Genomic DNA, 72,089 nt, shown 5'->3' with positions numbered 1-72,089 from the left:
TTACAGAAAAAAGTCCTTTCCTACTTTGTCCTTTGTCTAAATTGCAGCTCTCTTCTCTGATAGCATTCGGACAATGCCATGACGGATCTCCTTGGTCTTAATGCTGTAGACAATGGGGTTGACAACAGGTGAAAAGAAGAGGTAAGCACTGGCCATCATAGCATGCAGCAAAGGGGACACATGGAGTCCAAAGCGGTACACTATAGATAAGCCAATCATAGGCACATAGTAAGCGAGCACAGCACAGATATGTGAGCCACATGTGTTGAGTGCCTTCCTTTGCCCCTTCCCAGTGGTGATACACAGCACAGTGTGGAGTGTGAACCCATAGGACACCACAATGAGTAGTGAATCTAGCCCAAAAGTGGAGATAACAATGAAAAGCCCATAGATATTGTTGAATGAAATGTCCCCACAAGGTAGATGGATAAGATTGGGGTGGAGGCAATAAGAATGGGAGAGGGTATTATGACCACAGAAGGGCAGGCGCCTTAAGAGCATGGGCAATGGGGCCATGAGCATAATGCTTTTCAACCCAATGAAAGCCCCTGTACGAAAGATACGGGGCAAGGTTAGGATGGCTGTGTAGTGCAATGGGCTGTGGATGGCTACAAATCGGTCCACAGACATAGCCAGCAACACAGCTGATTCCATAATGGAGAAAGAATGGATGAAGAACATCTGAAGAAGACATGCATCAAAACTAATCTCAGTGGTGCCAAAAAGAAAGATGCCTAGTACTGTAGGCAGAGTGGATGCAGAGACACCAACGTCAGCCAGTGCCAACATAGCAAGAAAGAGGTACATGGGCTGGTGTAGGGCAGCGTCTGTTCTGATGACATGAAGAATGCTGCCATTCCCAAGGAAGATGATAATGTACATCAAGCAGAAAGGGATTGATATCCAGATGTGCTCTGCCTCCAGCCCTGGGATGCCAACCAGAATGAACGTTGTAGGTAAGAATTCCAAAGAGCTATTGGAGTTCTTCATGTTGAAACCTCATCCCGTGGAATCAGTGCTCCCTTGAAAGTTAGAAACAATCTAGTGAGATGTCATCACAATGGAAAAAGATCCCTGGACACTGAGGAAGAGGAAGAGGAAAACAAAGCTCACAGATTTAGATAGCCAAAGTCTCATGCCTGAAAATTGACAAATGACCACCATCAGGAAATTCCTGGTATTAAGGGAGTTACAATCTCCATCAGAGGAAATTTCAAGGCTGATAGAAAATTATCACTGTAAACTGAAGTTCACCTTGGATCTGCTAAGGAAGAAATGGTTGCCTTTACTTGGTGTGGAGATGCCTGGCCCTAAAAAGCTGCTGGGGAGACAGGCATGTGTAGGCAATGTCAGCCTAAGATATGAACTAAGGTCAAAAATGGGTGAGAGATAATATTGGTAAATATATGGATATAAGGCAAATAGCACACTAAATAAAAACAGCTAAATATACCTGATGAATGAGTATAGCTATATGGATAATTGAGGTCCAAAGCAAGGCTGAGAAGTGAGAGTGACCAGACCCTGGAGCAAGTGACTGGAAAATTAAACTAGAAAAGAATGTAGTTTGGACCCACACTGGGTTTAGCTGTTCTGGGCTTTGAAAAGACTAGGAAGCAACTGGAAAGATTATGTGTGAATGACAGAATGAGGCAGGAACCAAGGCTGGTGGATTTGTACGCAGACTTTAAGGTTCATGAAAATATTCTGTGATGGTGATATTTACAACCTCTTGACTCACAGTCCCAAAGACAACCTACCTGATCCACTGGGACTTCTTTCTGGCTCAGACACACCTCTGAATACACTGCAACAACAACACTGGGACCCTAAACAGACTTTCAAGGAAGGTTCTCCTGGACAGAAGAGGAAGGCAACAGAGAGGAGGAGAAAACCACGTCCCTAAATTGGGTATGTTTTAAGCTGAGCACTGATTCGGCCAGCACAAGAATAACAATAAAATCTTGGACTGACAGAGTAGGAAGGACCTCTGAAGGTATTTTTCTACTCATTCACTCACACACACACACACACACATACATCTGCTCACGTACTTGCACATGCACGTATTTCCTCACTTGCTGATGTCTTGTCAGCATCTTCTCTGATGAGAACTCTCAACTCAGCCAGTGCTCAACTTACAGGGGCCTCACTACCACATGCTGGTTATTATTAAGTTCTTCTTTGCAGGTTAAGGAGATACTCATTCAATGATTCAACTCATTCAATGATTCAACTCATTCATGATTAGAAATTAACACATCAATGGTTGATTCACAATTTCGTTAGCTTACCAAGATGGTGGAGTTAACTACTACAAGCACACTAGTTATACAGTATTTTGTGGGAGAAGGACATACAGACATAGTTAAGTTTGTACAGATCCCATTAGACAATTGGATTTACAATAAATTTTTTAAATAAGAAATGGACAAAGCTAGCTTTCTTTTCAGAATCAAAAAGTAGAACAAATGGGAAAATTATGGTATTTAACCTTCACAAGTTTGAGCCTCCACAAAGAAGGCAACCAAGTTTTACATTTTTAACAGCCTTTTTACATAAACTCTATCTTCTCTTAGTTCCAAGTTTTATCTTCATTCCCAATTATTCCAATTCTATCGTTATTTGAAAAGAAAAGCCTTCCTAGTTATTATCAGAAACTACTATTTGGCTTACCCCCTCCACTACTCAGCAAACAACAGAGAGGATGCACATCTGTAACCAATCCGCCCTTCTTTATGCCGTGCACCATACACGACCCTGGCCCTACTCAGAAAATCTCTTCAATTTTCACCCACAGGTCAAAGAACACATCTTCTACAAATATTCAAATACAGTCATCACACACCCTGGAGTCTTCTCTCTAATCTAGTTACAATTATGTTACGTGCTACAAAAGAAAAGTTCAAGACACAATGGGAGGGACCTAGGGGAAAAACCTAATTTATTCTTAAAAATCAGGAAAATTTTTCCTTGGAAAGTGATATTTAAACTGAGACCTGAGGAATTAGTAGAATTTTTCCAAGCTAAATGAAGAAGATGGGCATAATGTCATGCAGAAAATAATTACTATGCAGTGGGTATATAAGACTTCACTTTGACAAGAACTAAAAGAAAACAGGGAGAAAATGAAATTTGTTAATGGATATTAAAATTGTTGATTTTTTGATAGTTTTTACATCCTTGAAATCATGATAGGAAAAAATGGAAAAAAAAAAAAAGGCTATTGCCTGCCTAAATTAAATACAGGATTCCTGTGTACCTATCATAGTCTGATGCAGTTTACCTCAACAAATATTAGCTTAGGAAAAACTTTGTGCTGGGGATTGTGCTAAAATTTAGGTAGGGAAATTTTGAGACAAATTATTGACCTTAAGGAATGATCACATACGTCAGAACTTGACATGGCTGAGAGACTTGGGGGACACTTCTGTTTCTCATTTGTTAGGGGGAATATATGTTCTTGCCTCACCTCCAAAAGCCCAACATATCTTTCTTAACACTTTAAATGGAGCAAATATTGCCCTGCCTGTGGGTTGAGCAGTTGTTCCTCCTCTGTGTGTCCTCACCGCACCCTTGATCCTTTTGCACCCCAGTTCTTGCCTAAACCACCTACGATGACCTGATGTTGGAAGGGACAAATCTTGAGGGATACCTGAAACTCAAGTCTCCTTTCTCTATTCTCAGCAATCTCCTCTGCCTTTCTATCCTCTTTTCTGTGTTTTGTTTTTTTTTTTTCCCTATTCTTTTTCCTTTTTTGTATCCTTCCCATCTTCAACCTCCAACGTCTCCCCAGCCAATCAGGGCTCAGGTGTCCTTCAAAATGATCTTAAAAAGCAATCATTGCCCTGAGTTTAGGATTTGTATTACAAGAGCATTTCAGGATTGGGAAAGGAAAAAAGGGACTATTTAGTTTCTAGCCTACTGTAATAGGACACAACAAATCAGCAGAAAGAAGAGAATGTGATGCAGTGTATACTCCATCCCTGGAAGTAGATGGAATTGGAGGTGGATGCTATGTGCAGTATAACCGTACCTACTTAAGCTTTATGAAGCTCTGTTTCTTTGTTTTTAAAGATAGAGATGTTGATACCTATCTCAGAGAGCGGCTCTGAGTGTTTAATGTGAGCCTTTAGCAACCAGTGAATACTAGCATCTCCCCACTCTTTCTGCCTCCTCTCTCAGGCATGCTCAGAAGGGGTCACTCAAAGTCAGATTGTCCTCAAATTCCTATTAGTAATGATCTTTCCTTGTCATTGCCTCACTAGCACTCAGATCACAACTGTGAGGAAAACAAGGACACAAGGACTTTCCATTTAACAGATGAGCATATAAAGAATATACAGGCACTGAATAACTAACTTAAGATGGTATGATGGAAAAACTATTTCTAGAATCCATGGCATTCTCTGATGTTTCTGTTTTGTTCTTCACCTGCTGTCAAGTTTAGGAAAATCTTCCTCTCATTCCATCACATAGGTTCAGGAAGCTAGGGGGATGACTATTGACTAGGGATGAATCTAAAGGTCTAATTGTGGGGTAGAGTTGGGACTCCTTCTGAAAGCTGCTTCAGGAGGCAGGACTGATAGATCATGGGCTTGAAAACTCACCACAAGCAGAACTGACCTTTGAGCATCAAGTGGGACTGTGGAAGCTCACTTCAGCAAGTCCCTGCCATCTTGGCATTAACATCTCCCTAGTCCTAGGGTTGGAATGCTGCCTTCCTTTTTGTAACCTGATCAGGTCAAGGAAGTGGAGGAATAGAGAGGGACTTGTCTTCTCTAAGGAGCAATTATCCAGGTAATTACATCACCCCTTCTCAATGTCCAGGGACCTATAAGGGAAAGATGCAAAGATATAGAGTCAGCATCTCTGTGCAATGAGTGTAATAATAGTGTGTACCTCCTATGAGAATGAGATAATTGATATATGTAAATTGCTTAGAAATTGTGTGGCTCATAATTAATGTACTATAGTGGTTAGCTAATATGATAGTTATTATAGGACAATTGTGTCCTGGAGAAATAATATATTAATCTACTATGTTCACCAACTATCACTTTTATAAAGAGGCATTTAACAAGTAATGAGCAGGGCACAGATTGTTGGTATCCAGAGAACATCAAGGGTGTTTAATATCAGGAGATGACAGAATCCAAGTGGTTAAGCTCCTGTGAGAAAAAAGTTAAAGACTGAATTGGGAGCAGGTGAGGGGGAGACTGATCAGAAGATATGATAACTAGGGCTTTGCAGCATAAGGTGACTAGACAGAGCTAGCAGAAAGTGAGCATTTCCAGAAACCAATGTTAAAGAGAATTTAAAATCGCTAAAACAAGCAGTTTTTATTATTTGTAAATTACCTGTTTGTTGGCTAATTTTCTGATTAATAAGAGAAATAAAAAAAGGAAAAGATTTGGCTTGAAAATCCACCATGACACATTTATAGGATTTTTTAAACTTGTTTTGAAAATATGCTTTGTTCTGCTGTTGATTTAACAAGAAAGAAGAGAGCTTTGCATAATCAGTGAGGAGATACTTTAAATGATAAGTTATGTGGGTAGATTGGATCCAGATATATGTGAAGTCATTAATGAGCTGAAAGACTTGGAGAAAATGGAGGGATTAAGTGAGAGATGGCCTTAATAAAGTGAAAAAAAATCTAGTGTGAATAAGATGGTGAGGGAACTTTGGAGAAAATATCTATGATCAGAACATGGGATACTAGAGATTAACAACAGAAGAGAAGTACTTCCGGCTGATGGGGAGATGCAGGATATGGCCATGGAGTGAGCAGCCAAAGTAAAATCAAATTAAACTTCTTCGAAATTGAAGAAGATCAGAAGCTGTGATGTTAGTAAGGTCGTTAAATGGATGACGCGTATGGACACTGAGCTGAATATGGGATGTTGGTATATTTTTCCCCAGATGTCAGTGTACATTTAGCAAAAATGTACAAATAAAGGAGATTGTCAGTTTCCATTATAAACTGAGATTGTGTTCTGGGAGACCTTTGGTCAAATTTCCCTTCATTAATTTTCAGCACCCTTAACACTTGTTATACATTTAATGATCTTGAAAAAAATATGAAAATTAGAGTTTGTGTTTATTAACTATTGTCCTCAAGTGAGTCATACCAAGGACACCTCACACCTTTCTCAGAAAGACATAATTCATATCATTCTAACTAATGGAACAGGAAATATTTGCAATCTTTCCACGCAAAGTATTTGTCTAGAAATTTTTTTCAGCTGTGCAGCAATTTTTATATTAAACTGTTGCTGAGGAAAATATACTTTATATGGGAACATTGAGATGAAATTGTGTTTTAAAAAATGGAGGATATAATTTTCTGCTACTGAAAAAACAGGAATTATATAATTTGTACTTCAAATAAGACTAGGATACTGGAGTATCAAACATAGCATACTTTTGTAATTCCACGTCTCATATGAAGTTTTTTCATAATAAATGGAAACAAGGAAAATCCCAATACACCATATATGGAAAAACACACTACATATATTTTAGTTTACTCTATCACAAATGCGCTTGCACTATGTGTGTAAAACTTAATGTTACATAAATTTTATGCATTTTAATATAAACATTTAGTTATGCATTTTCTTTCCCGGTTTAGCCAAAATAATTTATCTATCTGTCTATCTATCTATAAGATATAAGCTTCTTTAGAGAAAAATGCTGTTTAATTTTTCTTGTCTTTTTGAAAGACTTTAGTTTTACTTTTTGACAACAATGAAAATACCAGCAATGCGACTATAGTGAGATATATCACTTAGAGGGAGAAATCAGGTTTTTCATAAAGTTGACCCATGGGCTTAATGTGTGATAGATCAAAGCGAAACAAACTTAACTAAACTAAAACTAAAACAATGAGAACAACAACAACAAAAAAAAAACAATTAAAAAAACCACAATGTTAGTTTCTAGCTATATGATATTTGTTTTAGGTTTAGTAGATTATTCCCGCACATGAAGAATTTATGATTTCTTATTTTTTCCAGAACTCTGTATTAGTATAAATTTCCCTCAATTTTTAAAACAATTTAAACATATTTTGACATGTCATTAACATTTTCCATCCGTGTTTCATATAATTTAAAATATGTCTTAAATGCCCACAAATTTAAGTTTGTTCTTGGAGGACAGGGGAACTTGCCCTTTCAGCCTAGATCAAAAAAATTAATGAAGCTGTCGCATTGATGTCACCACTGCCAATCACCTCTGCATCAAGAGAATTATAAAAGAGATTAGAATAGCTCATTTCCCTCCCCTTTAATGTAAATACTCAGATGTGTGCCAAACTCTCTGTGCTTGTTTCTAAAAATTGAAGGATGTAGATCTGATTGAATTTACAGAGGAGGAATTTTTTTAAGTAGAGGACTGGAAATAACATGAATGTGCAATTTTGTTTACTAGGACATTAAGTAGAGAATTAAGAGATAGGACAAAAACAACCATTTAAATGTTGTTTAGGGCTCCTGATGTACACAACTTTCTATTTATTAAAAGTTAAATTACACATTAGGTATAGCCTAGAGGGAAATCACCCCTGATTCTTAGCAAGCACTTAATGTAATACATCCTGATACCTAGTAAATGTGTCTTTGGAACAGAGAAAATGCCCTTGGTTTTCAGTCTAACTGGTAGTAGAGACATGTCTTGGACTGAGAAAATGATCAAGTATGCAATGCTTGTTTAAAATCCATTGGCTTGTTGGATGTTGAATAAATAGGCTCAATTCATATTCTCACTCATGACCACTTTGGAAACCAGCCATGATTCAAAGACAAAAACTATGCTAGACTCATTCTGATGTCTAAATTAAAACCTATTTTAATAATAGGTTTCATCAATATTGGAAGACATTCCTCTTGTTTTGCCATCGCAATAAAAAGGTTCTCTACATATAACCCAAATATACTTGGTATGACAGCTTGCTCATCTTCTATTTTCCAAGAAGAGAAAATTTTAATATCATATAGAACTTAGTATAACAGCTTGCTCATCTTCTATTTTCCAAGAAGAGAAAATTTTAATATCATATAGAAAATTTTTCTTGCACAATTACGAAACTTTTTTTACCTATTTCTCAGTCTTTAAGGTGAGTAATAAAAAACATTTTAATAAATGTTGAATATGGATATGTAATGAGTCCAAGCAACTCCAAGAATATAGAAAGCTTAAAGTATATTATATTATATGTATCAGATTCAGATTAGAATTTTGAAGTGACCTGGTTCTTTATTTAATCAGTAGATGGATGATATTAAAAGAAAAATCACTTTCATTAGAGACAAAATCTAAATATAGCTTCATGCAGTAAAAAGTAATCTATATCTCTTTTTGTTGACCATTAATCTATATTAGCATTTTGGTATCACCTAGTTTGTGGGGTGGGGTAGAATATTTAAAAGAGAAAGAGATTGGCCTCAGGGTATTAGATATGAACTTATGTCGTCCCAGGAAATCCCATTAAGTAAATCTATATGTCCCAAAACCTCTTGGGACCATGCCATCCCTTCTTCAGGGATGCTTGATTTCTTTTTGAGGTATTTTTTGTTAATGATACTGTTGTTTTCTCCACCAGGAAAAACTAGCTCTATTTCTATTCCATTCTACTTTCTCTTTTGCTATAGGGCCTTCATTTTTTTCATGTGAAGGAGAACATTTTTCTCTTACTCCTCCTTCATTCACGATAGCTCATAAATCAGCAGTGGTGACAAAAGCCATGCAGGAGTATGAATACCAAATAGGCATCGCTACAGTCCGAAATGATCCAGGAATGCAAAACCCAAAGGTCCTCTCTAGTCTGATAACCCCTAGCCCTTTTTCAGTACCAAAAGCAAAATGCTATTGCATTTCTCTTGAATTTTGATGCTCTAGGTATTGGGGTGGATTGCAGATGGAGAAAGAGAAGAATGCATCAACAGTGGCATTCTACAGGAGTAGAGATGCTGCACAGATTGTCAAAAGTAGTACAACTGGAAGAAAATGATCATTGACATTAAATACAAGAGTACATAGACATGATGAGAGTCTTCTGCCCAATTGTCACAGACAAAATGTCTAGTATTGTGCAAAAAATCAATATGTAGGGATCACCATGAGCAATGAGTCCAGCCTGTAGGTAGAGGTGACAACAAACAGTAGATAACAAGTGCCAATGGAAAAGTTCATATGGATATCTTCCATAAAGGTAAGTAGGAACAGGAACATCAAATACCTGAGTCTCAAAGACAATATCCATTCAATAATGCAGGGAAATGTTGGCATAATTGAGCAGAAGAGTGGGTTAAGGAATGCCAAAAAGTGATCCACTGAAATAACCATCAGAATAACTAAGCCCTGGGAGTCAAAGAGTATCTAGAGAACCCCTAGAAGAAATGTATATCAGCACTGATCCTAGTATGCTAAAGAGGAAATTATCTGGCAAGGTAAGAAGTAAGTTGGGAAAAGTATCTTGATCGCACTGAGTGGCAAAATATTCAGGATGAGGAATGTGAATTTATATACGGCATGTTCAGTCTAAGTGAGGTGAAGAAAATTATGGTGTACATCAGACAGAAGTGTCTGTAGATCCATAACGTGCTCTTCCAATACCTAGATGAATGGTTCAGGTGAGATCTCCACAAATTTATTGGGGTAAGATCATCTTGCAAGACAAGTGTACGAATGAATATTTGAAACAAATTAGAGGTATATAATGATCATTGAGTTATGAGCCGCTAATCAAAACTACATCTTCAGAGTAGAGTGTGGCACAGGAAGCCTGTAGATTGTGGAAGGGAAAGATGGGCATAGTTTTTTCTCCTACGGCTCTCTCTGAAGCTCCCTATTCTGTGCTAGGGAGGAACATATATACACCACGAAATGCTAAACTGAATACCAGTATGCCTGAGAAAGCGAGAAACGAGCCACAGTGGTAGCAGTCATCAGATTCAGTCTCTTCCCCAAAGAGAGGTACTATTGGGTGTGGCAGAGATGCAACAGCAAGAATGATGACTAGGCAGAATGGATATGTTTATGAAGGAAAAAAGTAGAATTGTGAGCAACATGGAGATACTCCCACGAGAAAAATAAAGAAACTATGTGTATGAAAGCTTCTAAAAAAATAATTTAAAAAAATAAGAAAAAAGGAATCCATTTTCAAAACTTCACTCCGTGTTAGTCTTCACTGTATTTTGAAGCAGATTCTCAAGGCGTTTAAGCATGAGGAATTTTAAATCATAGATATATAAGTGAATTCAACTCTATTTTCATGATCTATCATCCTTTGTATAATGTGAAAAATCCAGCTTATAGGGCTGTGAAGATTCATAAAATATATCAAAAGATTTATAACTTTGGTAATACCCTCACATATCTCCTTCTTATTTCCAAACTTCTTTCCCAAATGTAGTCTCATATTTCACATACTATATCTAAAATATTACCATAGATTTTCCATATAGGGTTAAGATTAAAACATGCGTATGTTTTCCCAAGGGTCCCCAAATGTCGCTGGGAATGTTTAACTTCAGCACATGTATGGGGCTGAGCATGTGTTTTGTATTAACACCATTAATGTTTTACTGAGAAGTTGAAGGGCTTAGTATTTGCCAAGAGCATATTCTTTTGGCTTTAGAATGAGAACCTGAAAAGAGTCAGACAGGGAAAAAAATGCAGTCAATATAGAAACAAAGGGGAGACAAAAAGTAAATGATATACACAGTGTCATCAAATTGGGTTAATATAGAAGAAATGGGGTGAAATAAACATAAGGGCAAGGAATTATGTGTATACCTGTATTAATTCATTCAATAATTCATTTATTCACTCACCAAATATTTATTAAGTAGCTAGATTATGCCAGACTGTATAGGAGTCACTGAGTGTATGTAGTAAACAAAAGAGACACAGTCCATGCCTTCTAGAACTTAAAAAGGACTGAGCTAGAGAGAAAATAAAAAAATAAAACATACACAGACAATTACTCGATTACAATTGTTATGTGTGGTATGACAGAAATGACAAGAAGCAAAAAAGTGCTAATAGAATGCATAGTGGAATAGAGGGGCCAGGGGACAACTAGTCTTGATAGTCACTGAAGGTTACAGCGACTATCAAGGAGAAAGGGACAATGTAAATAGAGACAATGGAAATCCAAGGAAAACAAGGCTCTCAATAAATTTGCCCCTCTCATGTCACCCTAGTAACATTCAGTCTGCAATGATTTCAACTCAGCACAGCTTCTGAAACCTCACATTTCAAATTTACCAGCTGGCTGAGGATATCTAGCATTAGCAAACTTATCCTCTCTGCTTTCCACTTCATTATCTCACTGTATATGAACAATAAATTCTTCCAATAAGGTCTTTATGGGAGGAATTGCTGTTATTCCTCAAAGTCAGCATTCCTCAAGAACCTTACAGAATCCTGATTAACAAAACTCTTCCCTCTGGGCTTATCATCAATGCAGTTTCTCAGTTATGGGGCTTTGCTCTTAGTACTTTGTTTGCTTCTAATTGTCACAAGTATTGAACTGGTTTTCACTATAAATATAAATATAGGTCTAACTTTATATATGTTTTTTATAATAGAATCAAGTGTTGAATGTATTATATTTGAAATTTTTTAAACAATACATATAAAATGAGAATTCCTTTTGTTCCTCTCTTCACTTCACAGACTGTCACAGACTTCTCCAAAAGAGTCATTTTTGTTACCAATTTAGTGTGTTTTTGCACACATAAACAAATTGATATATTTATGTGTTTAAATTGTTTTACAAAAAGTGATATGTATATATATTTTTTTCTGCTATTTCTTGCTTTAGTCTTGTAAACCTATCAATCTGGATCAACTGTTTACCTACTGTGGCCAGTTAGTGGATTTTTTTTAATCTTATTTCAAGAAGTGAAAATTCTTATTCAAATTCAACTCTCTTATTCACTTCTTATTCAAGTGACCATGAACAAACATGTGAGTATAAATCTAGGGATGTACTGAGAATTGGAGTTTCTGGGTTAAAGAGCATGTTCATTTTAAGTTGACACAAACAACAAAATAGCAGACAAAATACTGTACTATACTAATACAGATTACAACGTATAGTACATGAAAATGTGTGTTCTCCATACATTCAGTAACATGCAGCATCATTGAGCATTCTAATTTTGACCAGGTGATGAGCATTCCCTCCCTCCCAGACCACCTTTGGTGATGAAACTGACTGGCTTGAGGGTAACCACTTCATAGGCCCTAATCCCCTTAATATTTACTTTGAGGAAAGAGTTGGATTATTTCCTGGGGAATCTGCTTAGTCTTAACAATGTAGATGATGGGATTGAGCACAGGAGGCACCAGAAGATAGACATTGGCTAGGAGTAGACGGAGAGCTGGTGCAGCATGCTTCGTGAAGCGGTGCACCAGAGCCATGCTAATCACGGGCACATAGAACACAAGGACTGCACAGATATGTGATACACATGTGTTGAGGGCCTTCTGCCATCCCTCCCCAGAGGTAATGCCCAGCACTGTGTAGAGGATCAGCACATAAGAGATGATGATGAGCAGCGAGTCCAGCCCAAAAGTAGAAGTAACAATGCAGAGCCCCAGAATACTGTTGGGACGAGTGTCCCCACAGAGCAGCTGGATTAGATCTGAGAGAAGACAAAAGGAGTGGGAGAGGACGTTGTGTCCACAGAAGGGAAGATGCTTCAGGAGAAAGGGCAGTGGGAACATGAGCATCACACTCTTCAGTCCAAGTGCAGCTCCACTACCAGCAATACGGGGAAGGGTCAGGATGGCCGTGTACCGCAGTGGGTTGTAGATGGCCACAAAGTGGTCCACAGACATGGCCAGCAGAACTCCAGACTCCATGATGGAAAATGAATGTATGGAGAACATCTGCAAAAGGCAGGCTTCAAAGTAGATCTCACTGGCACCAAAAAGGAAGATGTCCATCACAGTGGGCAGTGTAGAAGCAGAGACACCAAGTTCTGCAAAGGCCTGCAAAGCTAAGAATAGGTACATCAGTGGTGCAGAGAGGTATTTTTCTTGATCACTGTGAGGATCAAACTATTGCCCACAAGAGCGACAAGATACATGAAGCAGAACAGGAAGATACAACAAGAGTACAGGGCCTCTAGACCAGGGACACCAGTCAGTAGAAAATATTTTGGGGTGAATTGACTGCTGTTGAACATTTTCCTCTGTGTGAAGTCTGAGGATTTCGACCTAGGCAGGTGTCAGTGATGTAACCTGGGGTGAGACACATAAAGATTGTTTAAGACAGAGGGACCTGCAAGTTTCTCTATCTAGTACTATCTGCCAACATATGTCCCTACTCCCACCCATGACCAGTTCCATTTGGTCTTCAATGCTAAATAAAAATATGGATTCCTGACTTGCAAAAAGGTATTTCTCCAGAATAAGGAAATTTGGTAGAGTGTTTTATCATTCATAATTCAAACTAATCCCCATAGTGGTTTCACTATGTATATTTGGTAGGAATTGACTGTTTCTCATGTCTCTGTCAAGAGATGGTACTGTGTAGTTTAAAGAAGACATCATTGAAAAGACATTGACACAAAGAAAGCTGTGATCTATCAGACATTCTATTATTCCCTTTTAGAGCATGTTGGATTGTAAGTGACTGACTAGGACAGGGATTAAGAATAAAATTTCTTCAATGTCAGTATAGAATTGCTCAGGAGATAAAGATTCCGAATGCCCATCCTTGCCACTCCAAGCAGCATCAAACAATGTTCTCCATTGGAGACACAGAATTATCTACCCTTACCTGGATAAAACATCTTTAAAATGGGCTCAGGTTTCCAGGTTCATCCCACAACCTCCTGGATGATTACTTTGCTTTTTACACATGGTGGCGGAGAGTGTAGAAAAAAGTCAATGTTATAAAGGTTTATGATTTTGACCACTGGAATTCCATTAATGGAAAGAATTATTCTGCTCACGGGAAAATTCCTCTCTTTTTGTCAATCCACACACTGCAGTGTGATTAATTGATGCTTATTGTGTGTATAGGCACAATGAACAAGAGTCCTAGAGTGTGGTCCCTTCAGACCATGTTTCTGAAACTTCAAAAATAATGACAATTTTAATCCATGGTGGCCCACCGCAATAGCACTCATGCCCTCTGAAACCCTGCCTGGGAAGGCAACCTGTGTCTCTTTACATTATCCAAGACACATATATCGTTAAGGTGAAAAAACAACACCTTTGCATACCAAGATGATGTATCTATGATCAATGGGAGATAAATTAGAAAAAAAAAATGAAAGAGTAAAAATACTGATATCTCTTTTATCAGGTATAGAAAACAGATCTGAACCCCCAATTGGAAACAAACAAAAATATGATATAGGGGGAAATGTACTAGAGATGAGGAAGCTGGAGATATTAAAAGATAGAATATAGCTGAATCTGCAAACGTGATTTTAAACCCCTGATTTCCACTGCCTACTGGGGTATTCTGTGATCTTGACATTTTAAATCGGTAAAAATTAGATAATCATATATAGAATAAAAATTAAGGGGAGTAAATATAATAATGTGTGTAAAAGAGTCTTATAAACTTTGCAATAATCACAAGCTACAAGAAAGTAATATTGGCCATTGTGGAAGACATTAGAACATCACTGAAGACCCATGCCTTCTCACTGAGGGATGAACTTTAGTGATGACATAAGGGGTCACTTAACTAGAAACTACTTACGTTGCTGATATTCTGAGCCTGATCTCTTTTCTAGTTAATGTTTGGGGTATATTGTCTCTTTTAATTTGACCCTCCCATGCCTCAATTTAGCATATTGATAGCCTAAGTCATTTATTTCTTGTTTATAGTGCTTAAGAATTTGATATATTTTCAGCAATTTCCTTGGATTACTTAGAGTGAACTATTCATTTATAATTGTGTACCTTATTTACGACTCCCACATTTCATGTTATGTGTTTTGGAATTTCAGAGCAGTGTGCATAAAAGCTAAGACTGCAGACCACGGAGTCAGATTGCCTCAGCTGGAATCCTGGCTCAGTCACTTTCTGTCTGGCTCTCCATGTCTCCATCTGTGAAGCAGACATAATTATAATATGTAGCTCCATAGGCTTGTTTTGAGACTTAAGTTAATGAGCATGGAGCAGTTACTATACAACACATTTTCAATAAATGCTACTATTGTTGGTGAAATAATAATAATAATTATTATTATTACATCATCAGTATAAATCAGGCATTTAATTTTTGTATCTTTTTTCATTCAGACCTTTCTCCATCTTTATGGATCATATAAAATCTTTGCAATTAAGCAACTTCTTAATTGCTTAAAATTTTCCAGATTGAAGATATCAACCCGGTATCTTTATCCAGACCTTATACGGAATCATTACAAGTATCTGGAATGTCTCTAAGAAACCTTTTGACACTGCTTCTTGATCCACCAGGGACACTGCATCTCACACATATTAAAAGAGTCTGCTGCTCTCCACAAGCTCCTCTGAGAATTAAAAACAAACAAGCAAAGTAACAAAAAAACGTTTGCATGACAAGTGAGCCACTGCATAGAACTGTCAGGACTGAGTATCATCTGCCACGTGAAAGGAAGTGGATGAAGTTTGAGAGAGAATATGCCTGGCCATGATTCAGGCTGTGGGGAGGGAAAAGCAGTCTGGGATGCAGACTGAACTTTGGGTTTGTCGTCAGTGACTATTGGCTAGTATGTTAATTTTGGAGACAAAAAAAAAAAGAAGAAGAAAACTGATTCAAAGTACATGACATCCCTTGGCACTTCAGAATGGTCTGGTGTGGAGGAAGTTAGTGGAATCTGAATATCAACTGTTAGTTTGAATAAATAAAGGGAAGAGTGATTTTTGTTCCCCGTACCATTGTTTAAGATGAAAGGAAAATTCTTTGTAGCTATACATGCATCCCCTCTGAATGGCACACTTTCTAATGCCTATGAGACTCTAGTGAGGAGATTTTTCAACTTGACTCCTCCCTGTATCCTGACAGAGCCTAACTTGTCTTTTCCTCCTGGTCATTCCTGTGATTTTTTGTTTTGTTTTATTTTTGTTATTGTTGTTTTCTTTTCTTTTCTGAAGCACTCTGGCATTCAGTTCAATTAAAAATTATATTAAAAAAATACAACCTCCACCACTGTTTTATTACATGTGGCTCAGGTGTCAATTCTGTGATGTCCTTCCTCACTCGTGCAGGTAGTCACTCTCTACAGCAGCCTCCCACAGCACTTCTCTCTCTCTAGCACTTGCTTCCCTGTATAGCACTTTAGTTATTTATGTGACTTTCTCCTGGTTGTCTTCCAGCTCTTCCAAAGAAGACCTAGAGCCTATTAATTTTTTTTTTTTTTTTGCTGAGAAAGATTCACCCTGAGATAACATCTGTGGCAACCTTCCTCTATTTTGTATGATGGTCGCTGCCACATCATAGCTCCTGTCAAGTGATGCATGCCTGTGCTCAGGAACTGAACCAGGGCCACCAAAGCGGTTGTCTTAAGCTCTTCCAAAGAAGACTTAGAGCCTATTTTTAGAGCACATCACCAAGGCTTAATAAATGGGAAGAGAGAGAGGGAGGGAGGACAACAGGAAAGAAGGTCCATGCTAATATACAGTGATGCTATTCTAGGCTGAGAGTTTGGTGAGAAAAGTACTTTGTATTCTTTTACCAAATGAGAGCCTCTTTGAGGACAGAAAAATAATATAATAACCTTTACCTTCATTATATATGAGGAGCTTTTATTGTAGGAAGTCAGAGATTGATGCTAACGAATGAGGTACGAGGGTTAAGTGAGAAACATTATAAGGAGGGGTTAAAACCTGGTGTCTGGTAGGGAAGATGGCAAGTAAGAACAATGAGAAAAGAAAAGAAAATGTCCTGATTTAAGGCTACATATCAGGTACTCTGGAAGGGTGCCCTGTGTATGTTATCTTTGTATATGTCACCTTATTTATCCTCAATATACTCAAAATGACCTAAGCATAGCCATTTTACAACTTGAGAGAGTGAGAAATTGGCATTTCAAGTGACTTGCCAAAGTCACAGGGGCAAAATGGAACTTAAATTTAGGAGAGAAGGGAAGCCTAAACCAAAGCTATAAGAGGAAGCCGGTGATAACGAGTGAGATGGGGGTGGTGTGAGGTTGTGTCAGCCCAGGAGAAAAGTGACGGGGGGCAAAAAGTGTAGGTCATCTGAGGATTTGGGTTTAAGAGTGACCAACCCCTAGAGGTTATGTAGCTGTCTGCCTGGGACGAAGGGGACAAGGCCTATTGGTATCGAAGGTGAAGGAGAGGAGAGTAAATAGGCTTAAAAAATGAAGATAGATTTAAAAACAGAATTAAATATCTCGTATAAAAAGAATTGAATTTTGGCACAGAAATGGAGGGTCCCTGCTCCACTTTTCCTGAATTAACAGAGAGCAGATGCATAAAACACACTCCAGGTGTTCCTCTGCCACAATGAGGCTTTCCGGACAAAAGTCTATGTCCTCCAGGGAGGAGTCTTCTGTGACATGAGGAAAGGGGAAATAAAGTGTGTGCTGGAAATGAGCTGCATGTCTGAACAAAAACCCCAAGTATGGCTCACCTGAACAGATTTCCCATCCTCCTGATCCAATGGGCTAGACTTCCAGGGCAAACTCCACTCCTCCTCTATGAGGACCCAACTGCCCTTCAATATATTTGGTCTCAGGCCTGGTCTCCAACTCACTAGCTGGAGACAGTGGCTAACTTGCCTTCTTATTTTTCATGACTCCAGACCTAGCCCTCTGCTTCCCCCAATTTTGCCAGTTTGTCCCCTGGTATACACAGGCAAACCAGCCTCAACAGAACACGCTGCCTCTAGGCCTGCAGGAAAAATGGGGCCAAGAGCAGAGGATCTCAGGAAGTGCTCTCTGAGGAACCAGAAGTCAAAATCTGAGAAAATACAGAACAAGATGATGCATGTATGTGTAGCTATGTGTGTATGTACATGTATGTGTGAGTATGCTTTTATGTTCACACGCAAGTGTGTAAATTTATGTAAATGTACACATGAACACATGCCTAGGTATGCAAATGTGTGCATGTATATGCATAACCGTGCTCCTTCATGTAGAATTTTATTTGCAAGTTTACATGAATCTATGAGCATGCATATCTTTCCCTTATATACATGTATCATTGAATGTGCATACATTCATGTCTGTGGACGTGTATGCATGTGTGTATTGAATTTCCCTATTCACATATGTATTTTTATAGTAGTATGTGTTTGTTTAAAGATCCTTAACCACTCTGGTAATTGTTTTATTTCATAAGCCTTATTGGTCAGGGACATTCGTGTGTCCTATGGGCACAGCAGAATGGCTTGTACTGAAACTGGTAAAGCATGATCTAAGGGGCCTTTTGAATTTGTATCTTATACTCAGATCTGATGGTTCTTTCCTTAAGTTAGTAACTCAGGGACATACCTCTGTCATAGCACCACCCACAGATTTGACACACTCTCAAACTCAATTTTTCTCACTCTGATTATAAACTAGGCTTTTATGTTTCTTCTGGGTAAAGTTCCCCTGTTTTTTGGTCTCTGAGAAAGCAGGAACCTCACTCACATGGCCCAGTCTAAGTCCTGTTGCACCCTGCATTGACCTTTCCTGCATCACCTGCAGAACTGAAGTAGAAGCACCTGATTTCACTGTCTGTTTTCTTTCTTTAACTTTATTTTTTCATTGTGAATGTGTGAATAGCCTCTGAACCTGTTTCCTCTCCTTAAAAAGGGAATGATTATACTTGCTTCCAAGGGCAAAAAAGAGAATTTAATAAGATAACACAATTGAATAAACCTAAATGTAGTAGGCACTCAAAGTGTTATTTTCTTCATCACAAACAGAATCCCACTGTCCAAGAAATCATTCTCAGTTTCTTTTAGAATTACCCTTGGCCTTCTCTAACTTTCCTCTTCCTCTTGCCCTTGCCTCTGGGGACCACTTTTGACCTTTTGTATTAGAGCAGGCACTGACCCTGCTAGTGGCCCCCTCAACCGTCAGTCTGAGACTTACTCCTAACCACAGTCTCCACAGATGATCATCTCGCCCATCCTCCCCTGAGGTGGAATCCCCCATTTCCAGATCAGACAAGTCTTCGCAGCCAGAGTTGCCAGGATGATTTTCTCATTTTCTGCTGCTCAGTTGCTCCTGTGTTCTGAATCTTTGAAAGCTTAGTTGCATGAGACACTCATCTTATGTCCTTAATCATGTTGTATTCTAAAAGCTCATGAGTAGGATCCCTTACCCAGTCTGGTTACAAGAGGAATTGCCCATGAATCTCCTCAGCATCAGCAACCTAGATTCATTTAGGTGTTGGAAGTGTCATACTTCTCATTGCCTTCGTACACTTTGTGTCATTTATGATCTCTTGTTCCCCAAACATAGAGGCAATGGCTAAGCAACTACATTGGAATGAGGCAGTCTTTTGGCAAAACTGAATAAAGACTGACTACGTGCTTGGCACTCAGGTTTTCCAACAAACCATATACATGTCAGGTTTCCTATTCCTCCTCCATAGCTACCTCAGCTTGTACCCTGAGAAGAATTCCATTCTACTTTCCCTGAAATTAAGCAGAGATTAAGGGATCTCTGTTTAATAACAGCTTATATTTGTGGATCACTTATTCTGTTCCAGCTACAGCTTAGAACCCTGTATGAGTCTATCCTCCTACTTTATGTAAAAGTAACAATCTGTCAAACACGAATGAGCACTTATGTTTTATAAACGGGAATCAAGAGAAGATAAATGTGCCATCGATGAAAGACTAGATTAGAAGATGAAGCAAATATATTTCACAATAGCAAGTTATTTTAACTTATTTCATTTCTCTGGCAGCTTTCCCATCATCATAGTTCAAGGCCCTGGCTGGAGGGATCCATTGTTATTTCTATATTCTTAACAATTCTTATTTAAGTGACAGCTATTAGAAATATTTTACAACCACTATTAAGTTGTTATGTACTTTATAGGCATTTTCTTCTGTAATTCTCACTATACTGCTATAAAGGATTTATAGAGATAACCACTTAATCCTGATTTTGTGGATGAGGAACTTGGGTCTTAGAGAGGATAAATGAATTTAAAACCATGCTAACTCATTCTTACAATGGTAATTAAAAGCACAATTAAGCTATTAATTTATTGTTATTGGATTAATTACACTTTCATATAAAAACTGTAGAAATTCACGGTATTAAATTATGTTATTCTGGTCTCATTCTGAATCCATTTCTATCAACTTTTTTCTTGAGTATAGGTAACATGTACATAATTCTTTGCATGTTTTATAATTTTTTTGGTTGAGACTGAACATTTTAGATAAGAAATTGCAGCAAAACTGGATTTTAATTTTTTTTGTCTGGACTGTTATTATTGTTTTTTGATTCTTTTTATAATAACTTGCCTGGACTAAAACTAAAGAATTTGCCTCCCTTATGGTATGTTGATGTTGATGTCTCTGATCAAATTTTATATTCTTCTTTTGATTTTTTCAGCCTGTATTCCTAGGATATCACCCTTGTGTCTGCATAGTTTAGTGGCTAGCAAATTATGATGGCATATATTGTGTTCAAAGACGTTTTCTCAGTAAGGTTTCCATCCTTGTCAATGGATCTGTGTGTGGGTTGGGAATTGCATCCAAAGATCAGCCAGTTCTCAAAAACTGCCCTGACTTTACTTTCTGCTGGGCCTCCTGGGTCTCTCCTGCACGTGCTCGTAGTTCCCCAGTCAGCCGTGCAGGTGCGGAGAGAAGCCTTCTGTCTCTCTCAATTCCAGAATCTCTTTCTAAAATTTCTCCCTAGTTTGTTGCTTGCCCCAACCTGGACCACAATTTGGGGCTAGCAGATCCGTGGGGTTTCCCTGTTAATTTATCACCAGTTTTGCTACTTTTAATGAGAATGCTGCTGCATTTTCACCCTCTACCCCAAATCATATTTGCTCTTTGACAGTGTGGGAGATCAAAATTTGGCCACTCTGAAATATGTCTCTTTACCTTGACTATTTTCTGATGGACATTTGACCTCCCCCACTAACCGCCTAAAGGAATTTAACTCTGGGTATGGACAGATGGGCAGGGTCCTCACTAAGCCCATTCTTTTCAAAGTTCTGTTTACCAAATAGTTACATTTGTAAAGGTATCTCCCTCTGTGTAGTGGGAAGAGGGGGGGATGACCTTATCCGTGAAAACTCTTATCAGGATGGAAGAAGAAGACTTAAAGGTACATACTCTTGATTACTATAATTCCAGTCTCTCCAGCCACATTCTCTATAGGTGGCCCTGTAAAGCATTGTCTGACAAACATTTACATTTTTCTCTTCATGAAAATTGTCTTCTTCCCCTCTGAAATCCCAAAACACCACCCGCCCCCAACATTTTCCTCTGTCTTTAGCTGAAGATAGTATTTAAAACGAGAATCTCTGCCATTGTGTTGAGAAACTCAGCGTCCCTGGTTTCTCCCATGTATACATGTTATTAAACTTGGTATTATTTTCTCCTGCTAACCTGTCTTGTTAATTATTTGGCCAGCCATAAGAACCTTAAGGGAAAGGGCAGAGGGGGATTCTCCCTCTTCCCCCACAACAGCTAGATGTCAAAGCCCCAAGCTGATAAAACTATAGTTATCACCAACCACAGCGAGCAGTGGGAGTGTGGAAGCAGATCCAGACATGAATGTTATAGGATCCTACATGTCCTAGCAGTTTGTCATGACTACATATTTCTCAACTTGTCATTTGTATTTGGTCAATTTTCAGAGTCCTGAAATGGTTGCTTTCGATAATTTTTTTTTCAGTTTTATTCTTGCATTTGGGGAAGAGATTTGCTGAATTCTTTATGCTGCCATAATCGGAAGTCTCCCATCTGAGACTTCCAGAATGAATGTAGTTATAGTAATAATGCACACAGTTTGATATTCATACACCCCACCACACTTTTATCTTTTTTTTAATCCATTTATTGCATGACAGAATTCTTATTCTCACCATTCACAAAATATCTATGATGTCAGAAGTCATAGCTATTTTTAGTTCCCATTTTGGACAAGTTTCTTAGCCTTGTTTGAACTCTCATGTAAAGAAATCCCACTCATTGAAATATCATTTATCACACATTTAAGGCCTTGTTAGATATTAAAAGAGTAATACAGTAATCTCTAAGAAATTATATGAATACATAAGATTCAGTAAAACGTGATAATTTCAGTCTTTTACGAATAGGTTACTGTTTGGTCTTAGTAAATCAAAATTCTTTTTCAAATAATGAGTAAAAACTGGGCAATATATGTGTACGTTATAGATTAAAAAGTAGTATGAATAGGTTTAGAGAATAGATAGTTGATCAGATAAATAACCAGGGATTCAATTTACTCAATACTTAATTATAGAAATTAGGGGAATAAATAGGACAGAAGGAAAGTTTAGACCCAATTCAGATCCACTGTACATGTACAACTAGCCAAGTTCACTTTCAAATAACCCTATACCACTTCATGGGTAGTGTGAGTACCTTATAATGACAAAATAGTCCTAATTCCTTCCTCACATCCCTTGTTTCATCGCTGTCATTCATTTCACTTATATATATATATATAATCATACATAAGCATTTATATCTACATATAGATATATACATATGCATACATAATTGAATGCTTTGAATACTTACATACACGGTTATATATACATTGAATACATGGATAATTGAATTGAATACATACATAATTGAAAACTTTACTGCTATTATTAGTTTGAAGAACTGTTTTCTGTTAGATCAGTTAAGAATAAGAAAAATAGTTTTATTTTACCTTCACTTATTCCTTCTACAACACACTTCATTTCTTTATGTAGATCTGAGTTTCTGACCTGTATTATTTTCCTTCTCTCTAAAGAACTTCTTTTAATACTACTTGCAAAGCAGGTCTACTGGCAGCAAATTCCATCCATTTTTGTTTGTCTGAGAACGTCTTTATTTCTCCTTCATTTTGAAGGATGATTTCACAGTGTATAGTGTTCTAGGCTGGATTTTTTTTTCTCTCTCAGCACTAAATATTTCACTTCATTCTCTTCTTGCCTGTATGGTTTCTGAGGAGAAGTTGGATGCAATTCTTATCTTTGTTCTTCTATACATAAGATGTTTTTATCTTCTGATTTTTTTCAAGATTTTAAAATTTATCTTTGATTTTCTCCAATTTGAAAATGATACACGTAGGTATAAATTTTTGGCATTCATCCTGCTTAGTGTTCACTGAGCTTCCTGAATCTGTGGTTTGGTGTCTAAGATTAGTTTTGGGACATTCTGTCATTATTGTTTCAAACATTTCTTCTTTGCCTTCTCTCTTTCTTCTCCTTCTGGTATTCTCATTATGCTTATGTTACACTTTTTGTATTTGTCCCACAGTCCTTACATATTCTGTTTTTTTTTTTTTTCAGTCTTTGTTCTCTTTGCTTTTCCATTTTTAAGGATTCTATTAATTATCCTCTAGTTCACAGATTCTTTCCTCAGCCGTGTCCAGTCTACTAATAAGGCCATCAAAGACATTCTTCATGTCTGTTACAGAGATTTGATCTCTAGTATTTCTTTGTGGTTCTTAGAATTTCCATCTCTCTGCTTGTTCTTACAAGCTGTCTGCTTTACCAATTACAGCCCTTAGCATATTAATCATAGTTGTTTTAAATTTCCAATCTGATAATTCCAATATCTTTGTCATGTCTGGTTCTGATGCTTGTTCTGTTTTTTCAAATATGCCTTGTAAATTTTTTTGACAGCCAGACATGATATACAGGGTAAAAGGAAGTGCTGTAAATAGACCTTAGCAATGTGTTGGTGAGGCGTGGGGGAGGGGAAGCATTCAATAGTACTATGATTAGATCTCAGTGTCTTTAGTGAGTTTGTGCCTCTGGACTGTGAACCTTACCAGTGTTTCTCAGTTTCTTTCTCTCCCCTTAGGTGGGACAGGATGGTTTGAGTGGGCTGAAGTTGGGTGTTTCCCTTCCCCCAGGTCAGTTAGGCTCTGATAATACCCCAGCTGGTTAGGCTCTGGTTAACCAGTTTCCCTCAAGGGTAGGCCTTGTTAAAAACAGAGTACTGTGACATATTTGAGCATGGTTCCTTTTCTCCTCTCCCTGCTGAAAGCCCTAGGGGATTTTTCTCAGATATTTACTGTGGGACTCAGATAGAGCTACTGGAAGTAAATTTCAAAATATTGTGAGGGCTCTCCAACGACCAAGTCCCCCTGGGATTTTAAACTCTGTTGTCAACATTGAGCCTCCAGCAATTTGCCATTACAGTTCAGGTTTTCTTATCCTAGTAGTGGTTTCTGCTCGAGTCTCTGCTCTGAGAAGCCATGACTCCCTATAATAACCTATCTCTCCAATCTTGGGGACGACAGTTGCCCTGTGTCTTTCCTTCTTTTATGTATCCTAGAAAAGGTGTTCGTTTTTCAGTCTGTTCAGCTTTTTATGTGTTGTTAGGATAGAGTGATGACTTTCAAGCTCCTTACATGTGGAACTAGAAATCAGAAGTCCTATCCTCCATTTTTTAAATACTATCCTCTCGTGGGTTTGATGAGCCCGCATTCTTAACCATTCCTTTTATCTCATTAACTTTCCCTATAGTCTCCTTTGCTAGATTCACTCTTGTAACAGAACTATAAATTCTATGACCTTTTAGCACTCTATCAGGACCATCTCACCTTGCTTTACTTACTTTCCCTAAATGCTATTTCCATTTTCATGAATTTAAATACCAACTATATGTTGATGACTCACAAAATTACGTATCTAAGCTCCAAGCTCAACCATTCAAATAAAAATTGACCTCACCCTTTGATGTCTTACAGACATTTCAAACCTAACAGGCTAATAGTACTGTTCTTAATCTTATTCACTAGTTCTCTTTCACCACAATGTCAATTTTTCGCATCTCATTAAATTGTATCCCATCTGCTTATTCAAGTCTGAGGACTGTGCATCATCTTTCATTTGTCTTTTCCCTGTCATCTCATATTCATATCTAATGCACCAAGCTCTCTAGTTCGATTTTTGTAATGTCTCGTGCACTTCTATCACACTCCCTCCAACTTTCAACTTAACTTCTTGAATACCTCATACTTCACCTCTCACCTCTCTTTTTTCTACCTTTAAGCCATTCTTCTTAAGTCTTCTGCCATGATCCTTATTTTAATGTCACATTACTCAGTAAAAAAAAATCCAATCTCTTTGCATTGGCTAACAAGGTCCTGAATAGTCTGATGCCTGCTTACACTGGAACTGCTTCTTTAGGACACTTATCCTTTCTCATTGCACTATAGCTATTCTTTCAAGGTCTTTAGACATAAGGTGACATTTTTTTCTCCTGTATTCTCTCAATTCTCAGTATGAGTAAATTTTTACAAATCCTACATCTCAACTAAAATAAGTGATTCCTCAGATGGTGCAATACAAAGTAATCTCCATTCCATTGTACTTATCCATTGACACATTTGCTCAGTTCTCCTGTCTGGAAAGGGGACATGCAAATACAAAGAAGCCCATATTTTGTTTGCTGACTATTGTGTCCCATACATCCTACATAGTGTCTGGCAGATAATAGTCGTTCAATGAATATATGTTGAATGAATAATCTGGTCTACTCTAAAGGAGAAAACAATTTCAACTGCGTATTATTCTTTTGTTATCTTGGTGTGTAAAAGGGAGTTCTTTGTCACAATCCTCATATTTTCATTAGAACACTCTTCTCTTCAAGAGCAAGCCATATTGAATCATCACTTCGAAGGACCCTTTCTTAGTTCAACTTACTCATATCCATGGGAGCTGTGAAAATTCTGATGGGTGACAGTGCTCTGAAAATCACCTTCCTGTGTGGCCCAATATCTTGGCATGTTTTCTCTAGATCTGCTGGTCAAGAAGTGGAACTCAGTTTTAACTCCACTTTATGGACTAGATCCTATGCTAAGCACAAGGGAATAACAATGGAAAACAAGATGGTGGTTCCTGCCCTCGTGGAGCTAATGGTCTAGTGAGCACAGCAGACACAAATCAAGCAATCATGACCCATTTTGCTAAGGACTTCAGTAGAAGAATAATGAGACACAGTAGGAGTAGGAGGAGGAGGATCTAAAATCTTCTAGGAGTCAACAAAAGGCTTTCTTGATGAAGCCATTTTTAAGTTAGATTTGAAGACCTAAAAGATGAATATGCTTATTATTTGTTTGTTGGCATCCAGGCCCAGTTAATCTTTCTATTCTGGTTATAATTGGTGAGGCTGGAAGGCTACAAAACTATACTTCTCGTACTACTCTGACAGCTTTCTTCCTAGTAAGTTCTCTCAGTGGGAAGCAGTGTGGGAAATCAGGAAGTTGGTGAAGGAGAAAAGTTTCTTACTTTGTGCTCTTTCAAGAATGTTGCTGACTGTAAGTCCTCGACAATTGCAACAGTGAAATCAGGCCTCTCGAGCACCTCAGCACCGAGAGGAGCTGTGGCTGGGGGTTCTTGGCAATGGCAGCACCTCTAGGAGTTTATCAGCAGGTTCAGGTTTTTGGGGTCATCCCAGGGTGAGAACAGCCTTTTTAGTTTCTGAATAATACCCTTGTTTTCTCCTTACTCCTCCAACAGTCTCCCATTTCTCCTTTTTGACAACTTCTAAAACTTTTGTAAACATTCATTCTCTTAAATCTCTTTTGTTTGAAACACTCAGCATTGTCTTTCTCATTGGACTCTGACTGAAACAGGTGAAGAGTGAATAATACACAAAGAAAAATGTGCAAGAGGAAGAGTTTTCCAAGAAGAAATAATTTAATACAGGAGATAAAAGAGATTTTTCCTTTTTTTATTTTTTTTACTTTCAGTGAATTATAAATCCAGTATTTTGGAGGCACAGATGAACCTGAGAAAATGATCACTGGAAAAGTTTTCGAATAGCAGAAGTCTAATTCACCACTGCCTTACGACTTGCAATCAAAATATTTCCTAGCCTATCACTGAGAAAATTAAGGCCACCAAATGAGAACATCTCCAACTTCCTCCTCTGCAACCAACACATTTATATCTGAATATCACTCTGCTTCTTTTCTTCCAGGAGATAGGATGTCCTTTCTCCTATCCAAAATCTTATCTACTGTCTCTTTTACAGGAGACAACACCCTCACTTCTTTACAGAACTTGACTCACCAATATCCCCTACTCTTTCTTCTTTCTTCCTCCTCTTCTTCTCTATTTATTTGTAATTATTAGCATGTACACACTCCTCTCAGATTTATCTTGTTAAAAATATTTTTCCATAATATTATTCACTTTCTATCATCCTATACATTTTTCTTCTTTTTTCAACTAAGTATTTTGAGTGGATATTTTACACTTGTAATTATTATTTTTAAAGCTAAATTAGGAATAGTGAAGATAGGAAGGAGTAAATGTGGAGAGCAAAAATTAGTCATATTTGTACAATTAGAGAGTTAAAGAAAAATGAAGAAAAACATGGAGGATCTTAGGACTTATTTCTGTCTCAGAGTATAGTATGGACAATGAGGGTAAAAAAGGAACACTAGAAAGTTCCTCTTGAAGTTATAATAAAGTTATCCTTGATGAATGGGGATATAGTATAAATATTATATTATGAGGAATGGTGGAAACTCAGTTAATCCAAAGAATGTGAATTGATGATTTAACTTTCCGCATCATCAGTGTAATTTATCACTAAAGACATTATTATAGATTTAGAGTTCTAACAAATCAGTAGAGGAGAAAATATAAAAATGATGTTGAACTTGTAAAATTTATGCAAAAAACAATTAATCATTATTTTTTGTGTAAGAAAATGGTGACTATTTATAAGTATATACATAAGTAGTAATAAGCATCAACTTTATTTGATTGTTAATATTAGAGTTAATTCATGATGTACAGTTGATCAAACTAAAATAAGGAGGCAGAAATTGCTTTATGGTAAGATGGCTCTAAAAAGAAGCTTTAACTCATTCCTCATTTTGAATTGCCATGGTCCATCCCCAATGTCTTATTGTGTCTTCCCCAGTGAAACCAGACCTTGCGGATCTGCTAAGTTTTGATGCTATAGATAAGAGGGTTCATCAGGGGTGGGAAGAGCATGGAGACGGTGCCCATAAGGATGTGCACCAGGGGCAAGGTGTGGTGCCCAAATCTGTGCATGATGGAGAGGCCTAGCACAGGCATGTAGAGGGAGAGCACAGCCAGGATGTGGGAAACACAAGTGTTAAAGGCTTTGAATCTCTTCCCTGCCGAGTCAATGGCCAGCATGGTGTGGAGGATGATAGTGTAGGAGAGCAGGATGAAAAGGACATCAGAGCCCATGGCCAGCATGATGATGCATAACCCAGAGAGTCTGTTGAAATGTGTGTCAGAACAGGCCAGACAGATCATGTCCTGGTGAAGGCAGTAGGCATGGATCAGTACCCCAGGATGACAGTAGTCAAATTTCAATAGGTGCAATGAGGGTGCAGCAGTGATGGCGGCACGCTTTATGCCCAATATAACCCCAGCCAATGCCACACGAGGACCCATGGTTACCGATCCATAATGCAGTGGGGATTGGATGGCCACCAGCCGGTCCACAGCCATAGCAAAGAGCACAGCTGACTCCATGAAGGAGAAGGAGTGTAGGAAGTGCTGCTGCAGAACACAGGGCACCAGGCCCACCATCTGGGCATCAAACCACAGTACACCCAACACTGAGAGCAGTGTGGACATGCACAGGACCAAGTCTGTCACAGCCAGGATGGCCAGAAAGTAGTACATGGGCTGGTGCAGAGAAGAGTCAGTTCGTACCAGATGCAAAATGGTGGCATTGCCCAGGAGGGCCACAAGGTATCCTACAAAAATTGGCAGTGAGATCCAGTGGTGAGCCCATTCCAGGCCTGGGAAGCCTGTCAGCAGGAATGTAGAGAAGCTCAAGTTGGCACTTGGTAGGACGGGCATCTTTATTCTCAAGACGCCTATTCTCTCTGGGAAAGGTGACGGTATGTTTGAAGGTTACTAGGCCAGTAAGCATAAGCTGTCCTTTTGTCCTTGGGCACCAATCCCATCCTTGCTGGTCTGGCCTCTCTGCACTCTCTGGGACTCGGTGACCTCTCAGTTAACCACCGCCCTCACAAGCAACCTGTCCTTTTCCTGCTTTCTCTGCTCTTTCTCTTATTTCCGTCTGATCCTTTACTTACCTCAATGACATTAAGCCTCAACAAGAGTTTTCTCTACTCTTGTTCTTGACCAGCCAGTGAAACATAGGTTTTTTTTGTTTTGTTTTTTTTAACTTCTCTTAGAAAAACCCATATAGCCCAACCTCAACAGAATGCTCAGATTCTCAGAAATTCTGTTACTCCCAATCATCTTCTTTGTATGACCTTACCGCTTCAATCTTTCCTGTAGAAGAAATTATATCAAGCCTTTCCTGTAGAAGAAGTTATCTCTAATTTTTCTAAACATATTGAAGATGCCTGTAGAAAGTTTCCTCATCCATATTCTCTCCACTTTATCTCGTTATTGCCATTATGCGATCCTCTCCACATGTCCACAGGATCAGGAGAAGAAGCATTTTGTTTCTCTTCAAACTTAACCCCTCTCAAAGAACCCATGACTCACTATCCAGTATCTCACATCTTAAGCATCTTCTCAGTCTCCCTGGGAATCTCACTGTTCCTCTCATGAAGTCATACTAATTCATCCTTTGTAGTCTATATTTTTAAGGCTGCCACCTTTACCCTAACTCTTGAGATTTCTTTATTTTTGAATCTGATTTCAGAGTGTTCTGATATGCCTGTTTCCTTTTTTTCTTTTTTCTTTCTCTTTATCTTTTGAAAGATATTCCTCCTCAGATATCAAGATAGAGGCCTGACACAACTTTACTAAATCAGGTAAACTCATCACAGCAACATTTCCTAAACAGGTATTGAAAAACACGTCAGTAAGTGTACATTTTATAATAGCAGCAACAATGACAAAGCCTATTCCTTACTCTAATTACTTTATTAAATACTAAAATCAGAGGTACCTGTAGAGATGTTTACGAGACAAGCCCTGCTATCCTGGATTTCAGTGTCTGACATAATATTTGCTTCTATATCTTCATCAGTAAAATAATGATAATGATGTTTCCTAACGTAAGAATAGACATGTTTTAATTGGCACACCATGTGTACAGAATTTCGCACAAAGTCTGGACTCTAATAAACAATCAATATATTTGTTATTGCTCCTGAACCAAAAACTGATTTTCCTTTAATTTTTCCCTACTGTTTTTACTCTTTACCTTCTCCTATTATACGGAAATAAACTCCATCTCTTCTTTAATATGAAAGTGCTTTAGATCTCAGTATAAGATGCCATGTGCCATTGAAGGATTGAGGATCTACTGAGAGACTAACGGACTGAGGAAGTAATAGAGAGAAAGCAAGAGGGGTTGGCCCAGTGGCGGAGTGGTTAAGTGCGTGTGCTCCGCTGCTGGTCGCCTGGGTTCAGATCCCGGGTACGCACCAACACACCACTTGTCAGGCCGTGCTGTGGCGGTGTCCCACATAAAGTGGAGGAAGATGGGCACGGATGTTAGCTCAGAGTCAGTCTTCCTCAGCAAAAAGAGGAGGATTGGCATGGATGTTAGCTCAGGGCTGATCTTCCTCACAGAAAAAATAAAAGAGAGAGAGAGAGAGACAACAAGAAAAGGGAATACTAAGGAATAAATGACAGTACATACTGAAAGACAGAAAGCAAGGTTGAAGGACAGACTTAATGATGAAGGTGAGGAATGGAGGAAGGTATAAGAGGGTCAGGTAGGAGAAGGATGAGACATAGCGAAATGGTGGCCTTAATAAGAATATGCTGAGGGGCAGAGTTGGGGAGAATCATGAGTCAAGATGCAGGGGAGACCGGAAGATGATGAGAAAGTGGAAGACGAAGGATGGAAGTGTGGTAAAAGTTGGTGAGAGAGATTTTGAAGGACAGGAAAAGAAAGCTGAGTGTCAGAGGGAAAGAGAGTTGTGTAATTTAGAGGGAGAAGCTGAGGAGCAGAAGATGACGGAGAGTGAGGCAGAGAAGGAAGGGAGGAAGGTCCTGGAGAATGGGCAAGCTAAGGTCCGAGAAAGGGTTGCTTAAAGTCTAAGAGGAGGGAGACTGATGGTAGAGAGACATAGAGAGAGAACTGGGGAGAAGAAAGAGATGGAGGAAGTTGATAAGAATTAATAAGAAGCTTAGAAACTGAGAGTGGATGAGGAGAGGCAGAGGAAGAAACAGAGGGATGGAGGGGCAGAGTGGGAAGTCAAATGAAAGAGAGAGAGAAGAGATTTGAGGAGAAGAGAAAGTCGCTTGTGAGACAACAGGACAGGGAGGGCTGGGCAGCAGAGAGGATGGGGTATGGGAGATGTGGCCAAGCACCAAAGGACTAATTTAGGGAAGCCTCAGGAACAGAGAGAGGATGAGGCACCAAGGAGCTTGAGGTTGCTACCCTAGAGAAAGAGGCCAGAGAATCTCCCACCGTCCTTTATTCAGTGTTCTTATCTCAAGTCCACTGGACAGTGAGGAATCTATCTAGTCTTGTGTCTGTCTAGACACAGTTTCGTTAAGCAGTGTAGTGTGGTGCTTAAGGAAGTAGCTCTGGAATCAGATCTGCATTCAAATCATAACTCCAATATTTATTAACTCCGTGATTGTGCGAATTACTTGCTTAATCTCAATTTCCTTATCTGAAAAATTGGGACAATTATTATACCTACTTTATAGGTTATAGAGCCATTTGTATGCAATTCTAAATGTGGTACAGTTAAAACCATACACTCAATAGATATAAATCATTACTGTTTGCAGTTTCCATCATTATCTTCTTATTGAAAGTTGTCAGTAACAATTATCTACCATTTGACAGCTACAGCTCTTCTCTTCATGTCTGCACTGGGCTCTATGGGGAAGTCAGTAAGTGACCTGACAACAGTGAACAGAAGGAACTCAGTTTGGGTTGGGTGCTCTGAGCTCTTGAGCAGGGTTTTGGACAAGCCAGCCACATGACTGGTGAAGTGACCAAACCCTTCTGCTCCTTTGCTTCTTTCTATGATGGAAGATTTTCACATATTTCCTGCCTTCTTTCCAGGGAAATTATTGGGTTAATGGGATCACGGAAAGAAGTGCTTTCAAGTACTGGAAGCCACATCAATTGGGAGGATGGGGGATTTGTTGAGATTATGATTCCTTGCCTCCCACAATCTTGTATTGCTCCACTCCAAAACCCAGCCCAGAAAGAAGTTCTGGTCTCTTTCCAACATAAAAGATCATGCAGAGATAATATAGAACAGCAGCTTTAATCATAGACTAGCCATCGTCATGGAAGCTGTCCTATTCCATAACCCTACTTATAGACCTGCTAGATAAGAGATATCAGAGAAGTCATTGGATTGGCTATCTCTATCCACAAACCAAAGGACCTTCAACAACTAACTGTCTCTTGCTGTCTGCAGCTTCTTTCCTGGTCCCTACAGCACTCCTCAGTCCTCTCCCCGGCTCTTCTGCTTGACTCAGGCTGCTGCTTTGCATCTGCTGCACTTGCAATTACAAGGCTATATCTGTCCTTCTGCCTTGGGTCTTGAGCCCTCAGAGGAAACTTACCAGGTGGATGCAGATCTGAAAAACACCAGAGAAGGATGAGCATCCTCTGAGAACTTAGACTTGGGCGCCCCAGTTATCTTCCATGGAAACTTAGTGAGCCATAGGTACCCCAATGAGATATTTCAGCAGACCAGAAATTCTTCATTCTCTTTTCCTAATAGTTCCTATTATTACAAGAAAGTTTAACGGTTGACCTCAAGCCTCCATTCTGCTATCCTCTCTTTTCCCTAGTCAAGACCCCCACTTGGAGATGCTCTTTTCTACCCAGTAGTTATTTAGGCTCATTCATTCAGCAAACATGTATAGACTATAAGCTTTGGGCCCTATACTTGGATGCAAATATTAATAAGATCTGATCTCTGCTTTTTAGAAAATTATTGTCTTTTCCAGGAAATAGATATGAAAAGGACTAACTGTCCCTGAGAAAAAATAACAAAGGACTCACAGGACATACAAAGATTAAACAGGTATTCTGTACTAATGGCCACTCTCTCACTAGATGCAACATTCCAGATAGAGAGGAAAACAGACAAGGGCTCACAATTGTTAAAATATAAGACTTTATGTTAAGGATGCTCACTGATCTCGGGAGAAGAATAGATGAACTCAGTGAGAATGTCAACAAAGAAATGGAAGATATAAAAAAGAACCAATCAGAAATGAAGAATATGATACTGGAAATGAGAAATTCACTAGAGGGACTCAAAAGCAGAGTAGAGGATACTGAAGAACGAATCTGCGAGCTGGATGAATGACTAGAAGAAATTACCCAAGCTGAACAGGTAAAAGAAAAAAGAATTAAAAAGAGTGAGGACAGTCTAAGGGACCTCTGGGACAACATCAAGCACACTAACATCCGTGTTATAGGTGTTCCGGAAGGAGAAGAGCGAGACAAAGGTGCAGAGATTCTATTTCAAGAAATAATAGGTGAAAATATCCCTAAACTAAAGAAGGAAACAGACATCCAGATACAGGAAGCACAGAAATCCCCAAACAAGATAAACTCAAAGAGGCCCACACCAAGACACATCATAATCAAAATGTCCAGAATTAAAGATAAAGAGATAATCCTAAAAGCTGCAAGAGAAAGTCAAGTTACATACAAAGGAAACCCCATAAGGCTATAGCTGACTTCTCAGCAGAAACCTTACAGGCTAGAAGGGAGTGGCATGATATATTTAAAGTGCTAAAAGGAAAAAACTTTCAACCAATAATACTCTACCCAGCAAGGTTATCATTCAAAATGGAAGGAGAGATCATAAATTTCCCAGAAAAGCAAAAATTAAAGGAGTTTGTCACCAAGAAACCAGTGCTAAAAGAAATGTTAAAGAGACTGATTTAAGGGGAAAAGAGAAGACCACAAATAGGAAAACTTATCTATTTCCATGACAAGAGGGTAATGGATACAAATGCACAAAAAAGAAGTTAGATATGATATCAAACACATAAAATAAGTGAGGAGGGGAGTTAAAGAGTAGAGCTTTCAGACAGAGGTCAAACTAAAGAAACCATCAACTCTGTATAGAAGGAGAAAGGAACAGAGAAGGACTACTAAAACACTGAGAAAAAAAAAAGGTAAAAATGGCAGTAAGTACATACTTATCAATAGCTACTTTAAAAGTCAACGGACTAAATGGTCCAATTAAAAGGCATAGGGTGACTGATTGGATAAACCACCAAGACCCATATATATGCATCATACAAGAGACACACTTCAGACCTAAAGACACTCACAGACTGAAAGTGAAGGGATGGAAAAAGATACTCCACGCAAATGGCAATGAAAAGAAAGCTGGGGTAGCAGTACTCATATCAGACAAAATAGACTTTAAAACAAAAACTGTAAAAAGAGACAAAGAAGGACATTACATAATGATCAAGGGAACAATCCAGCAAGAGGATATAACGCTTGTAAATATCTACGCACCCAATGTAGGTTCACCTAAATATATAAAGCAATTATTAACAGACATAAAAAGAAAAATAGACAGTAACACAATAACAGTAGGGGACTTTAACACTCCACTTACACCAACTGATTGATCATCCAAACAGAAGATCGATAAGGAAACATTGGCCTTAAATGATACACAAGAACAGATGGACCTAGTAGATATAGACAGAGCATTCCATCCGAAAACCGAAGAATACACGTTCTTTTCAAATGCACATGGAACATTCTCCAGGATTGATCACATATTAGGCCACAAAACAAGTCTCCATAAATTTAAGAAGATTGAAATAATACCAAGCATCTTTTCTGACCACAGTGGTATGAAACTGGAAATCAACTATAGGAAGAAAATCAGAAAAGCCACAAATACATGGAGATTAAACAAAATGCTACTGAACAATGACTGGGTCAACGAAGAAAACAAAAAAGCAATCAAAAAATACCTGGAGACAAATGAAAATGAAAATACGACATGCCAGAATTTATGGGATACAGCAAAAGTGGTTCTAAGAGGGAAGTTTATAGTAATAAAGGCCTATCTCAACAAACAAGAAAAATCTCAAATAAACAATCTAACAATGCACCTAAAGGAACTGGAAAAAGAACAAACAAAGCCCAAAATCAGTAGAAGAAGGGAAATAATAAAAATCAGAGCAGAAATAAATGAGAGACCAAAAAAACAATAGAAAAAATTAATAAAACCAAGAGCTGGTTCTTTGAAAAGGTCAACAAAATTGACAAACCTTTAGCTAGACTCACCAAGAAAAAAAGAGAGAAGGCACAAACAAGTAAAATCAGAAATGAAAAAGGAGAAATTTAAACAGACACCTCAGAAATACAAAAGATTATAAGAGAATACTATGAAAAGCTATATGCCTCCTAATTTGACAATCTGGAAGAAATGGATAAATTCTTAGAATCATACAACCTTCCAAAACTGCATCAAGAAGAAGTAGAGAATTTGAATAGACCAATCACCAGTAAGGAGATCAAAAAAGTAATCAAAAACCTCCCCCAAAATAAAATTCCAGGACCACATGGCTTCCCTGGTGAATTCTACCAAACATTCAAAGAAGACTTAATACCTATCCTTCTCAAACTCTTCCAAAAAATTGAGGAGGGGGGAAGCTCCCTAACTCATTCTACGAATCTGACATTACCCTGATACCAAAACCAGACAAGGACAACACAACAAAAGAAAATTACAGGCCAATAACACTGATGAACATCGATGCAAAAATCCTCAACAATATACTAGCCAATCACATACAGCAATAAGTTAAAAAGATTATACATCATGATCAAGTGAGATTTATTCCAGGTATGCAGGAATGGTTTAACATTCGCAAATCAATCAACGTGATACACCACATTAATAAAATGAAGAATAAAAATCACATGATCATCTCAATAGATACAGAGAAAGCATTTGACAAGATACAGCATCCATTTATGATAAAAAATCTGAATAAAATGGGTATAGAAGGAAAGTACCTCAACATAATAAAGACCATATATGAGAAACCCACAGCTAATATCATCCTCAATGGTAAAAAACTGAAAGCTATCCCTCTAAGAACAGGAACCAGACAAGGATGCCCACTGTCACCACTCCTATTTAACATAGTACTGGAAGTCCTAGCCAGAGCAATCAGGCAAGAGAAAGAAATAAAGGGACCCAAATTGGAAAGGAAGAAGTGAAACTGTCACTATTTGCAGATGACATGATTTTATATATAGAAAACCTAAAGAATCCACCAGAAAACTTTTAGAAGTAATAAACGAATATGGTAAAGTTGCAGGACACAAAATCAACATACAAAAATCACTTGCATTTCTATACACTAACAATGAAGTAGCAGAAAGAGAAATTAAGAATACCATCCCATTTACAATTGCAACAAAAAGAATAAAATACCTAGGAATACACTTAACCAAAGAGGTGAAAGAGCTGTACATGGAAAACTATAAAACATTGTGGAAAGAAATTGAAGAAGACACAAAGAAATGGAAAGATATTCCGTGCTCTTGGATTGGAAGAATTAACATAGTTCAGATGTCCATACTTCCTAAAGCCATCTACAGATTCAATGCAATCCCTATCAAAGTTCCAACAACATTTTTCAGAGAAATAGAACAAAGAATCCTAAAATTTATATGGAACAACAAAAGACCCCGAATAGCTAAAGGAATCCTGAGAAAAAAAGAACAAAGCTAGAGGTGTCACACTCTCTGATTTCAAAATATACTACAAAGCTATAGTAACCAAAACAGCATGATACTGGCACAAAAACAGACACACAGATCAAGGAAATAGAATCAAAAGCCCAGAAATAAACCCACACATCTATGGACGGCTAATCTTCGACAAAGGAGCCAAGAACACACAATGGGGAAAAGAAAGTCTCTTCAACAAATAGTGTTGGGAAAACTGGATAGCCACATGCAAAAAAATGAAAGTAGACCCTTACCTTACACCATACACAAAAATTAACTCCAAATGGATTAAAGACGTAAATGTAAGACCTGAAACTATGAGACTTCTAGAAGAAAACATAGGCAGTACGTTCTTCGACATCGGTCTTAGCAACATCTTTTCAAGCACCATGTCTGACCGGGCAAGAGAAACAATAGAAAAAATAAACAAATGGGACTACATCAAACTAAAAAGCTTCTACACAGCAAAGGAAACCATCAACAAAATGAAAAGACAACCTAACAATTGGTAGAAGATATTTGCAAACCATACATCTGATAAGGGCTTAATCTCCAAAATGTATCAAGTACACATGCATCTCAACAAGAAAAGAACTACCAACCCAATTAAAAAATGGGCAAAAGGCCTGAACAGACATTTCTCCAAAGAAGATATATAGATGGCCCACAGACACATGAAAAGATGTTCAAAATCATTAACTATCAGGGAAATGCAAATCAAAACTACAATGACATATCACCTCATGTCCGTCAGAATGGCTATAATTAACAAGACAGGAAACAACATGTGTTGGAGAGGATGTGGAGAGAAGGGAACTCTCATACACTGCTGGTGGGAGTGCAAACTGGTGCAGCCACTATGGAAAACAGTATGGAGATTTCTCAAAAAATCAAGGAGAGAGCTACCATATGATCCAGCTATTCCACTGCTGGGTATTTATCCAAAGAACTTGAAAACACCAATGCGTAAAGCTACATGCACCCCTGTGTTCATTGCAGCGTTATTCACAATAGCCAAGACTTGGAAGCAACCTAAGTGCCCATCAAGGGACGAATGGATAAAGAAGATGTGGTATATATACACAATGGAATACTACTCAGCCATAAGAAACGATGAAATCCAGCCATTTGTGACAACATGGATGTACATTGAGGGTATTATGCAAAGTGAAATAAGTCAGAGGGAGAAAGTCAAATACTGTATACTTCCCTCGTTAAGTAGTAGATAATAACAACAATAAACAAACACATAGAGACAGAGATTGGATTGGTGGTTACCAGAGGGGAAGGGGGGAGGGAGGAGGGCAAAAGGGATAATTGGGCACATGTGTGTGGTGATGGGTTGTAATTAGTATTTGAGTGGTGAACACGATGTAATCTATGCAGAAATAGAAGTATAATGATGTACACCTGAAATTTATACAATGTTATAAACCAATGTTACTGCAATAAACAAAAAATAAAAAAAATAAGAAAAAATAAGACTTTATAAAATTATGTGAATTTCGGTTACCTGAAAAATGTATGTTTTACAAACATAGTATCAGCTTCAAAGACTTAGGCATGAGGATATTAAATAACATGACGTGCTTGTAAAGAGTTCTGCATGTGGGAGCATAAGGTTGGTGATGGTAAATGGCCAGACCATGTACACAAGATACTGTCATTAGAATTAATAAATGTAGCTTTGATTAATTTTGTTTTGTTTTGTGTTGTTGGTTTTTTTTTTTTTTTTTTTTTGAAGCAGTATAGTATAGTAGTTAAAAACATAGATGCTGCGGAAGCATAGAACTTCTATGAACTTAGAACCACAGAAGTTCACTTCTATAGCATAGAAGTTAAGGAGAAGTCTAAGTAATTGTGATTTTTTACTGGAACTTCTTTCAGCAAAACAGGCTCTTGTCCTGAGCAGACTGACCACATCTGAAGAGAAGGTCTATCATAGCACTTTAAGAAAATCAGACAGACCTGGGCTTGGGACTTGACTCTGGCGCGCATTAGAAATGCTACTAAGGAAAGTTCCTTTTCTCTGGGAACCTCAGTTTTCTCACTATAAATGTCAAAAACAATAACACCTTCTTCACAATTTTGGTGTAAGAATTAAAGAAAATATTTAACATAAAATGTACCGGGCACTCTCTGCTTTGTAACAAACGCTCAATAAATGTTCGCTTTTATTATCATCATCATCATTATTATTATCAACATAATTGCATTTAATCTTTTATACTCTTTGTAAAATTTTTTTTAGGTTATAAAACTGGAATGTGTTCTTTGGAAAATGTGGGTAGTTCAAAGATGACTAAATGCATAGATATAAAGTTATAAATAATAGCATTTTTCTATGGATGTAAATATTTTTAGAGCTTTTCCATAACAATTGCTATTTACATACAGATTTGTAATCATTTTTCATTTAATGTTATGTTTAAAATAATTCAGAAGGTATGTAAATATAATTTTTCTTATACTAATATTTTTATTTTATTATACTAATATTTTTATTATTATTATACTACTAATATTTATCAAATGAATATGCCACAATTTATGTCACATTTTCTTCCAAGATATTTAGAATGCTTATAGTTTATTATTGTTATGAATAATAACACAGTTAACTTTTATTATCCATTTATTTATTAATTCAACAAATATTTTTTGAACACCTATATAGGTGCTAAAGTTCACTCTGTGACCAAACAGGAAAAAAAAAACATCTTTGTCTTCAGGGAGCTTATATTTTAAAATCTTTATTTTTTATTCATAATTAACTCATTAGGATAGATTTCTAGAAGTGGTATTTCTGAGACACAGCATATGAATATGTTTAAGTCTTTTGATGCATTTTGTTCTCTATAAAAGGCAAATCAAATTATGCTCTCACACCAGTGTATGAAAATTCCTCTTTATCACATACTTATTAGCACAGATTTTGATTACTCTTTTCTTCAACATTTTTTTACTAACAAAACAAAAATATATTAATTTCCATTTTAAATTCGGGTAAGGTAAAAATTTTCAGAGACGTTACTTTCTATATGTATTTCCTAATTTTGAAAAGAGGGAAGTTAAATGTTAATGGTGTATTTGTTAATAAGTGACAAAAATGGGACCTCAACTCTATTATAAACCAAAATCTTATGTTCTTTATACCTCATTCTACCAATGGGATCCAAAGAAAACAAATTTCCAGTCAATATGGAAAAAAACATTCTAAGTCTCAGAGTTGCCATTCAATACTATGTCCTACCATGTGGATTTCAATTCAAGTGCAGAATGGAACCTGTGTCTAAGGGAGTGCCTGCTTCTAAGACTGGAGAGACTCTGGGGTTCCTTAGGGCCTTCCAAGCCTAACCACGGAGATTCCAACATCCATTCTCTCCCTCCACCCCCATGCACACACATATGCACATACGAGACACCACACAAACACAAAAGAGTCCGTATCCATTTTTAGAATTTGGTTCCCTTTTAAATTTCACTTCGTATTTTGTTTCTTTTTTTGTCAGGAAATTTTTCAATAGTAAAAATATAGAGAATATATAATAACCATCTGAGTAAATGTACATACATTGTAGATATCATCTCTTAGTCTGGTTTGTATTTGTATTGTCTCTTTGTTTTTGGTGTCTTCTGTTTTACTATATATATATATTTTTTAATTAATTAATCTATTTAGTATGTTTGTGTGTGTGTGAGGAAGATCAGCCCTGAGCTAAGATCCATGTCCATCCTCCCCCTTTTTTTTTTTTTTTTTTTTGCTGAGGAAGTCTGGCCCTGAGCTAACATCCGTGCCCATCGTCTTCCACTTTATGTGGGATGCCGTCAAAGCATAGCCTGACAAGTGGTGCATCAGTGCGGGCCCGAGACCGGAACCCAGGCCGCTAGCAGCAGAGAGCACTGCTACGCCATGTGGCCGGATTCTGTTTTACTACGTTTTAATATCTATCAATCTACCTACCTACCTATCTATCTATTCTCCAGTGTTTTCCTTTAAACATTTTCAAGTTTTCCTTTTAACATTTATATCTTTAATATAATGTGTTTTTATGTGTACTGTAAGATAAAGATCAAATTCTATCTTCCTCATGAATAAAACATTTAGCTAACACTGTTTATTGAGTAATCGCACCTTTTCCAACTGTTTTTTAATATTACCCCTTTCAAGTACAATTATATTTGGAGGTCTTTGTCTGGAATGTTGTTACCACCATCTCTTCAACACCACCTGCTACCACCATCTCTTCTCTCATTTTAACCAGGCAAACAAAAAAAGCCAAAAACTGAATCAGAAACCAGTCTAGCAGATATCATCCATCGTGTACCACTCTAAGGAATTCTCTCAGATTATGTATTGACTAAAGAAAAAAATGAAGAGACGTAGGAGGCTGGGACATAGGGGCAAGAAAAGTTACCCTGTGTTGAGGCAGGGATGTGGCAATTCCTGCCCTAGGAAACTCTAAACTCCAAAGTCCAGGGTAAGAAAGAGAGAATTGAGTTTATTAAACAGATTCAACAGGTTTTCCTATGGGCCCAGAATAGGCAGACGGAGTGGTGGATTTTATACAAGATTTCCCAAGGCCTAAACCTGTGAAGAATGACTCTCAGGAAGCACTTCCCGGTCATAGAAATGTTAACCTGTGGCAGAGGGGGCAGAGGGCCCAGAGTGCCAAGAGGGCCCGAGTAAAGCAGAACTAAGAAAATGATGGGGAACACTCCTTTGGATGCCATCAGAAAGGAGTCTTCTCGGGCTTCCTGGATGTGAAGAGGGAAAGCTTCCCTACAAAAGAAGTTCTCTTTCTTAGCTTTAGATTCAATTTTATGCATTTGTGTATCCAGGAATTCACTTAGGATTTATTTGTTGAGTATCTGTTAGGTGCCAGTAATTGTATATATGGAGATTCACTGGTGAAAAATACATGCATGATTCCTCCAAGGAGCTTAATCTAGTAATATATTCTGTAGGACAAAAAAAAAAACAAAAAAGAAAGGAAACAAAACTAACGCCAAAACAGTACATTACTATGGGACAAATGTTATAATGGGAAATACAGAGTTCTGAGGAGACAGATGGAGCATCTGCTCTGGTATTGGAGAGAAGGTCTGTCAGTGAAAATGTCTAAGGGAAAGCAACCTCAGAGCTGAGACTCCAACATGAATTTCATTTAGCCAATAGTAGGGGCAACCTTCTTTGCCAATTTTACATTCACAACATCTTGAGCAATGGGATTATGATTTAGACATGTCTGTGGTTTTTTCCTTCATGGAAGCTTTGTCATATTTCATGTCATTGTGCAAGATCTCACAACTAAACTGCCCAGAAGCAAACACTGATTTTGGTTTACTCTCAGACCTGAGGTTTGGGGCTCATAGGTCGATTGGAATGGTAAAATCAGAGGTAAGGAGTCAGGGGTGGGGTCAAGGGCTTCTACTCAATGAACAGGGCAAGAAGGGAGCGGGAGCACAGCCTCAGAAGGATTTGGAGGAAATCTGACTGAATTAGCCATTAGGGAAGTTCTGAATCTTCCCTCAAGAACCTTCCCTCAAGAATTTCTTCCATCCAGAAGTCAAAAGATACTGCTTAGCCAGGATAGAAACCAAAGAGAAGTACCTTGGCCAGGTACACAAGAGGCAAGCAGTCCCAAGGAGCCATGGGAGGAAGTACATTTCCCTAGGAGAATTAGAACAACTCACATTTACCTGTTTTCTGCCAGGTTGTGTTCTGGGTGATTTTTATTTGTTATTGTTTTTTAGTTTTTGTTCAGTTTCACTTTAGTATTAGTTTTTGCACATTGATGATGACCCTCAACAGATGTTTCTTGTGAGCAGTTTAGTTTGCTACCAAAATAGCCAGGTCTTGTATATAGGCAGAGGCATTATAATTCAAGCAAGAAAAGGGCAGCATTCCTAACCCATAACTCAAGAAAGAAATTCACCGTATTTTATTTACAGCAGTGGAAAAAAATCATGGGGAACATGAAATGTGATAATAGATAATCAACACAGCAAATCTTTGGCCTGATTGGGACCTTATTCTAGGCACCCAGTGGAATTTTTAGCCCCAGGACTCAGTATTAGTCTTTCTAAGGCCCAGGAGCTTGCTAATGACACGGAGGATCTCCTTGGTCTTAATACTGTATATGATTGGATTAAGCATGGAAGGCACAAAGAGGTAGATGTTGGCCATAAGAAGGTGGACAGCAGGTGGAGCATTCTTCCCAAAGCGGTGCACCAGGGACAGCCCCATCATAGGCACAAAGAATACCAGCACAGCACAGAGGTGTGAGGTACAGGTTTGGAAGACTCAAAACCTCTCCTCTTGAGAAGTCAGTCTTGCCACTGTGTACAGGATGACACCATAGGACAGCGCAATGAGCACCAGGTCCAGCATCACAGTGAACACCACCAGTGTCAACCCATACAAATTGTTGAAGATGGTGTCTGCACAGGCCAAATGTATCACCTCCTGGTGTAGTGAGAAAGAATGAGAGAGGACTTGAGGCCCACAGTAAGGAAAAGCCTCCAGGAGGAGGACAATGGGAACAAGGGCCACAGGTCCCCGGAGGATGACAACCAGGCCTGCCCTGGCCACTCGCTGGCTAATGATAATGACTGAGTACCTCAGGGGGTGGCAGATGGCCACAAAGCAGTCAAAGGACATGACAAGGAGCACTGAGGACTCCATGAAGGAAAATGAGTGGATGCAGAGCATCTGGATTTGACAGGCTTCAAAGTAGATACTATGGGAGTTGAACCAGAAGATTCCCATAGTAGTTGGCAAGGTGGACACTGACAGTCCCAGGTCAGTGATGGCAAGAAAGGACAGTAGATAGTACATGGGTGTGTGCAGATGACTGTTGGTCTTAATAACTGTCAGAATGAAAAAATTGCCTGAGATGGCCACCAGGTACATAAGGAAAAAGAGGATAAAAATCCAGTGTTCGATGGCTTCCAATCCAGGAAAGCCAGTGAGGTAGGACATGGGGCTAAACTGAGTGATGTTGGACTAGAGCATGAATCGAGGACTGAGGGGATATTGGGTTGGCATTCCTCAGGGACTGAGCTGAAAATAAATGGATATTTCTGGTTATTAATTCTTCAGTTTCACTAACATTCACACCATCATAAGTGGAATCATGACCATCATCATCTTTGGTTCCGTCTACTGCACTGTTATCAATTCTACCACCCTCACTACCAGATTGAAACTTTCTTTGATAGCACCACTCTCACCAGGCTTTCCTCTATATTTCTATTATTTCTATTTCTTTTCAGTCTCCTTTGTGGCTTCTCTTCATTGCTCATCCTTTAAATATAGCAGCAATTTTCTGGCCACGCTCTATTGTTTCTCCCCAGGCAATATCATCACTCTCATGAATTCGCATACCACCCATATGTTGATAAAGGTCAAATCTGTAACTCCGTAACTTCTCTTCTTTTTTGATTTCAAGACATATATCTAGCAACATGCTGAGTTTCTGCATACAGATATTTCATAATTATCTCAAAAACATGTCAAAAATTAAACTTATAGGGGCCGGCCCGGTGGCGCAAGCGGTTAAGTGCGCGCGCTCCGCTGCGGCGGCCCGGGGTTCGCTGGTTCGGATCCCGGGCGCGCACCGACGCACTGCTTGGTAAGCCATGCTGTGGCGGCGTCCCATATAAAGTGGAGGAAGATAGGCACAGATGTTAGCCCAGGGCCATCTTCCTCAGCAAAAAAAGAGGAGGACTGGCGGATGTTAGCTCAGGGCTGATCTCCTCACAAAAAAAAAAAAAAAAAAAAATTTAACTTATAGTCATTTCACCCAAAAGAATTTTCAGTTACCTGTTTTCCTTAACTCAGTAGAAAAATGTGGACTTATGAAAAAAGTTGAGGAAGAGATATAAATTCGAAGGATATTAGTCTACAGGCTGGATAAGGAAACCTCAGAAGTGAGTGTAGAGAGAAGTTGCTAGCATTGAGCCCTGGGCAAATGTGAAATTTCAAGAATGAGAAGAGAAGTCTCCATGAAAAGATACTGATTGAAAAAAATGTCAGCTAGACAGGGAAAAAATCAGGAGAGTGTGGTCTTATGTGAGTTTCAAGAGGGATTAATCAATTATACATAATGTCACTAAGAGGTCAATGTAATAAGGACTGAGAAGTGACCAAACAATTTAGCAATGTGGAACTCACAGCTGACCTTGAGAAGCAGTGTCAGAGGAGTGGCTAGGAATAAAATCATCCCAGCCCACCCCCAGAAAGACTATGTTAATGTCAAGATTTCTGATTCTTTCTGCTGTGGCCATGGCTGCTTTTGGCCCAGAACAACCACAGTTCCCAGGTTCTATACAAGACCACTTGAGTGTACAACCAAACCCAATCTCACAGTGTCAATAAAGCAGTTCTTTGAAAAAATAGAGTGTATTCATGAGAGAAAGAGGAAGAGTGAACAAACAGATGGACAAAGGCAATGCAGGATTCCAGGCAGTGATGATGGTGCATTCAATGTTTATTAATTCAAAGTGGAACCAGTCAGCATTTAGGTGTGTTTCTAATCACTATATTTATCTGCTCAAATTCAGGACAGAAGTGTGTAGAGGGACTAATTTAACCAGACTAATGTTAGGATAGGTCAGCATGATGAAAGTTAGGGGTATATGTTAAGGAATGGGTATGATGATGTACTATGGACGCTAAACTGGATAAAAAGAAAAGTTAAACATGAGAGAGTGACGGACAGTAAAAAGAGATCAGAGTTCTTGAGTATGTGATGGGACTGAGCTGCTGATTCAAGGTAAAGAACACAATCCTTGATGAGAGGTGTTCAAGGAGCTGAGAGTAAGGCTGCTGATGGGATCAAAGGAGAAACTATTGAAGTCACTGAGAACTATGCCTGCGTCACTAGTGGAAAGAGAAAAGTGAGTCAGTGCTAAAACCTTCAGTGAATAAAGTGGTGTGTCTGGAAAGGTGGCTGGTGGATGCAACAAGGAGGGATAGCGATGATAACTGACACCGTCATACACTGAAAAGAAGGGGGAAGGAGGTGGCAAGAATAAAAAATGTTCAGGAGGACCAGGGTCAGCCCTTCATCACTTTGACAAGGAGATGAAAGAACTATTCACATTTATCCTTTCTATTTCTTCACCCCTCAGTTCACTACTCAACCAACCACCCAACAACCTTTTTTTTTTTTTTTTTTTTTTTTTTGCCCACTTAGCTAAAGCAATGTTCTTTAAATTCTCCAGTGACTCTGTGGATGAAATTCAGTGGAGACATTTAATCATGCCTGATTTCATTGCAAAGATGGTCTTTATGGCTTTGTCTTAATTGTTCAAGTTCTCTCTTGAATTCTTGATGCCAGTACCTGCTGGTTCTCTTTTAATTGTTATCACAGTTCAAATTCAGTCTCTTTCATCCATTGCCCAAATGTTCGTGTTAGTCAGTCTTCTGACATTGGACACCTTCTCCTTCATTGTATTTTCTATTCTTCTCATTATTATTGTTATTAGTAATAGCAGTAGTAGTAGACTGATGACCCAGATGTTTATCTCTAGCCCAGACAACTCTGCTATACATCAGGCCTGAATTTCTGCTTTCCTCCTTGATGGCTCCAAATGGATGCCAATTAAACCCAACACGTCTAATATTGAGCCCGTCATCTACCCTCTCCATACCTGATTCTCCTCCTATTGATGCATTTTTGATGATATCATTTACCACCTTCCAATCATACATGACAACATTTTGGATCTCATGCTTTATTTGACACACTCCCACTTCCCACATCTAATTTTTAACCGAGTTAAAGTATTTTCTACCTCCTAAATATCCCTGTAATCTATTGCTTTGCCTCCACTCTGTGCTCACTGTCATATTTCTTAGTTTTTCTACACCTGCTTAACTGACTTTCTGTCAATTAACTTGCAAGGCTTGACACTCCTTCTCCTGATTCATTCCCCAATGCAGCCATGAGAGTTTTCCAGAAAATACTAACTCCATCAGTCACGTGTAATCAGTCCTTCAATAGCTCCCCTTTCACCAAAGTTAAAACTTGTAAAAGAGCTATATACAGTGGCAGCTCCAATTTATTGAGCCCATGCATGATTCAGACACTGTATAAAACTTAACATAATCGTGTCTATTTCTCATAACCATGAAGTATTGTATCCTCACTTCATAGAGGAGGAAGCTACAGAAAAGGTCAATAACTTTCCCAAGACCTCACAGTGACCTCACATCAGAGATGGGATTCGAGCCCCTGTCTTCCTAATTCCAAAGGATATGGTTCTAATACAATGTAATACTCTGTCTTTAGCAAGACCCTTCCTGCTTTGCTACTTTTCCAAACTCCTCTTTTTTTTACCACAGTCAGCAAACTCATATCGTCTTTCTACAACTCCCCGTGTGTACTTTCCTTGTTTCTATTCCTTATATGGCATTATTTCTTGCTTTCCTAACATAAACCACCCTTGTTTTTCTGACCAGTGAACATTTGCTGATACTTTAAGACAGCACAGATATTTGCTCTGACAAATCTTTCCTGACTTTCTTGTGTAGAGTTAGGAAAATCTTTCTCTGTACTCACAAGGTACCCAGCCTGCAGCACTATTAAAGTATAAATGTACACACATACATCTTTTATAATTTTTATATATATAAGTATATATACTTATACTTATTTACATACAGTATCTACTAATATGGTATATATAAGTATATATGTACAAATATGTATAAGTATTAATAAAATATATAGGATATTTTCTTATGTATACTTTATATAATATAGTATATATTTTATATACATATATTCTTTATATACTATATAGATATTTTTTATATATAGGTATAAAAAGTATAAGTATATACAAGCAAAAAGGTATACTTAAACATATATTTATACTTATATATTCATACATATATTTATCTAATATACCATATATGCAATATACATTATTTGTATGTTATATATAGTCCTTATATGAGTGTGTGTGTGTGTTTGTAACTTAGGATTTAACTCACATTTTTGTACCAACTACATGAATTCCATAAGACCCCTGGAGTGCAGAACAGTGTCTAACATATGGTGGGCACCACTATGTGTTTTTGCATAAAAAACTAAATAAGTGAATGAGTGACTCAAGTGCTTACCTCTTGTCTTGATTAGTGCCTGGAGTTTGATGCTGAGTCTCATTTTCATCGCCGTCAGCACAAGAAGGACAGGGAGAGGGATATGATGGAAATGAGAAGTCTATAGAGAGATCATGACAGGGCTGGGATTATTCATCCTAGAATAAAATTTCCAGTGAGTTTTTCCTGTAAATGAAAGACAATTGTCCACACATTGGGAGCAAGAGATGTTTCTCCATTTCTACTAAAAAACAACAGTCCATTTGTCAGCACATAGTCATGTATAATGAGAATGTAATTACAATATTCACAGCACAGGAGGTACAGTTGAGACCTGAAGAGGAAATTCCTGAAAAGAGAGATTATCACCATGCAATAAGCAATTAGCTGCCTACCTTACCTATGTGTTCTAAATATTCTTTTGTTCAATTTAATATTTGCTATTTTTTTAACTGAATTGGTGGTGGAGGCCACTGTTTCTTATGAGCAGGAGAATATGCAAATAGAGTCATGCCTAAGCAAAAGGATTTGGACCAGATAACCTCATGCTTGAACCAGGGAGAACATTCCCACAATATTCAAATGCATCTGTAAACATGCCTCTTGTGACTGGGGTGACAGAGGATTTTGGAAGAGGGGAGGGCATATCCTGGATACTGGGGAAATCAAAGAGAATTGTCTGTATTAATACACACAGATTGAGGGAAGGACCTTCCCTGCTATGTTCAGTCTTCTGGCACATAAAATGCACTGAATATATGTGTTGAATGAATGAATGGCTATTTGGTTGATAAGAGGAAAAGGGAAGGCTGAATGTCCCAGATAGCTCGACAGGGGGGAGTCTATGGAGACCAAAGGGTTTATGCTATCTTGATGCCAGTGGGAGGCTGATTTCCAGAGCCAGGAAGCGCCTGATTTGGCCATGTAGGCCCAGGTCAGGAGGACCCAGGCAGCACTTCCTCCTGGCCATAGGAACAGAATATCGCAGATAATCTCTTCTCTTCCCTGGGGAAAGCAGGCGCTGATCCTTTGTCTGGCTCTGTTTCTGTGCATAGATGCTAAGAGATCAGAAGTGGAAGAGATTCTGTGGGATCCTGGATTCTAAGACTTAATTTTACAAATGAAAAAATTAAATAAGGCCCAGTGTGGAGAATACACTTGCCTAGATTCATTTAAGCATTTTGAGGAGGAGCCAGAATTAGATTCAGACCACCTCCTTCCAGGATCACTACTTCCCTGGACCCCTGTACATCCCCCTCTTGTCGCATTTTCTCTCTTTCCTTTCATATGATCCCCTAACACCCACCCTGGAAACTGGACAGCAGTGGAAGACTCACCAGCAGCTGCTAATTTGGAAAAAGTGAAGCCCAGGTAATCTGTACTGAAGAGGGAAGAGAGCAGGTGAGGATGATACCAGGGTCAGTGAGAGGCATCAGACTGTGGTTGTCCAGAAAGGATTTATCCTCCTTCATCCTCTGTGCATGTGAAACACCATGGCTCCAGCTGGGAGAAGCTGAGGACAAACAAAGAGTTCCCAGGGCTGGGAGCTGTGTGGGCAGAAGCCATCATTACTCTACCCTCCTTGGCCCCCATCCTTCTTTCCTTCCAGGGGCTCACCTGCGGCTGAAGAGTGCTAATTTTATGGAGTTCAGTCTCCAGACTTTGGGTGCTGGCAGATATCTGCTGCAAGAAAGGTGATCCTGCCTCACTCATTTTTTCTACTTTAGGAAGAAACTGATCTCCATCACCTGTCACTTCATTTGCTCTCTCCCTTTGTTCATTAGAATGGATCCATAGTTTGTGAAGAGGCTGGATGTGGTGTAAGAAGATTATCCATGCAACTTCCACAGTGGCTTCTCAATTGCTCATCCTACTTGAAGCACCACAGCTATCGCTGTTCCAAGGTCCTCTTACTCTTGCACCCATTGCCATGTCCGTTTCTGTATTTCTTTTACAAGATCATTCATTTGCTCTTCGTTTCTGCCAGTCACTGTGTCTTTGAGCCCAGAGGTCTACTATATTAAAACCTTCTGTATATACTGCCATCCCAAACACATGTCCAGACCAGTGTCTCAGGCTTTTCCACTCAACTTTGAATGTGTGGGACAATCCTACAACAAACCCTAAACAAGCAGTCCTTCCTCAACATTTCTTCTCTTCTTGCCTTCTTCAGTCTTTTGGTGGCAAATACCATCATCTTTTAGAAAAATCAATTTGCATTTCTTCCTCAGTTTATGTTAAAGAACCTGGATTGATGTGGTCAGGTCATATGCATGCTTTTCTTCCCTTTCAACATGCAGACACACACACACAAACTCACACTTGAAGATTGGCGTGAACAAGGTATTATATTGTTATATCCTTCAAACTGGGGATGGTTGATCAGAGTTGTACGAGAGTGAAATCCAAATGGTGCATATAGATCCAAACTGAGGATAGATGCCCATGAAGCTTATGACATGCCAGTGTGATCAGAACACACCTAGATAAATGTGGCACCACCTTAGACCAGGTAAATAACCAGAGGTTATGGCCAGAGTGTAGGCAGGCAGAGTCAGGCAGACAGAACAGGATACAGGGAGTGCGGCATCTTACCAAATTGTAGTTGTTGCAGAGGCTTCTGGCTGGTACACAGGGGAGAGCTGTCCATCCTCATTTAGGCTTGTTGGAGAAGAAATCCCAACCAGAGAAATTTGGGAAAATTTTGCCTTTATTGAGAACATAATTTAGTCCATGTCCTACAGGGAGCATCAATGCAAGAGTGTGCCTATACGTACATGTGCTAGTGGTTTTTAGTGTGTGTAATATTATTTTCAAATGTGCTTGTGTGTGTGTTTGTGTCCATGAAAGAGAGAGACATAGCGAGAGACAGAGAGGTATCTCTTTGCCTTTGGCTGCGTGTGTATGTGAGAACACGACTGTCTTAGCTCATTTTCTCTTCCACAAGGAGCTCAACTGAGCCTGTTCTGTATCAGAGCATGAGAAGGCCTGTGGGAGAGAGAGACAGGAGTATTTGAGTTTGGCATTCTTCTCGAGGTCTAAGTATAAGCTATATTTAGGGACCCTGTACGCAGAATCAATACCTAGCTCACTGAGCCAGGCTTGGGGGCGTATGAGTTTACTCCTAGAGCACTGAAACAACTGGTTAATATGCATCTGTGGTTTTCCAATGTAACCACCAAGAGCAACCTTCAGCCCAAAGATGGGCTTAAATTTAAGCCCTCTACCCCGATTGCCAACAGATCAAGAAAGTGGATCTTCTCTTCCAGCACCTTCTTCCCACATGCTATGTACCTCCTACACAGCTCTGAAAACTGCTGGCCAGTTCATTCCTCCTCTGAGGATGATCCTTTCCGTGTCTCATGCACACACAAAATGGACATACTCAAACCTCTGTAAACTCACATACAAACCTGAAATTGATGGAGAGAGATGACATTTTTTCTCTACTTTCTCAGATCCTAAAGATGATGATCTCATAAGACATAGATCTCACTCTGTGTCCGTTAGTCTCAGTCATATTGACGAGGCTTTGGATCCCCAATCCGACAAGACACAGACCTAAATTAAACCGTTACTCAGGGTTCTCAGTCTTTCCAGACTCACAGACTCACTTTGGGGTCTCTGTCACAGAAAAGGGATATAGATTCAGCTCACTCTTCCCCTGACCCAAGGTCCAGGCCTGTTGAATGAGGCCTTCCCTGGATGAACTACATTTTGTGGTGTGGGATTGATGTGGATCTTTCAGGCTGGAAGGATCCTCAGAGCTTGAGCTTGCCAAAGGGAACCTCTAGCCTGGTCCAGAGCCCTTAAGAAAGCTTCATGTTGGAGTTTATTTTGTCCAATCACCTGCCTCCCTGGATGCCAGCATCTATGTGAGCATAGAGCCTGGAGTATTTCCTTAGAAGAAGGTTCTACATCTTCCCACAGCAATCCTCTCAGAAAGCTCTTTTTTCCTTATATCCTATCTCTCTCCGGTCATTCTGAGAGGAACGAATTTTCATCCTCGTTGTTGAAATTTTTCAGGGACTCCTTCTGGAAAGCCAAGGATCCACCCTCCCACCACCACCACCAACTTGGGCTAAGGCCTGCCTGTCTTTGTTTACTTGTCTGTCTCTCCTCATGGCCCATCAAGCTCAGAGAACTCAAACATCTGTCGCCAAAGCAAGTCTGACGTTCCCCAGAATTTTTCCTACGCCATTCCATAGTCTCTTCCACAAACCTTATAAAAGAGAAGGCATTTTCCCTAGATCTGTTCTTTTTGTTATTCATTCACTGGCCGTGAATCTGTTGTGAGCACATTGCAGCTTCACCCGTTCCCTGCACTGTGTGTTATAGGAAGATAAAGAACTGGATTTTGCCTACAGTGAGTAGATCTTGCAACACGTTGGATAAATGACACTAAGAGTTCAGAAAGCCTTTAAAATGCATTATAGAGAGTAATAAAAACAGATATTGGTGTTACGGTACTAGAAGAATGGAAAATATTTGAGAAACTCTTATAATTCCAATGAGAGATGAAGAAAGTCACAGAACATAGGCAAAAAGAGGAGACTCATGAGGCACATGTTAAGAGAGTGCAACCTACATGACTTTCAGACTATCAAGATGTGAATCAAGTCTGATACACTGACACATTGACACCTCCTAACATAGCAGTCTGGACCTACTCTCCTGAAGTCAAGTAAACACATCTTCTAATTATTTTATATTTATATCTTATCGTCAAGTTCTAGCTTACCCAACTCCTGTGACCTTCCCAGTCCTTTTGTAATAATGTGTATTTTGAGCCTAGGTAGAACCATTCTGTTCTGAGATCTTTTGCTAACTTTCTCTGCCTTCTTCATCAGGCTTCTCATCTCATATCTTTTTTTCCTTCCCATGAAAAGGATATTGTCAGCTGAGCCATGATCTGGGAAGTAGTGTTAGTTTAACAGGATCTCAGAATCAGTGTGAAAGTCCCTACAGAGAAAGAATTTCTTATAAAACTTTGGTGAGAGGTAGCTGTTCTCCCCTCTTCACCCAAACAAATATTGAGCATCAGAGCCAGGCCAAGGATAGACAAGGTAGGCACCTAGAGAGTAAAATGAACGGAGGCACTCGTGTTCATTGTCATGCAAGTGCAAGGTTGGCAATTGCAAGACCCCTAGAATGAGAACTTCCTTAAATTTGCACCTTAGATGGCCACTTGCTTCATGTTAGTCCTGCTGACTTTCTGTTATATGTTAGGAACTGAGGATACAAAATGATTAAGAAGTGGTCTTCTCCTAGGAGAGACAGATAGATATTAAGTCAATTACAATGGAGTGGTATAAACCCTCCCATAGAAATAAGAAATTAAACCAGACTTAAGGGCTTAGAAAAGACTTCTTAGAGCAGTAACCAGATAAACCAATATGTGTTACAGTAGTGAATTAGCCAAGAAAAGAAGAGGGGATGATATAGTTTTCCGAGCATGCAACTAACCACCGGAATATTTTACAATAGTGATGAACTCATCCTCTTGGAAGATGGTATGAAGAAACAGAAGTTCGTAGGACTTTGAAATTCTAAGTACGATTATTTAGCTGAATCCCAGCCATATGATGTCAAGCAAGTGATTTAACCTTTCCCAGCTTCCCTTTTTACAGTAAAGTATATTTATATTAATACATGATTCAGGTAGCTATTAAGAGGATCATGTATGACAAGGAAGTGATAATTCCTGAAAAAAATAAACTAACTAATTGTGTACTAAATTAACACAAACCACTCCACGTATACTTTCTTAGGAAGCCTGAGAAAGAGCCTAAATAGTAGCACTGTTTCTGCGCTTCCTCATTCACAGCAGTGAGGAAGCCTAAATGGTGAATTTATTTATCTATGTCATGCAGGTGTTATGCTAAACAAACTAGTGGAATTGTTCACATGGGAAGTCTCTGCCTTACTTGTAGGCCTAAGAGAAAGGAACTGGGCTTATCAACTAGTCACAACGGACCATGGACTCGGCTGCTACTATGCCTCTATGTAAGTATAGTTATCACACTACTGTCTAACATAGGCTTTGCATTTCCCCTCCTCCCACCCTTGAGGCTTAACTTCTTGGCCGACTTCAAAATAACAGTACACTGCTTATGGGGGCCCTAACTTTATCCAGGATCCTGCTGCTCCAATTTCTTCAGCCAGCCTCTGGCAGAAGATGCACTTGACTCTGATCATAAGGACTTTACTCATCACTTGGTAACAACCATCACCATAATCTTGTGACCCAGGGATTCTCACTTTTGGGAATGTGCCCAATAACACTTATTGGGCACATTCCCAAAAGTGTCACAAAGCAACACTGTTGGTTAAAGTTGGGGAATGAATGTGTCTCTTTAGTCAAACTTGGGAAGTTTACAGATCACCCCCATATATCCAGAGATAAAAAGATTTACATAGGGACATTCATGGACCCCCACAGATATCCATTTATCCAACAAATATTTATTAAGCACCTACTATATGCCAGTCACTGTACAAAATTCTAGGATAAAGCAGTAAATAAATGGGAAGGTCTCTACTGTCATGAGCCTCAAAGTCTACAGAAGCATTGCTTGTCACATTGCTCCTGTGTAGATAAATTGAGTACAAAGCGAAGCTGTAAAAACCAGTAAAGTGGCCTTCTTTGAAATAATAGCAGACCAACAGCTCTTCTGGAAGCTTCCTAGCAATAGCTGGTCAAACTGGACCTTCTCTCTTTTCTGGCCTGTCCACATCTCCCTATTAGCAATTCCAGTATATTAAGAATATCCTCTCCTTTCAACAACCTAGAGCAGAAGCAGGAATCAGAAGACCCTTTACAACCCATTTATTCTGTAGATACCAATGACAATCGAGAAAAGAGATACCACAAGGTGGCCTCCCGTGGAATCTTAGAATGGTGACCACCCACTTCTTTTCAAGTCTTGATGGGCTATCTGAAGTTGTACTCCACACTCTAGCTTCAGCCCAGTGGGGATTCATTTCGAGTGATATCTGAAGAATGTCTCTTGGTTCTCCCATGGCCTACAACTGTTATCTCAAAAATATCTACTAAAACTTGTCCCTCATCTTCCATTAAGCTAACATTGTTTGTCTTATTCTGTAACATATCACCAATTTGGATATGAGGAGATGAGGAATTTAGACATGGATGAGATTAGGAATTTCAGGAAATATTTGGAAACTGTGAAAAAGAAAAAAAATAAAATCCTAGTAGAGAAAAATAAAATACTAAAATAAAAAATTTATTGGATGGGATCCAGAGTAGACTGGACAACATAGAAGAAAGGGTAACAGAACCTGAAGATACATCAAAATGAATCATCTAAATCAAAGCATTAAATGAAACAAAAAGATTTTTTAAAAAAGTTAACAGAATCTCAGAGCCTGTGGAACAATATCAAGCTGTCTACCACATGTGCAATTAGAGTTTTAAAAGTAAAGAAAAAAAGGGGTCAAACATTTTTTTGAATAATTTTTGGCTGGTTTTTTCAAAATTTGAACATAAAGGGTATCTATTAACTCAAACGTTGAGAAAATTTTGAGCAAGATCCATTAAAAAAGAAAACAAACAAAAAATGCATATATTTCAAACTGAAGACACCAAGCACTACACACACACATGCACACACACATCTTAAGAGCAGACACAGAAAAAGACACATTGCATACAAAGAAATTATGAGAAGAATTTTGTCTGACTTTTCCTCAGAAAAAAAGGAACTCAGAAAAAACAATGAACTTCATTTGTGAAGTGGTGAAAGTAAAATCTGTCAATGTAGATTTCTAGGAAAACATTCCTTCAAAAACACAAGGGGCGGAGGGATGCATTTATATGGTGATTGACAAACAATAATGTACAACAAAAATTTCACAATAAAAAAAAGTAAACTGGTTCAAAAAAAAAAATTAAGGTGAATTAAGTATTTTCAGATTAAAAAATAATTGAGATTAAGACTGTTTTCTTTGTATTATTGTTAATCAAAAGCCAATTGACTATTAAAGCAAAAATAATAACAAAATATTGTGGAATTATTATATAAGCAGAAGAAAAATATATCTCAACAGTAGAGCAAAGGACACCTAGGGACATAAATGGAATTATAATATTATAGAAGAGTAAGAAATGTACCAACACAATGAGTCAAAACATTTTTGATTCCAAAACAGGGCAAGGACATTTATGAGAAAAGCAAATCATTATCCTATATTGTCCACGAACATCTTTTTTGTTTTGTTTTGTTTGGAAGGTCTTAACCGAATAATAGTAAATTAATCCAGTAATAATCAAAATGGATAAGACCTCAGAACTGGTCATTTTGGGGGAGGAAGAAAACAACAAAATGCAGCACATTTTTTTCTAGAATTTCGTTAGTTGATTTTAATATTTTATAGAAATGAAAAAGATTGAGAATAGCCAATGTTGCAAATAGACAACAGTCTTTTAGAGCTCTGAATACTACCTAATTTCAAAACTTACTATAAATATTCAGTAAACAAGATAGTAAAGAAGCATCATAATGAGAGATAAACGTACCAATGGAACAGATGAGCCAGTCCAGAAACAGACCTTCACATAAATCAAGTATTGATATTTGACGAAGTCACTAACTATTTTTGCGAGATAGAATAATCTTTTCAACAAATGGTGCTGGTACAACTGGTTATCTATGTAGAAACAAAATGAGGTTTGATCTACCTTACACCTTACACAAAAATTAATTTAAATACAAAAAAGACCTACATGTACGTAATAAAAATATACCCAAACTATAAAGCATCTAGAAGAAAAAATAAGAGAAAATCTTTGTGACTGTTTTTAGTTAGGACAAAATAGTAAAAGGTATAAACAAAAATTAATTGATAAAGTTAACTTCATCAAAATTAACAAAGTCAGCTCTTCAAAAGACTGCTAAGGAGACGAAAAGTCAATCCAGAGATTGGGGAAAAAAATTTTTACAATATGTATGCTTGAAAAAGCACTTGTATGAAGATTAAATAAATAACTCTTACAACTCAATAATAAGAAGACAATCCGATAAAAACAAGCAATTATTTTTTATTGATAATAATGTTTATTGTTTTGTTTCCTGTGTTGTCCTTCCCCTGTACATCCAAGCACATGCACAGGAAAATCACTTTTCAAAAAAGTTTCATGCTTAAAATCAAGCAAAATTTAATCCAAAACTTTCCACAAAAGAAGATATTCTAATGGCTAAGAAGCATGTAAAAAGATAATCAAATTATTAGTTATCAAGGAAATGCAAATAAAACCACCATAAAATATCACTTTACACATGCCAGAATTGCTACAATTAAAACAGACAGTAATGCCATATGTTGTCGTAAATGTTGCACCTGGAACTCTCATATGTTGCTGTAACAGAGTAAAATTCTTCAACAATTGTGGGAAGTACTTGAGAGTTGGGATGTTGAGGCACAGTGTATTTGGATAAATATGTTAAGGTCTCATAACTGGTAAGCCATAGTCAGAACTTGATTCAGGAGGTCTCCTGTCATAGTTCAAGTCTTTACCAAAACGCAAGTCAATGGCATATTAAAGTCTGTATTTTTCAGACTTTAATATTGTTTATTGGGGGAAAGTATTTCAAAATACTATGGATTTGAAATGCCATTAAATACATAGATCTCCTGTCTTTGTGTTCCCTCTGCCTAAGTATACAGATGATACATTTCTGCTTGCTCCCCCTATGCCTTAGTGATTTTTCTACTCTTTCCAGACTAAAGGCAAGGATGGTCGTTTTGGTTTATGCATTCTTAAGATACAAAAATGTCCCTGCATTAAATGGTTAAGCGATATAGGTTTGCTGAAATTTCTGAGAAAAAAAATTAGGGTTCTCAAACCACTTTTTATGTTTCTAATGAGAACAGAGTCTTAATAACCTGATTTTTTTTACTTATTGAAGACCCTGACACAGTGTCTGAGGATTAGGAAAAAAGATAGGCTGATGAAAGTAATTAAGATATACTGTACATTTGAGAATTTGGATAATAATAATAATAACAATAATAACAATTAGAATTACCAGAGTTAACAATTATTTAGGTCTTGGTGTATCCCAGGAAGTGTCCTAAGCACTTTCCAATCAAGATTATTATCCCTGATATACTGAAAATAAGATTCAGGCAAAGAAAGTTTGTTACCAGCCCAAAGTCACAGAATTAATGAGTACACAAGTTAGATTTTGAATCCAAATTTTCCTAACTCACAACCACTTAGGTAGGAAAATGCAATAGTTGCGCTTCCTTAAAAAAAAGATTACTGATCATATTGGCGAAATAGTTATAAAAATTTTGAAAAGAAAACAATTATGGGGGCCGGCCCGGTGGTGCAAGCGGTTAAGTGCGCACGTTCCGCTGCGGCGGCTCGGGGTTCGCCGGTTCGGATCCCGAGTGCGCACCGACACACCGCTTGTTAAGCCATGCTGTGGCAGCGTCCCATATAAAATAGAGGAAGATGGGCATGGATGTTAGCCCAGGGCCAGTCTTCCTCAGCAAAAAAGAGGAGGATTGGCATTGGATGTTAGCTCAGGGCTGGTCCACCTCACAAAAAAAAAAAAAAAAAAAGAAAACAATTATGTATTGTAAAGAAAAATCCTAATTTTGTTCAACTATAGAATAAATAAACTAAGAGTTATCTGGTACTTAATTCTAACTTTTATCATTACATTTCTCTGAATCTGAGTTAATTTATCTTCACAACTACTGGAAAAAACAAACAGTAGATAACAGAGAAGAGTACTGGAAAATTCCTAGTCTAAGGTTTCAGATAATAAACACTTCATAAAGAGAATTTCCTCCTAATAATTTTTCCTTTTCAGAAGAATTCCAGTTATTCTCTGTCAAAAGCATCTCTAGAGAAACTATTTATGCAAAGCTTTCGGTTTGGTTGGTTGGTTTGGTTTTAGTTTTGCTCAAGTTGTCCTTGGAAAATCAGCTTGGAATCTCTGAGCTCTTCTCTGTGTTCCTTATCTGGACACGGTACAGAGCAATCTTTGCCACACAAATCTTCCTTGCTTCTGTCTCATGGGTTCCTGTAAACAAAGACACTGCTTCTTTCCCTGAGGACCTGTAGGAGCCCATACAAATGCTGCTACTCAGCAGGGTGAGAAGTTACAGAGAAAACTGAAGGCACATGGCAAGAAGACACGGGTGAAGTACATGGTCATGGAATATCAGAAAAATGGAATAGGAAGTCAGGCTAAACAGGAAGAGTTATTTCAGTGAATTGGACAAAGAGATTTCTGTGACTACAGAGCTAAGGGAAGGAGGAGCGAGGCTGAAGGAGCTTGGAAGATGTGACCTAAAAGTCTAGATCATGGTCTACGGGCTCACTAGATTCTGACAAGGCACAGATTACTGAAGGAAACTTTCTAGGGGTAACGGTATTTCGAGAGGAAGGGCACCAAGGAAAGAGTCTCTCAGTGATGCAAAACTGCTGAAGGTCTGAGGCCATCAGTATAGAGGCAGGATAGTGATGGGTCAATAGGAAGGGATTCTGGTTTATATAGCCCGGTATTCCTCCTGTTCTCTTCTGCTTCTTCAATCGGCCAGCCTTCGTAGTGGTTAAGATAACACCTATGATGATCCTTGGGCTCTAGGGGACTCCTGAGTACTAATTTCCATTTTCTGGTGGAAAGCAGAAACAGCGAGATATTTTAAGGTTTTCAAGTGCAAGTTTAGAAAAAGCACAAGGAAGTTTTACAAGATACCAATGTTAAAAACAAACTGATGAAGTAGTTTATCCAAACTTTGATCACTATGAACTTAAAGATCTTCACAGAAAACTATTGGCTGATCCAAAGGGTCAAGTTGCTTTATATACTAAGAATATTTTGACTTAATCCCACCCTGTGAGGCTGTTCCACAGAGATGCTCCTACTCATTGTTACAGTCTTTCCCAGATAGTGCTCCCTAGCCTGGTGATCTAACATGGATCCTTTTGACAGATATCTGGATACCAGAGTTTTATCCATTTGGCTCACGCAAGGTCCTCTTCTGCTTCCTTTGCCAACAAATAGTCCCTGCACCACCTGGCCTCTACAAGTTCTCCTTTCTCAGGGCTCCTAGGTTCTGAAGGCAGGCATTATCTTTCCCCATTTCTTTTCCTCAGTTCATTTCTCCCTTTTGTGGTTTGGCTTGCTCAAGTGTCAATAGCTTTGTTGGGATTACTTTTTACATTTACTGGGCTTAGCTCTCTCTTTTCTCCTAGCCTCATGGCATCAAAGGATGTCCTACAATAATCTCTTCTCCACAGCTATTCTCTCCAACAGCCATAAAACACTCCTAACCTTTCTGCTGCAAAAGCATAATTGCTTTCCCGACAGGTAAACAAGTACTTGGGTTTAAAAAAATGACCACTTCACGCTCTCAATTCAGAGAAAGACAAGAGATGACAAGCTCTGAGCTAGAACAAGCAAAAATTATAAAACTTTTGTTAATTCATTTTAAAACTATCTCCCTTTCCCCCAGATTTTCCTTGATGATATATCACGTAGTTACTTTATTTGGCCATAGAAAATTACTCCAATCTTTATGTTTTCCACTTTTCACAGATTTGGCAAGGAATCTGGTCTTGTGGCTACCTCTTCCAGTCATGTTTTTGGTTACTAACTCCACTCAAGCCCCCTTCTACTTCATCCTGATGGGCATCCCTGGCTTTGAGGTTTTCCATGCCTGGATTTCCATCCCCATCTGTTGTTTCTACACTATCTCCATCATGGGCAATACCACCATACTGGCTGTCATCAGGGCAGAGCCCTCTCTACATGAATCCATGTACTTGTTCCTCTCTATGTTGGCCTTAACAGACCTGGGGCTTACCCTCACCACTTTGCCTACAGTCATGAGGATCCTCTGGTTCAGTGCCTCAGAGATCAGCTTTGAGGCTTGTTTTGCTCAGTTCTTCTTCCTCCACGGATTCTTCTTTATGGAGTCTTCTGTGTTGTTGGCCATGTCCTTTGACCGCTATATGGCCATCTGCCACCCCCTCCATTATATCTCCATTCTCACCAACCAGGTAATCAGCAGAATAGGTATAGCCATCATTTGCCGCTGTGTTGTGGTGGTTCTTCCAGGATTGTTCCTGCTGAAACGGCTTCCTTTTTGTGGCTCCAATCATCTATCTCACTCCTATTGCCTCCATCAAGATATGATTCGCCTGGTGTGTGCTGACACTACTATCAATAATTGGTATGGATTTGTTCTCGCTCTGCTCATTATTACACTGGACCCTCTGCTCATTGTGTTCTCCTATGCACTCAACCTGAGAAGTGTGCTGAGAATTGGCTCCCAAGTTGAAAGTCTCCGGGCACTCAATAACTGTCTGTCCCACATTTTGGCTGTTTTTGTGCTCTATGTGCCCATGGTGGGATTGTCCATGACTCACCGCTTTGCCAAGCATGCCCCTCCAATTGTACATGTCATTATAGCCAATGTCTATCTCCTAGCACCTCCTGTGATGAACCCCATTATCTACAGTGTTAAAACCAAACAGATTCGTCGAGCGATTTTTCACCTCTTTTCTCATAGACCATTGTAGTAGACTGTTGAGAAGTGGGGTTTTGGTACTAGTCCTCATAAAAAAGAATTTGGGAAGCTTGGAAAGTTATGCTTTGGTGTCCAGTCATGTATAAATCTGAAAGTAGGAATGAGAGTTAAATACTTTATCGTGCTTCCTGAATTTGTAATTGAAACTAAGCTGAATCACAGACACTTCATGTAGCTGCTTCATTTACATGAGATATTTGCATACTAAGTTCCTCAAAGCTATAATTCTCAACGTTTTTCCTTTTGCTTGCATTTACTCATGAAATTTCTATTCTTACTTCCACTTGGCTAATATTATTCTTATCTGTCAGTTGTCATTAGTTCATGGCATTCCTGGTTGTACCCATAGCATCCTCTTTCAGGCATGGTTTTCACTAACTTCTAGCTTCATCATCTTCTGTCCTCTCTGGGTAAAAAGACCCATTATAATTGAGTCTCATCTCCCTGAATCACATTGTTTGGGGTGTGAAAATATGGTTAATGGTCTTGCTAGACTTTCTTAGGCATTAGTGAAGTAGAATGAGTGATTTATATTTATTGTGGTCTGATTTTTTCATAAAAAGATTATATGATTGGCCTTGGCCCTTGATGGAAACAATACGGTTAAGGACAAATTATTGCCATATTTTGGATGTGTTAGAAAAAATGAGCAGGATATGACTTGAGAGTCAAAAACTGTCTCCAATTTCTATAGTTCCTATTGTATTTATTACAGACCTCAAATTTATAACAATTGTAAAGCTTAGTCCTCTGTTCTAGACTCTCAATTTATGTACCAATGCAAATTCCAAACTTTCCTTTGGAGAGCCACAGGAACTTAGGAGGATCTTATTTCCTGGGTATGTCATCATAATACTTTCTCTTCAAGGAGCCTACTCCAAATTGTACAATAATATTTACTCTGTCACTTTCTTTCCCCTCATGTTCCGGTTTTAATTCATTCCTTATATTTATCTCCCTTTGCCAGCTTATCTAATAGATAGCAGTAAACTGTCTCGTTATTCTTACCATTATTCTCTAACATAACAACATATTTACTGACTTCATAGCACTAATGCACAATATGTACTTGCTATGTGCTTAGTTAGTTGTTTGTTGTCTCACTTTCTTATGTTTCCAGATAACTGAAGTTATTTTCTCGTACTTAAGTTATTTTTTTTTACTTTTAAGTTTGCTTGAAGCATATTATCCATGCTAAGCATTTAAAATTCTTTAAGGGAAATTAACTCTTTCAGCTTTTATTAACATTAGGCCAATATGTATCTCATCCTCCAAGGCCACGTGACGAAAGTGTTCTGCGGGGTTCTGTGAAGACTGCTGTATTTTCCATTTTCAAACCACTTTGTCCTTTTAGATCTCTCTGACAAGTTCCTTTTTATTATTTGAGATCCCTTATAGAAATTGGTTATAAATGACAGAATGTTTATCCAATAAATAATCAATCTATTCCATGTTCTCTCAATCATCAATTATCAGCATTCCTCACCACATACCACTTTAGCAATGGATTCTCTTTTACAGAACTTCAGTAGCCTCTACACATACAAACCACGTGTCAGCTGTTACTTCCACCAGGAAAAGGAGAGAGCATTCACTGACAGCTACTTCATCCTGCCACTCACTCTCTAAGGGGAATGTTTCTGTGCACGCGTTCCAAAAAATAAAGAGTCAAATACCCCTAAAATAACGACAAATAAACATAAATTAAGCATATTTGTATCAATTAGGAATCTTTTCATCTTGAGAAATAGAAAAATTTTCTCATTGTCTTAAGGAAAATAAATTAAAAAATAAAAAAGTGCAGTGTGGGGGAATGGCAGGGATGTATTGGGGAATTATTTTCCCAGATACAATTTACAAGAATCTTGAGATAAGACTTAGAAATAGAAAGTCATCAGAAATCCTGATAGTTTCCACTAACCAAGCATCAGAAATTCAACCAACAAAAAGCAGAAATGGACTCACGAGGGTATTCGGGCCGTGACTGCAGCAAGTCCAGGACCCTCTTACTTGAGGCAAAGTAGTCACCACTGCCATAAACTGATACTGTCCATTATTTTCACACCGTTCTTCAATGTCTAAAGTCACAAGTGGACACACTAATTTGCTTGGGGTTATGTTGTTGAACTCTGAATGCAGAACTTGAAGAGAACAAGAATCTCTCCTCTCTTATTCTTCCATAAGATGTTGGAGCTCTATCAACAAAGCTACAGACAACAACATAAGTTACTTCTTCAAGATAGGGGAAATTAGATTCTGAATTGCTACCCTAAAAATATAATCCATATTCATTATAGAAACCATAACTCAATACAGTTTTCAGTAAACTGGCAGTTACTCAGGAATAGTTTTTTAGATACCTGAGTCTTTAGTATGTTCAGGACATAGTCTATTGGTTGCCTTTTGTTGAGCCCTATTCTGTTCCATAAGTGGATGTGTGGTATATCCGAGTGTCAGTCTCTGCCACTCATTGTTGAGAACTCATATATGCAAGTGTGTCAATTTAGCTCTTTCAGCAAGCTGATGCCAGCCAGTATGGGTCTAATATGTGTACTGGGTTGGATGACATCCCTCAAAAATTCCTGCCCACCTGGAACCTGTGAATGTGATCTTATTAAGAGATAGGGTATTTGCAGTTGAAATAAAGTAAAGGTGAGGCCATAGATTGGAGATTCTAAAGACCCCTTCCATATCAGGATGCCAAATGCAAGTCTAGGTTGTTATGTTCACTTCTGACCAACTGACTACAAATCACAGGTTCCCACATCCCCCCTTGAATTGATCAATTTGCCAGAGCAGCTCACAGAACTCAGAGAAACATTTTACTCACTAGATCACTAGCTTATTGTAAAAGGATGTAATTCAGGAACAGATAGATGGAAGAGATTCATAGTACAAGGTATGAGGAAACGGTGCAGGGCTTCTATGCTGTCTCCCAGCAAGCTTGCTACTCTCCCAGCACCTCCACATGTTCACCAACCTGGAAGCTCTCCCAACCCCTTCATTTTGGGTTTTTATGGAGGTTTCATTACATAGCCATGATTGATTAAATCATTGGCTATTGGCAACTGATTCAACTTCAGCCCCTCTGCCCTCCCCAGAGGTCAGGGAAGTGGGCCTGAAAGTTCCAACCCTCTAACCACAAGACTGGTTCTTCTGGCAACAAGCCCTCATCCTTAGATGGCGTCTAAAGGTCACCTCATTAATGTAACAAAGACATCTTTACACTCTCATCATTTAGGAAATTCCAAGGGTTTTAGTAGCTCTGAACCAGAAAAGGTGACAAAGACCAAATATATATCTTATTATAAATCTGAATATCACAGTGACCTAAAGGGTATAGCCAATGTGGTCTCAATCATAGATGAATTATAAAGAAGGCTGAAAATTAGAACATTTAATATATACCTGAACCTGTATCTTTTGAACAAGCTGACTATTTCATGAACTTTAAGGTTTTGATATAAAATAAACAGAATTTGGATTCTCTTATTGTTTATGATCTGTTGTGTTATTTCCACTCTTAACATTAATGTCACGCTTTGGATATAATGAGATATAATTTTTTTCTCTATCTCTTGAGATATTCTTATCATTATCTCTTGGGATATCTCTGCCTCTGGTCACTCTGTTAATTCTTTATGATGTGATTTTATGTCTCTAAGCTACAACTCACGTTTTTACAGTCTGTTCAATTTCTCTGCAGAATTTTTGTGGGCCACTGAGTGCGAGAATCATATATTCAAATTTTTTTATGAATGTTTTCATTTGATTTAAAAAAAACAAAGAACTAACGTGAAAGACCCTGGCTCCTGGGAAAGGTCTTTGAGGACTAGGGTATAAACATCAGAATGTGACGCGGACTTTAAAGTCATGTTCCAGTTCCCATGAATGTACTAGAAATATCTAGAACAAAGTTTTTACTTCAGTTTCCATACTAGGGCCAGCGGAAGGAAAGGTTCAATCACTATTCTGACGACTCAGACTATGTGCTCTTTAGGAAAGGCAGTCCCTCTGGGTAGCCCTAACAGTTTTGAAGAGTCTCTTTTCTGAAATACGGTCATATGACTCTTTTCCCTCTCAGTTCATTGAACTGGAACTCCAGGACAAATAGTAGTATGGCAAAGCTTTTTCTACCTCTGTATCTCTCAGGTCACCTTTTAACTATCACCCCCTCTGAGAGCCCTCATTTGTCACATGAACTTATGCAAGTCTTTCTTTGTTATTCTCTATTGCCTCATCCTTTTTTTTGTTTCTTTCATAGCAGTTGTATAAAGTTGTAATTATTTTTTTTTATTGTTTGCCTCTCCTGTTAAAATGTAAGCATTATAGAGGCAGAGAATACACGTACTGATATATCCTTAGTACCTAGTAAATACTAAAATATAGGAGCTTCTCATTAAATAAATAAATGATTACTTATCATTAACTAACTCAGTAAATAAATAAAGCAGACTAGATGTTTTCTGTCATTAAAACTCAACGCCCAATGGCAGAACAGTAACATATCAAGAAATGCACTCCTCTGGGGATTTGATTTTAACTTTCTCTATAAATGTCTCTGACCTGACAATCTGGGCACTTCAATTTAGTCTATGTAGATAATATACATAAAATTTATTTCTCACTCTACTGTAGCAGTTCCAATTGTGGCCATTCAGTATAAGAGAAAGATCTCCTTCACCTATTTAATGTCTCACAACATTAGTAATCCAGACTCTGGATTTAGAATTCACTATAAAAGACTGAGACAGTCAATGGTAGGAATAATAAATAATAACTACATTAACAACTACTGTTATCATTATTACTTTTTGGCTTACTATTTGCTAGCCCTGGGCTATTTGTTTTCCTCATTTTCTTTCTCTCAGAAGTAGCCTGTAGATGCTGTATAAGCCACAAGATGGCGGGAGTGGTTTATAGAACAAATAACTCATCTAGGGTCATGCGTAGGGAGCTTTGAAGAAAACTTGGTGACACCAAATAAGGTGGGTTGGAGACAGGAAACCAAGGTCTCTTTTCCCAATTCTTTTTCCTAAATGTAGATGCTGAGAAAATGTCTTCTCTTCTCTCTCTGTTGTTAATAGTAAAGCCAACGAATTCATCACTTTTAAAAATCATTGGCTTATTTGGAGTCTTAGTCTATATTCGCCGTAACCCAAGAATGCACACAACCAGCACTGCTCTTACTGTAGCGTGATGGAGCTAACAGTGCTGCACAGCCCCTGCCATTGACTAAAGAATATATATTGGAATATTTTCATATATGTGTAGGTAAACGTGTAGAAAAAGGTGCAGTGGGATGCATACTAGATTATAAAGAAGGATTATCTCTAAGGAATATAGGAAGTTAGGGATGAGGGGTCTCTTCACTTTATATTTAATATATATGAAATACATCTAATGTTTTATATTTATAGTGTAGAAACATTTAAGCTATTGCACAGAAATTTTTTAAAACTCAATTATTTACTAGTTACATGGTCTTGAAAATTTTCTCAAATTATCCGATTTTATTTTTTATCAGTTAAAATAAGATGCAAAAAATTTGTTCCATAGAGTTCTATTAAGGTATAATGACTTTAAATCTCCTAATAATGCTGTACTTGGCACATAGTGGCTGCTAAAATACTACTGCTAATAGATTTCTACTAGCTATTATTAATAATTTCAATTAATATTTGTTAGACCATCATTTTGTACCTACAATCCTACACACAAGCACATACATATCATCTTCTATCTTGTTTGCCTCATGCAGTACTAGATAACAAGTAGGTACTCGATTATATTTGTGAATATTTGAATGAATACCTACTTTTTGTTTTTTTTTCTGTGAGGAAGATCAGCTCTGAGCTAACATCCATGCCAATTCTCCTCCTTTTTTTTTTTCCCCTTTTTCTCCCCAAAGCCCCAGTAGATAGTTGTATGTCATAGTTGCATGTCCTTCTAGTTGCTGTATGTGGGAGTCCACCTCAGCATGGTTGGACAGTTGGTGCGTCGGTGCTGTGCCCGGGATCCTAACCCGGGCCACCAGTAGTAGAGCGCATGCACTTAACCACTAAGCCATGGGCTGGCCCCAGAATACCTACTTTTAAAGACTCCATCTTCCCGTAATCTTAGATCCTGGTTGTATGGCGATATATATTTTGATTACCCAAACACTCTAGCACAGAGTCTGCTTCAATGGCACTTGATAAATGTTGATGAATGAATGTTCAATCTCAGAAGGAGTCCAAAAAACATCTGGTCCACATGGCTGACCCACAATTTAGACTTCTTGTAGATCTGTACCAGATTTTTGAGGGCCTTGAGGAAGCAAAGTCTTCCAAAAACTTGTAAGCAAAGTCTTCCAACATCCTCAGGAGTTCCTCTGAATCCTCACACGAGTGCACAAATTCAATGCTCTACACCCAAGAACACCTTGGTCTACAGAGGAAAGCCACCACCAGCTCTATGCATTTGATTCCTCCATTTTCTAAGCTTAATACCTTAAGTCACTCAGTCTCGGAGAATCTCAAAATCTTCCCTTGACAAATAGAACTAAAACCTCTATCATTCCCTGCTGTCTCACAGGGTCCTTGTGAGAATAGAATGCAAGTTTTCTCATTGGGGTACCTTGTATACTGTCAAGCATTGTGCTTATGAGCAAGTTTTTCAAAGTCCTCACTTTCTTTGACAGACAAGACCCTTCTCACCCCGAATGTCAAATGATGTCATTTTCATCAAATGTCCAAGAACAATAATAATAAAAATAAAAATTAAAACTTCTGTATTATAAACTATAAGCCAGGAACTATTAAGTGCATTACATATGTTAATACTTTTAATTACTAAAACAATCCAATAATGTGGATATTATTTTATCCCCATTTAAAAATTAGCAGACCCAAGCACAGAAAGAGGAAATGATCTGCCAAAGAGTACACAGCCAGTAAGTGGAAGCGGACATTCTAAACCAGATTGTTTGATTCCAAAACTACCGTACAGGATTATGTATAGAGAAGCATGAAGTAATGGGTTTTTAGACAGCTAGAGAGGCCATGGCTGGATTACCCATGCTGGGTCATAATTACGTAATTGGTTGAAGATGCAACAAATCTGAGTGAGCTGCAGGCTCCATAGGAGCAAAGGGCCAAGTGAAGCTTGGGTTACTTGTGAGGTGTAATTAAGAGGTAGTTTTGCCTTGGTCAAATTTGAAGATTATCTGACTCCTCACTAACTGCTGAATAACGACAGGCAAATGTTTAGTCTTGATTTGGAGGTGAGGCGCTAGATAATGAAAATAGATACAGGCAGAATGCATCAATTAAAGAATACAATTGAATACGTATATTGTTATAGTGTCTCTCTTATGATGTACCAGCACATCAGAAACATCATTTTTCATTTTAACTTCCAAATCCTCTGTTAAGTGTGGTTTTACTCCAGTTAACAATGAAATAAACATAACTCTGTGGTTAAGTGACTTTGCAAGTTCATGTGCCTATCTGCAGCAGGGCTTCTCTTGCATTTGAACCATATTGAGACTTGAGATACTGTCCTCTGCCCCGTTTCTAGAGACATTTATCCTGGTTCATTCTCTGTAGGAGGAGGTGGCAGTATTTGCAAAGCTTGGGAGGGGAATGATGGGAGACCATATAGCATGTGCCCAAGAGATAAGACTCCAAGTCCTGGGAGGGACTAAAAGTTTGGGCCTGTTGTCTCATGGCTCAGATAGCACCCCCCACCTCAACCCTCCCAACTCTGCAAGCATAGGAACTCCTGCTTGGGAAAGGATAAGGGTTAGTCGCTGATGAAGAATTATTTTCCTGAATTTAAAAATTTTATTCTAGAGACTTTGGGTCCCAGTGGAACACTCTGATTTCCCTTCTCCCTTAATATCCCACTCACGAAGAGACCTTCCCTTGGGATCCTTTTCTGATCCTCACTACTGTCTCTGTGGCCCTCCCTCCTTTGCCTTCTACACTTTCTTCTCTCATTTTCCTTCCCCTCCATTCCACTGACCTTTAACTTCCCACCTGAGTCTGGTTTTGTCCTCTTCACTCGCTGTTTCTTATCTTGCCCTCTTGGACTCACCTCTAAGTCTCCTAATCTTCAGCACAAAGCTGGACAAACTATGCGTGTCCTTTAGAAGCTCTTGCATTACCAGCTGGCCCACAAACATGCTCGTTGCCAGGTTCTCCGCAGGGTGGTTGGTTGATTCTAAGTCCCTCTGTACCTGGCACTTAGCAGTGCTTTGACTTGTGAGATTCCCAGTGCAAGGATGATGCTGGGCTCCCCTCTCCAGCTCACATTCATGCCTCTATGACCACAATCAAAACCCTCAGATCCCCAGAGAGGCAGGCAGAGGCCCTCTAAGAACGATTAGGGACATAAACTCCATCCTGCCATCAGTCCTGCATCTATGATGTAATAGAGAATGTTTATTTAAGTGGAGGTGATGCCTGGACCATAACTCCTGCCCTCGAAGGTTGTATCTAAATTTTTTTTAAAAATTAGCGTATAATTTAAATGTATTGGGCTGTGTTGAATACAATCATGTGTGTTTTACTGCAATGTTAAGTCTCACCAGGGCCTCAGTGCACCTGGAATGGTGTGACGTCAGTAGTCAGAAACATGCCCAGAGCCTTGTCAGGGCAACAACAGGATTTGTGTGTCTCATTAATGTTTTAATGTATGAATATGATTTGTGCAAGGACTTCTTTAGGGTAGTAAAAACATATCAACTCCTGTGCATAGAGGAGAAGATGTTGCTGACTGGCAGCTCAGAATACACTGGGCTGTTCTGCCTCTTTCTAAATGCGTCTCTTGACTGTCCTTTCTACCACATGCTTAATCTTATCCCTTCTCCTTATGGGATAGAGGATAAGAGAATTTTGATAACTTATTGCCAGGCTGAGGCCAGAATGACATTGATTTACTTTAGCTTCACTATATGCTCTAATCTCATGGTTTCCATAGCTGGCAAACACCAATGGTACCATAATAACACTGCTTTCAAGGCACTGAACCTGTTGCTGAGTGACTACTAGTGCTTCAGGTTCACTGGACACCTATCATGGACCTATGATATAATAAAGACTATTTTAAGATCTGGGCAGCACTGGCTTTAGTGGTCCAGGTGTCTACAGAATACCTTAGCAGACATAAAAGAAATATTCTTTGTCAGCTTCAATAAACCACCACTTGAATTCAAGGTTATTACAAGCACTATCATCAACACACTTGGTTTTAGTGAAGATCTCTTATTTGCCCCATAGTGAGTGGGCTGCTGTCACAAGGAGGAGAAACAGCAGCAGTTGCCTGAGCAACCCCTTTGTAGTCTCCAGTTCCGCATCGTTTTTTTCTTTGTGTATCCAGCAGTTCTTAGGAAAAAATGGAGACCACAGTGATTGAAAATCATTCACTAAAAATTGACATTTTCTGTACTACAATGAAATTGAAATTCACCAATGGAAACTTAGGAAACTTGAAAAGGATGTGGTGTGAGGTTGGCTTCAGTATACTCAGAGTCCATTCTCAGGAAAGAATGGGCAGACCCAGTACACAAGGGACATTGGTCATTCATTGTGGGGAGTCTCTTGTGACACAGTGGATGGGAAAATAGCTTAGAGGGATGTCCCAGAGTGTACACAGACAGAGACATCCAGAAATTTACATGGAGATGCAGGAATTAGAGGAATAAAGAGACACAGCAACATTACCTATTCTTAGTTTATTGTTTCATTTCATTAAAAAACATTTTATTAAGCTCCTACTCTATTCAAAGCATTGTGCTTAGAGCTTGAATACAGTGTGTGTCATACTTAGTCCAGTAGGGGAGGAGGAGAGATAGACATGAAAGGGGAAATTTCAAGTGTGGCAGGTGGTTCTAAACAAAAAGGTGTGCCAATCTCATGGGCCTATCACACACATGATGCCTTAAGAGCTTGTAAACGGAGCCAGGTATTTGCCATGGTCCCGTATTTGCATATTTGGCTTGCTTCCATATTACCTCAAATTCCAGTGATTCTATGAAGTTCTTCTGCTTTTATGATCAAAGGTAAGGGAACGTTCAGTAGTCAGAAGTTCATCTTTGTCTGGACAGAACCAACGGCCTTGATTTCATGAAACTTTAGGGAAATTATTTGCCTCTACGTGGCCTGCACAACGCTTGTTGAACTCAAGAAATTTTACTCTTTTTCCTGTATTGAATCTATGACCACCATTACTGCCAGCATGGAGAGTGGGATCTTATCTGGCCCAGAAATCCTCCTCACATGATATGTGGGTGAAACCTATCCTTAGAGCCATGAAACTCTTTTCTCCAGCCCAGGCTTTCTTCCACCCCTAGCACAAGTGTCTTCTTTTTCTTTCTTTCCTACATAATTGTACACACAAAGCCAACCCTTTATTACCCCTGTGTTTTGCACACAGGAGGAAAACACGCCAACCTCCATTCATGTCCAGTGCCAATCTGAATTAAATTCCTCTTTAGGTTCTGATTATACATAATTTCTGATTAGCACACTTTCATCAATATTCATAATAGAACTTTTTCCTCTATCCAGATGT

The 72,089-nt window shown here is 38.5% G+C and overlaps 4 protein-coding genes and 1 pseudogene across 4 annotated transcripts; 1 reads left to right on the top strand and 4 right to left on the bottom strand.

Moving 5' to 3' along the window:
• Positions 1-36: 36 nt before the first annotated feature.
• LOC131408048 (olfactory receptor 51J1-like) lies at positions 37-990 on the bottom strand. Its single transcript, XM_058544615.1, has one exon. It carries the CDS (start codon positions 988-990, stop codon positions 37-39), a length of 954 nt encoding a protein of 317 aa, XP_058400598.1.
• Positions 991-12,270: 11,280 nt separating this feature from the next.
• LOC131408047 (olfactory receptor 51I1-like) lies at positions 12,271-13,208 on the bottom strand. Its single transcript, XM_058544613.1, is given in 2 exon segments — positions 12,271-13,037; positions 13,040-13,208. Coding segments are annotated over 2 exon segments (936 nt in total).
• A 14,902-nt stretch (positions 13,209-28,110) lies between these two features.
• Positions 28,111-29,007, bottom strand: LOC131408046 (olfactory receptor 51G1-like). Its single transcript, XM_058544612.1, has one exon. It carries the CDS (start codon positions 29,005-29,007, stop codon positions 28,111-28,113), a length of 897 nt encoding a protein of 298 aa, XP_058400595.1.
• Positions 29,008-42,902: 13,895 nt separating this feature from the next.
• On the bottom strand, positions 42,903-43,895 carry LOC131408045 (olfactory receptor 51M1-like; annotated as a pseudogene).
• Positions 43,896-60,579: 16,684 nt separating this feature from the next.
• LOC131408043 (olfactory receptor 51Q1-like) lies at positions 60,580-61,524 on the top strand. The gene has a single exon (XM_058544611.1). The coding sequence runs from the start codon at positions 60,580-60,582 to the stop codon at positions 61,522-61,524; it is 945 nt and encodes a 314-aa protein (XP_058400594.1).
• The last annotated feature ends 10,565 nt before the right edge of the window (positions 61,525-72,089 follow it).

Source organism: Diceros bicornis, chromosome 7 (assembly GCF_020826845.1).
Source record: "Diceros bicornis minor isolate mBicDic1 chromosome 7, mDicBic1.mat.cur, whole genome shotgun sequence".
Lineage (NCBI taxonomy): Eukaryota > Metazoa > Chordata > Mammalia > Perissodactyla > Rhinocerotidae > Diceros > Diceros bicornis.
The sequence above is the reverse complement of the archived record's forward strand: the minus strand, read 5'-3'. Positions and strand labels throughout refer to the sequence as shown.

Bases quoted from the DNA above. Each gene is read 5' to 3' on its own strand.
- LOC131408046 (XM_058544612.1), bottom strand. From the start codon at position 29,007: ATGCCCGTCCTACCAAGTGCCAACTTGAGCTTCTCTACATTCCTGCTG.
- LOC131408043 (XM_058544611.1), top strand. From the start codon at position 60,580: ATGTTTTTGGTTACTAACTCCACTCAAGCCCCCTTCTACTTCATCCTG.
- LOC131408048 (XM_058544615.1), bottom strand. From the start codon at position 990: ATGAAGAACTCCAATAGCTCTTTGGAATTCTTACCTACAACGTTCATT.